Genomic DNA, 70,921 nt, shown 5'->3' on the forward strand with positions numbered 1-70,921 from the left:
TGATGGACGTGAGGAATTGATCTATTAATCATCTGCAAAAATAATTAACTAAATAGCACTCTCCGTTAAAAAATGGCAGCAAATCTCGTGAGCGCTAAAGTTTCTGTTTTTTACAGCAAGATCGCAAAGAGTTTCCCCAAGTCTTCCCAAAGGTTCTACTTGGCACAAACACTAATTAAAACATAAAACCACATCTAACCAGAGGCTAGATAGATTATTTATTGCTAAACAGGATCAAAAAGCAAGGAACAAAAATAAAATTGGGTTGCCTCCCAACAAGCGCTATCGTTTAACGCCCCTAACTAGGCATGATGATTTCAATGGTGCTCACATAAAAGGTAAGAATTGAAACATAAAGAGAGCATCATAAAGAGTATGACTAGCACATTTAAGTCTAACCCACTTCCTATGCATAGGGATTTTGTGAGCAAATAACTTGTGGGAACAAGAATCAACTTGCATAGAAAAGCAAAACAAGCATAACTTCAAGATTTTAAGCACATAGAGAGGAAACTTGATATTATTGCAATTCCTACGAGCATATGTTCCTCCCTCATAGTAATTTTCAGTAGCATCATGAATGAATTCAACAATATAACCATCACATAAAGCATTCTTTTCATGATCTACAAGTATGCAAAGTTGACACTCTTCCAAAATAGTGGGATTAACATTAACTAAAGTCATGACCTCTCCAAACCCACTTTCATAATTATCACAATAAGATTCAACACCCTCCAAAATAGTGGGATCATTACTTCCTAAAGTTGAAACTCTTCCAAACCCACTTTCATCAATATAATCATCATAAATAGGAGGCATGCTATCATCAAAATAAATTTGCTCATCAAAACTTTGGGGACAAAAATATCATCTTCATCAAATATAGCATCCCCAAGCTTGTGGCTTTGCATATCATTAGAATCATAGATATTCAAGGAATTCATACTCACAACATTGCAATCATGCTCATCATACAAAGATTTAGTGCCAAACATTCTAATGCATTCTTCTTCTAACAATTTGGCACAATTATCGGAATCCTTATTTTCATGAAAGATATTAAAAAGATGAAACATATGAGGTACCCTCAGTTCCATTTTTGTAATTTTCTTTTATAAACTAAACTAGTGATAAAATAAGAAACTAAAAGATTCGATTGCAAGATCTAAAGATATACCTTCAAGCGCTAACCCGGGAACCTTCAAGCGCTAACCTCCCTAGCAACGGCGCGAGAAAAGAGCTTGATGTCTACTACGCAACCTTCTTCTTATAGACGTTGTTGGGCCTCCAAGTACAGAGGTTTGTAGCACAGTAGCAAATTTCCCTCAAGTGGATGACCTAAGGTTTATCAATCCGTGGGAGGCGTAGGTTAAAGATGGTCCCTCTCAAACAACCCTGCAACCAAATAATAAAGAGTCTCTTGTGTCCCCAACACACCCAATACAATGGTAAATTATATAGGTGCACTAGTTCGGCGAAGAGATGGTGATACACATGCAATATGGATGATAGATATGAGTATTTGTAATCTGAAATATAAAAACAGCAATGTAACTGATGATAAAAGTGAGCGTAAACGGTATTGCAATGCTAGGAAACAAGGCCTAGGGTTCATACTTTCACTAGTGCAGGTTGTGACGCCCCCATTTCGACCGTACACTAATCATACACGCAAATGTGTATGATCAAGATCAGGGACTCACGGGAAGATATCACAACACAACTCTAGACACAAATCAAAATAATACAAGCTTTATATTACAAGTCAGGGGCCTTGAGGGCTCGAATACAAATGAGTCAGCGGAAGCAACATTATCTGAGTACAGACATGAGTTAAACAAGTTTGCCTTAAGAAGGCTAGCACAAAAGCAACATCGATCGAAAAGGCAAGGCCTCATGCCTGGGAGCCTCCTAACTACTCATGGTCGTCGACGGCCTCCACGTAGTAGTAGGCACCCTCGGTGTAGTAGTAATCGTCGGTGGTGTGGCCTGGATCCTGAGCTCCACCATCTGGTCGCGACATCCGAAAATAAAGGAAAAGGAAAAAAAGAGGGAGCAAAGCAACCGTGAGTACTCATCCAAAGTACTCGCAAGCAAGGATCTACACTACATATGCATCGGTGTCAATGAAATGGGTAGTATATGTGGACTGAACTGCAGAATGCCAGAAGAGAAGGGGAAAGCCTAGCCTATCGAAGACTAGCATCTTCAAGCAGCTCCAAGCATCTTGCAGCATCAGAAGAGATAAGAGTAGCATAAAGTAAAGTAGTAGTTGTATTATCAACCTCGGCCAAAGATCCTTTCTCGACTCCCTGTGAGAAAGCAATCCCAGAGCCATACTATTCATTTCTCCTATCCATGTCTCATCTCAAGTATCCAGTTCTAGTTGTATCGATCAGGGTACAACTCCGAGTGTCCGTTACCATAGGACAGGCTATCGATAGATGTTTTCTTCCCTGCAGGGGTGCACCAACTTACCCACCACGCTCGATTAACTCCGGCCAGACACACTTTCCTGGGTCATGCCCGACCTCGGCCAAACAATATGCCGCAACCCGACCTAGGCTTAATAGAGAGGTCAAGCACGCCAAACTAAACCTATGCCCCCAGGGGTCTTGGGCCATCGCCCCGGGAACTCCTGCACGTTGCGTGGGCGGCCAGTGAGCAGACCTAGCTACCTCCTTCAAAAACGCAGGTGCTTACCAGTCCAACCCGGCGCGCGCCGCTCAGTCGTTGACGTCTAATAAGCTTCGGCTGATGCATACGACGCAGAACGCCCATACTATGCCCACGTGATGGTTAGCGCTATCAGGCCAGAGGCCCCTCGGATCAAATATCCAAAACGTAGTGGATTAGGAGCACGCGGTAACGAGCAGAGACTCATGATCGATGTGACCCCATCACCCCGTCTCGAGGACTTGCGACAAGGGCTAAGAATGCCCGGCCACGCCTCGTAAGTATCTCGCAGGCACCTTCCAGGTCAACCCGACTCCACATCACTCGCAACTAAGCTCGCGCAGGTACCCCTCTGGGCCGACCCGTCTTTAGTAACATGGTTTAGTGTAAAGTCATAATAACCATAGTAAATGTGCGTCTAACACCAAGGGGAACCCTGAGGAACCACCCTCGGTGGATTCCACTCAATGTAATCATCAAGGTGAACGTAAGAGGAACCACCCTCGAGGTTCACACTTGAGGGGTTGCACGATAGAGTCGTATCAGAGTGGTTAAGGAGGAAATCACCCTTGATGACCACGACTGAATAGCTACACTACAGATATCTCATAAGGAGTGATGTATGAGGTGTCACCCTCGGCACTCGATGGTAACTCTGCAGAGTCATACAACTAGGGGGGTGATGTGCGGTGTCGGGGCCTGGACGTCGATCACGTTGATCGAGTCATCGAACATAAAGCGGGGCAACTGGGACAAGGTGGGGGTCACTGATGGATCACTAACCAATCTATACTAAGCAGTTTAGGATAAGCAGGTAAGATACAATGAGCAGGTTACAAAAGCAGGCTATGCATCAGAATAGGAGCAAACAATAACAGTAGCAAAATCTAGTGCAAGCATCAGAGAATGGAATGGGTGATATCGGGATGATCAAAGGGGGCTTGCCTGGTTGCTCAGACGAGAAGGAGGGGTCGTCGGTGACGTAGTCAATCACAGCGGCATCGGCAGCCATCACGGGGTCTAGGAAAAAGCGGTAGGCGTAAGCGAGGCATTTGGTCTTCGCCTAGTGCCTAGGCGGTGCCTAAGCGCGCTAGGCGCGGCCTAGGCGGTAATATAGTTTTTACTTGTAGTGTATTTGTGATTATTATATGGGTGCTTATATTAGTTTAGGGCATATAAATAAGTTAATTACCGTTTATTGCCTTTGCATATAACCCATTTGGCACATCAATGTAATATGTGGCATGATTTCTTGCATGGGTAGGCAATTCCTTACTTGCCCTGCCTAGACCTCCATTTATGCCCTAGGCGAGGCGTTTGGCCATTGTCTAGCGCCTAGGCATGCCTAAGCGCCTCCTAGGCACTGCCTTTTCCAACAGAGGGTCTACCGAAGAGAAGAGGGGGGAGAAACAGTAAATACATAGCACGCAAGAGCATAACAGGACAACAGGCAGAGCTAGACGTGTTCTAACGTGGTGCTACACGCTACCGGCGAAGGGGGATAACATCCGGGAATGCTTTCCCGAAGTTTGGCATTTTCAGACAGACGAACCGGAGGGGAAAGGTTGCATGTCCGCTATGATAGGGACGTGCGGCGGACGAACTGAACGCGTTTTCGAATTTGTCTCGTCGTTCTGAGCAACTTTCATGTATAGCACTTTTTCATCCGAGTTACAGATTAATTTATATTATTTTTCAATGATTTACTAATATTCTAGAATTTCTGGAATTATTATGTTTAATTAATTCGAATTGACCAAGTCAACTTGACTAGTCAAAAGGGCAGGTGTGGCCCACATGTCATGTATTATTTACCTAAACAAATAAATAAACCTAACTTATTAAAGGGGGCCTACATGTCATCTACTAGTAGATTAACTTAGAACTAAACTAGTACTACTACTAAGCCTAGCCTAATTAAACCAGGGGCTGGCCGGCGGCATAGCTAGCCGTGTCTGTACTCACGCACGTACACACGACACACGCACAAGGCCATAGCCATGGCCATGGCCACCACCAGCGCAGCCGCATGAGCAAGTAGCAGCAGCACTAGCTAGTGGGATAGGAGGAGCGGCAGCAACACTTAACAGCAGCGGCGCCGGCGCAACAGCAAGCAGTGACGGGAACAGGGCATAGCAGCGGCCGGCAGCAGCAAACAGAGCGGCAGCAAGCCGAGGCCACGCGTGGGCGTGCACGCACAGCAGCAAGCCGTGACGAGGCCACGCATGGGCGTGCACGCACATCAGCAATAGCGGCAGGGCAGGAGCAGCAACTATGCGCACGCATGTGCACATACACGGGGGTTCGGGCGATGGCGAACAACGGCGTAAAGAGACACGGATTGAAGCGGGAAAGGGGTGGAATCGGCCGAGGAGCTCACCACTAAGCTCGTAGACGTGGATTGGAGGCGCGGGGGCGACCGGATGCGACGAGATCGACGACGAGAGACGACGGCCGTGGCGGAAAATCAGCTCGATCCCGAGCGTATAGTGCGGCTCCGGTCGAACGGATGCACGGGGATGACGGAGTCAGCGACTAGGAAGTTCCTGGACAAGCTCTCGGTCGCCGGGGAGGCCAGTGGCCACCGGGACGGCGACGGCGCATCGACGGTAGCTCGGGCACGAGGTTCTCAGGATAAACGTGAGTGGGAGAGGGGAATTTTGCGGGCTAGGGTTTGTCTACAGCGACGAGGAGGCTCTTATCCTTCTCGATGTGTCGTGGATGCTCGACACGAGCTAATCGGGCATGTGGACGGGAGTGCGTGAGCCACGGCCTCCTCCTGTAGCGTGAGGAAGGAGAAGGCCCTGCCGGGCTGGGCCAAAGTGCACTGTGGCACTTAGGCCCAGTTGGGTACAGTGTTAGGCCTTTTATGTTCATCCTATTTTGTTTTTTTATTCCTCGTCTGTTTCACATCTAGTTTAGCTAGTAAATGATTTTTGCTACATATGAAACTTGGCACAAAAATACAGGGCAATATTCTGGTTTGGTATAAAAAGTTTCAAAGCATTTGGGACTGTTCAACTATTTATAAAAATTGAACAGGTCAATTTATTGGTTATTGGTCCAATGTTATAATACCCAGGGGCATTTTAAATATCTCCAAAAATGTTTGTTAATGCATGAAAATTATGTAGTGAAAATTTTCAACCTAAGGAACATTTTAATTTACTTTTTTATAAAATTATTATTTGACTTGGTATTTGACTTTGATATTTATTAAGTGGCAATTTGCATAGTAATGATGATGACATGGCCACCATTAGGGGGTGATTACTGTAGCATGACACTGGGGTGTTACACAAGTCCTCTCAACAATAATACATAATTGGATCATATAACTATCCCTCAACATGCAACAAAGAGTCACTCCAAAGTCACTAATAGCGGATAACAAACGAAGAGATTATTGTGGGGTACGAAACCACCTCAAAGTTATTATTTCGAATCAATCTATTCAAGAGTTCGTACTAGAATAACACCTTCAGACACATATCAACCAAAACTCTAATGTCACCTCAAGTATCCGTGGGTATGATTATACGATATGCATCACACAATCTCATATTCATATATTCAACCAACACAAAGAACTTCAAAGAGTGCCCCAAAGTTTCTACCTAAGAGTCAAGACGAAAATGTGTGCCAACCCCTATGCATAAGTTCACGGAACTCGCAAGTTGATCACCAAAACATACATCAGGTGGATCACGTGATATCCCATTGTCACCACAGATAAGCACATGCAAGACATACATCAAGTGTTCTCAAATCCTTAAAGACTCAATCGGATAAGATAACTTCAAAGGAAAAACTCAATCCATTACAAGAGAGTAGAGGGGGATAAACATCATAAGATCCAACTATAATAGCAAAGCTTGCGATACATCAAGATCATACCACCTCAAGAACACGAGAGAGAGAGAGAGAGAGATCAAACACATAGCTACTGGTACATACCCTCAGCCCCGAGGGTGAACTACTCCCTCCTCGTCATGCAGAGCACGCGGGATGATGAAGATGGCCACCGGTGAGGGATTCCCCCTCCGACAGGGTGCCGAAATAGGGTCCCGATTGATTTTTGGTGGCTACAAAGGCTTGCGGCGGCGAAACTCCCGATCTATTCTGCTCCGTGATGTTTTTAGGGTATATGGACATATATAGGCGAAAGAAGTCGGTCAGGGGAGCCACGAGGGGCCCACGAGGGTGGGGGCGCGCCCAGGGGGGTAGGGCGCGCCTCCCTGCCTCGTGGCTTCCTCAAAGCTTCCCTAACATCTACTCCAAGTCTCCTGGATTGCTTTCGTTCCAAAAATAACTCTCCCGAAGATTTCATTCCGTTTGGACTCCGTTTGATATTCCTTTTCTTCGAAACATTGAAAATAGGCAGGAAAACAACAATTTGGGTTGGGCCTCCAGTTAATAGGTTAGTCCCAAAAATAATATAAAAGTGTTTAGTAAAGCCCATAAACATCCAAAATAAATAATATAATAGCATGAATACTTCATAAAATTATATATACGTTGGAGACGTATCAGTTAGCAATAAAGTAAAGTAATTACATGGCGTTTTTCATTGACACGCATGTCATACAATAAATTAAGACAACTCCTATGGCTCCTGTCGGTTGTCATACTCATCAACATGCAAGTCGTGAATCCTATTACAAGAACATGATCAATCTCATACATCACATATATATAATTCATCACATCCTTTTGGCCATATCACATCACATAGCATATCCTGCAAAAACAAGTTAGACGTCCTCTAATTGTTGTTGCATGTTTTACGTGGCTGCTATGGGTTTCTAGCAAAAACGTTTCTTACCTACGCAAAAGCCATAACAGTGATATGCCAATTTCTATTTACCTTCATAAGGACCTTCTTCGTCGAATCCGATCTGACTAAAGTGGGAGAGGCAGACACCCGCCAGCCACCTTATGCATCAAGTGCATGTCTGCTAGTGGAGCCAGTCTCACGTAAGCGTACGTGTAAGGTCGGTCCGGGCCGCTTCATCCTACAATGCCGCCAAATCAAGATAAGACTAGTAAAGGTAAGCAAATCGACCAAATCATCGCCCATAACTAGTTTGTGTTCTACTCGTGCATAGAATCTACGCATAGACCTAGCTCTGATGTCACTGTTGGGGATCGTAGTAATAATTCAAAAAATTTCTACGTGTCATCAAGATCAAACTAGGAGATGCTAGAAACAAGAGAGATAGAGAGAGAGAGAGAGAGGGAGAGGGAGTGCATCTTCATACCCATGAAAATCGCTAAGTGGAAGCATTATAAGAACACGGTTGACAGAGTCGTACTCGTGGCGATTAAAATCGCGAAAGATCCGATCTAGCGCCGAACGGACGGTGCCTCCGCGTTCAACACACGTACAACCCGGGGATGTCTGCTCCTTCTTGATCCAGTAAGGGGAGAGGAGAAGTTGAGGGAGAACTCCAGTAGCACGACGGCGTGGTGATGGAGGAGCTCGTGGTTCTCCGGCAGGGCTTCGCCAAGCACAACAGAAGAGGAGTTGGAGAGGGGGAGGGCTGCGCCAGAGGAAGGGTATGGCTACCCTCCCACCCTCTCACTATATATAGGGGGAAGGGGAGAGGGGGAGGCACTGCTACCTCTTGAGCACTTGCGTTGGTTTTTCCTTGAAGAGGAAAGGGTGGTGCAGCAAAGTAGCGTAAGTATTTCCCTCAGTTTTTGAGAACCAAGGTATCAATCCAGTAGGAGGCTACATGCGAGTCCCTCGCACCTATAGAAAACAAATAAATCGTCGCAACCAACGCGATAAGGGGTTGCCAATCCCTACATGGTCACTTACGAGAGTGAGATCTGATAGATATGATAAGATAATTTTTTTTTGGTATTTTTATGATAAATATGCAAAGTAAAATAAAAGGCAATGAAAATAACTAAGTATTGGAAGATTGATATGATGAAGATAGACCTGGGGGGCATAGGTTTCACTAGTGGCTTCTCTCAAGAGCATAGGTATTCTACGGTGGGTGAACAAATTACTGTTGAGCAATTGACAGAATCGAGCATAGTTATGAGAATATCTAGGTATGATCATGTATATAGGCATCACGTCCGAGACAAGTAGACCGACTCCTGCCTGCATCTACTACTATTACTCCACACATCGACCGCTATCCAACATGCATCTAGAGTATTAAGTTCAAGAGAACAGAGTAACGCTTTAAGCAAGATGACATGATGTAGAGGGATAAACTCATGCAATATGATGAAAACCCCATCTTGTTATCCTCGATGGCAACAATCCAATACGTGCCTTGCTGCCCCTATTGTCACTAGGAAAGGACACCGCAAGATTGAACCCAAAGCTAAGCACTTCTCCCATTGCAAGAAAGATCAATCTAGTAGGCCAAACCAAACTGATAATTCGAAGAGACTTGCAAAGATAACCAATCATACATAAAAGAATTCAGAGAAGATTCAAATATTGTTCATAGATAAACTTGATCATAAACCCACAATTCATCAGTCTCAACAAACACACCGCAAAAGAAGATTACATCGAATAGATCTCCACAAGAGAGGGGGAGAACTTTGTATTGAGATCCAAAAAGAGAGAAGAAGCCATCTAGCAAATAACTATGGACCCGAAGGTCTGAGGTATCATGGATACAGAAAGTTACGGCGGTGGAATTAGGGTTTTGGCTCCGTATCTGATCGTTTGGGGGAACATAGGTATATATAGGAGGAAGAAGTACGTCGATGGAGCAACAGGGGGCCCACGAGGGTGGAGGCGCGCCTAGGGGGTAGGCGCGCCCCCCCTACCTCGTGGCCTCCCTGTTGATTGCTTGACGTAGGGTCCAAGTCTCCTGGATCTTGTTCATTCCAAAAAATCACGTTTCCGAAGGTTCCATTCCGTTTGGACTCTGTTTGATATTCCTTTTCTTCGAAACCCTAAAATAGGCAAAAAAAAATAGCAATTCTGGGTTGGGCCTCCGGTTAATAGGTTAGTCCCAAAAATAATATAAAAGTTGATAATAAAGCCCAATAATGTCCAAAACAGAAGATAATATAGCATGGAGCAATCAAAAATTATAGATACGTTGGAGACGTATCAAGCATCCCCAAGCTTAATTCCCGCTCGTCCTCGAGTAGGTAAATGATAAAAACAGAATTTTTGATGTGGAATGCTACTTGGCAAAATTTCAATGTAATTCTTCTTAATTGTGGTATGAATATTCAGATCCGAAAGATTCAAGACAAAAGTTTAATATTGACATAGAAATAATAATACTTCAAGCATACTAACTAAGCAATTATGTCTCTTCAAAATAACATGGCCAAAGAAAGTTATCCCTACAAGATCATATAGTCTGGCTATGCTCTATCTTCACCACACAAAGTATTTAAATCATGCACAACCCTGATGACAAGCCAAGCAATTGTTTCATACTTTGGACATTCTCAAACTTTTTCAATCTTCACGCAATACATGAGCGTGAGCCATGGACATAGCACTATATGTGGAATGGAATGGTGGTTGTGGAGGAAACGAAAAGGGAGAAGATAGTCTCACATCAACTAGGCGTATCAACGGGCTATGGAGATGCCCATCAATAGATATCAATGTGAGTGAGTAGGGATTGCCATGCAACGGATGCACTAGAGCTATAAGTATATGAAAGCTCAACAAAAGAAACTAAGTGGGTGTGCATCCAACTTGCTTGCTCATGAAGACCTAGGGCATTTTGAGGAAGCCCATCATTGGAATATGCAAGCCAAGTTCTATAATGAAAAATTCCCGCTAGTATATGAAAGTGATAACATAGGAGACTCTCTATCATGAAGATCATGGTGCTACTTTGAAGCACAAGTGTGGTAAAAGTATATTAGCATTGTCCCTTCTCTCTTTTTCTCTCATTTTTTTATTTGGGCCTTTTCTCTTTCTTTTTTATGGCCTATTTTTTCGTCCGGAGTCTCATCCTGACTTGTGGGGGAATCATAGTCTCCATCATCCTTTCCTCACTTGGGACAATGCTCTAATAATGATGATCATCACACTTTTATTTTCTTACAACTCAAGAATTACAACTTGATACTTAGAACAAAATGTGACTCTATGTGAATGCCTCCGGCGGTGTACCGGGATATGCAATGACTCATGAGTGACATGTATGAAACAATTGTGAACGGTGGCTTTGCCACAAATATAGTGTCAACTACATGATCACGCAAAGCAATATGACAAGGATGGAGTGTGTCATAGTAAACGGAACGGTGGAAAGTTGCATGACAATATGTCTCGGAATGGCTATGGAAATGCCATGATAGGTAGGTATGGTGGCTGTTTTGAGGAAGGTATATGGTGGGTGTATGATACTGGCGAAAGGTGTGCGGTATTAGAGAGGCTAGCAATGGTGGAAGGGTGAGAGTGTGTATGATCCATGGACTCAACATTAGTCATAAAGAACTCATATACTTATTGCAAAAATCTATAAGTTATCAAAGCAAAGTATTATGCGCATGCTCCTAGGGGGATAGATTGATAGGAAAAGACCATCGCTCGTCCCCGACCGCCACTCATAAGGAAGACAATCAATAAATAAATCATGCTCCGACTTCATCACATAACGGTTCACCATACGTGCATGCTACGGGAATCACAAACTTTAACACAAGTATTTCTCAAATTCACAACTACTCAACTAGCATGACTCTAATATCACCATCTCAGTATCTCAAAACAATTATCAAGTATCAAACTTCTCATAGTATTCAACACACTCATAAGAGAATTTTATTATTAATATTGTATACCTAGCATATTAGGATTATTTAAGCAAATTACCATGCTATTTAAGACTCTCAAAATAATCTAAGTGAAGCATGAGAGATCAATAGTTTCTATAAAACAAATCCACCACCGTGCTCTAAAAGATATAAGTGAAGTACTAGAGCAAAACTATATAACTCAAAAGATATAAGTGAAGCACATAGAGTATTCTAATAACTTCTGAATCATGTGTCTCTCTCTCAAAAGGTGTGTACAGCAAAGATTATTGTGGTAAACTAAAAAGCAAAGACTCAAATCACACAAGACGCTCCAAGCAAAACACATATCATATGGTGAATAAAAATATAGCTCCAAGTAAAGTTATCGATAAAAGTAGACGAAAGAGGGGATGCCTTCCGGGGCATCCCCAAGCTTTGGCTTTTAGGTGTCCTTAGATTATCTTGGGGGTGCCATGGGCATCCCCAAGCTTAGGCTCTTGCTACTCCTTGTTCCATGACCCATCAAATCTTTACCCAAAACTTGAAAATTTCACAACACAAAACTTAAAGTAGAAAATCTCGTGAGCTCCGTGAGCGAAACAAAACAAAAGACCACTTCAAGGTACTGTACTGAACTCATTATTTATTTATATTGGTGTTAAACCTACTGTATTACAACTTTTCTATGGTTTATAAACTATTTTACTAGCCATAGATTCATCAAAATAAGCAAACAACACATGAAAAACAGAATCTGTCAAAAACAGAACGGTCTGAAGTAATATGTAGCTAGCGCAAGATCTAGAACCCCAAAATTTCTAAAATAAATTTCTGGATGTGAGGAATTTATCTATTAATCATATTAAAAAATAATTAACTAAATAGCACTTTCCAAATAAAAATGGCAGCAGTTCTTGTGAGCGCTAAAGTTTCTGTTTTTTACAGCAGGATTAAAAAGACTTTCCCCAAGTCCTCCCAACGGTTCTACTTGGCACAAACACTAATTAAACACAAAAAACACAACCAAAACAGAGGCTAGATAAATTATTTATTACTAAATAGGAGCAAAAAGCAAGGAATAAAAATAAAATTGGGTTGCCTCCCAACAAGCGCCATCGTTTAACGCCCCTAGCTAGGCATAAAAAGCAAGGATAGATCTAGGTATTGCCATCTTTAGTAGGTAATTCTTCAATGAGGCATCTACCATCCTTAGGAATTTCTTTCTTTTTATTTATTATCAAACTTTTAGACACAAGATCGAAAAATTCATTTGTAACAAATGGTTCCTTAATGATAGCAAACAGATTGGGATGAATACTTATAGATTTGAGACCCGCAGTTTCTTTGCTAGAGGGTTCACCTTTATTTTTAGGAACATACATAAGCTTGGCAATTTTAGTTGGAGGACTTGGAGTATTCTTTACGGAAGAAAAAGAGGTTCCCAAGTTGGTAATGATACCCTCAAGTTTATCGATTATAGTGGAATCATGATTTATTCTTTCATTAACTATAGGTTCCTTCTCTTTAATATTTTTCAAAGTTACTCCTACTTTAGATCCATATTGGGTAATTTGGTTGTGGATCTTTTTATCGAAATTTTCAATTAACTCAACAGTAGCAACTTTATTTTCAATAATTTCAAGTTTTTGCATTACATGCTCCAAAGTTAACATAGTTCCGTTAACCAAAAGAGGTGGTGAGCCAAACAAATCTATCATAGCATTATAAGAATCAAAAGTATGGCTACCCAACAAGTTCCCTCCGGTAATGGTATCAAGGATATATCTGTGCCAAGGAGTAGCGCCTACATAAAAATTGCGAAGAAGAACGGAAGTAGATTGCTTCCTGGTAGATCTACTTTGAGCATTGCAAATTCTATACCAAGCGTCTTTTAGATTTTCTCCCTCCCTTTTCTTAAAATTTAGAATTTCATTCTTGGGAGACAACGGAGAAGATAGAGGACTTGCCATAACGACAAGCAAACGGAAAAGAGGCGAACGGAAAAGAGAGGGAGGATAGAGAGAGAGGGCGAATAAAACGGCAAGGGTGAAGTGGGGGAGAGGAAAACGAGAGGCAAATGGCAAATAATGTAATGCGAGAGATAAGGGTTTGTGATGGGTACTTGGTATGTTGACTTTTGTGTAGACCTCCCCGGCAACGGCGCCAGAAATCCTTCTTGCTACCTCTTGAGCACTTGCATTGGTTTTCCCTTGAACAGGAAAGGGTGGTGCAGCAAAAAAGCGTAAGTATTTCCCTCAGTTTTTGAGAACCAATGTGTCAATCCAGTAGGAGGCTACGCGCGAGTCCCTGCACAAAACAATTAAATCCTCGCAACCAACGCGATAAGGGGTTGTCAATCCCTACACGGTCACTTACGAGAGTGAGATCTGATAGATATGATAAGATAATATTTTTGGTATTTTTATGATAAAGATGCAAAGTAAAATAAAAGGCAATGAAAATAACTAAGTATTGGAAGATTAATATGATGAAGATAGACCCGGGGGCCATAGGTTTCACTAGTGGCTTCTCTCAAGAGCATAGGTATTCTACGGTGGGTGAACAAATTACTGTTTAGCAATTGACAGAATTGAGCATAGTTATGAGAATATCTAGGTATGATCATGTGTATAGGCATCACGTCCGAGACAAGTAGACCGACTCCTGCCTGCATCTACTACTATTACTCCACACATCGACCGCTATCCAGCATGCATCTAGAGTATTAAGTTCAAGAGAACAGAGTAACGCTTTAAGCAAGATGACATGATGTAGAGGGATAAACTCATGCAATATGATGAAAACCCCATCTTGTTATCCTCGATGGCAACAATACAATACGTGCCTTGCTGCCCCTACTGTCACTGGGAAAGGACACCGCAAGATTGAACCCAAAGCTAAGCACTTCTCCCATTGCAAGAAAGATCAATCTAGTAGGCCAAACCAAACTGATAATTCGAAGAGACTTGCAAAGATAACCAATCATACATAAAAGAATTCAGAGAAGATTCAAATATTGTTCATAGATAAACTTGATCATAAACCCACAATTCATCGGTCTCAACAAACACACCGCAAAAGAAGATTACATCGAATAGATCTCCACAAGAGAGGGGGAACTTTGTATTGAGATCCAAAAAGAGAGAAGAAGCCATCTAGCTAATAACTATGGACCCGAAGGTCTGAGGTAAACTACTCACACTTCATCGAAGAGGCTATGGTGTTGATGTAGAAGTCCTCCGTGATCGATGCCCCCTCCGGCGGAGCTCCGGAACAGGCCCCAAGATGGGATCTCATGGATACAGAAAGTTACGGCGGTGGAATTAGGGTTTTGGCTCCGTATCTGATCGTTTGGGGGTATGTAGGTATATATAGGAGGAAGAAGTACATCGGTGGAGCAACAGGGGCCCCACGAGGGTGGAGGGCGCGCCTGGGGGGTAGGCGCGCCCCCCTACCTCGTGACCTCCCTGTTGGTTGCTTGACGTAGGGTCCAAGTCTCCTGGAACTTGTTCGTTCCAAAAATCACGTTCCCAAAGGTTTCATTCCGTTTGGACTCCATTTGATATTCCTTTTCTTCGAAACCCTAAAATAGGCAAAAAAAACAGCAATTCTGGGTTGGGCCTCCGGTTAATAGGTTAGTCCCAAAAATAATATAAAAGTGGATAATAAAGCCCAATAATGTCCAAAACAGAAGATAATATAGCATGGAGCAATCAAAAATTATAAATACGTTGGAGACGTATCAGGCGCCCTAGGGTTTCCCCTAGGGGCCGGCGGCTAGGGCAGATTGGATCTCCCTAGGGAAACCCTAGGGAGACTTGCCCCCAAGCCAAGCAGGTGGAGGCTTGCCTCCCAAGCCAGGTGGAGGCGCCCCACCTCCCCAAGTAACGTGTGAAAAGGGTGTGGGGTGCACAACCCCTTAGTGGGCTGGTTTGCCCTCTCCCCTTGGCCCATGAGGCCCTACAACACTTGTCGGGGCTCCCGAAACACCTTTCGGTCATGCTGGCCATAACCTGGTACCCCCGAAACACTTCCAGACTCCAATACCCTTCGTCCAATATATCGATCTTCACCTCCGGACCATTCCTGAACTCCTCGTGATGTCCGGGATCTCATCCGGGACTCCAAACTACCTTCGGTAACCACATACTATTCCCGTTACAACTCTAGTGTCACTGAACCTTAAGTGTGTAGACCCTACGGGTTCGAGAACCATGCAGACATGACCGAGACACCTCTCCGGACAATAACCAATAGCAGGATCTGGATACCCATATTGGCTCCCACATGTTCCATGATGATCCCATCGGATGAACCACGATGTCGGGGATTCAATCAATCCCGTGTACAATTCCCTTTGTCCATCGGTATGTTTCTTGCCTGAGATTCGATCGTTGGTATCCCCATACCTTGTTCAATCTCGTTACCGAGAAGTCTCTTTACTCGTTCCGCAATGCATGATCCCGTGACTAACTCTTTAGTCAAAATGAGCTCATTATGATGATGCATTACCAAGTGGGCCCAGAGATACCTCTCCGTCATACGGAGTGACAAATCCCAGTCTCGATTCGTGCCAACCCAACAGACACTTTCAGAGATACCTGTAGTGCACCTTTATAGTCACCCAGTTACGTTGTGACTTTTGATACACCCAAAGCATTCCTACGGTATCCGGGAGTTGCACAATCTCATGGTCTAAGGAACGATACTTGACATTAGAAAAGCTCTAGCGAATGAACTACACGATCTTGTGCTATGCTTAGGATTGGGTCTTGTCCATCACATCATTCCCCTAATGATGTGATCCCGTTATCAACAACATCCAATGTCCATGGTCAGGAAACCATAACCATCTATTGATCAACGAGCTAGTCAACTAGAGGCTCACTAGGGACATGTTGTCATCTATGTATTCACACATGTATTACGGTTTCCGGTTAATACAATTAAAGCATGAACAACAGACAATTATCATGAACAAGGAAATATAATAATAACCATTTTATTATTGCCTCTAGGGCATATTTCCAACAGGTATTGCCTCTGTTTTCCTCTCCTATGGTTCTAGTTTTTGAATCTAGGTTCTAGGGCAATATTTGTTGCACTCTTCGATTTTGGTCAAATTGAGGCTTAAGTAGGACGTAGAAGGCTGATAGACTAGGTGAATTGAAGTTTGGTTTGAGGGAATTCGAATTTGGCACCCCTGGTAGTACCGAATCTCGCCGTAGTTGTAGTCAGCCCGCTGACCTCTGCCCTAGGCGGTAGTACCGCAGCGGTACTACCACTGTGGCTGCGCGGTACTACCGCTCGGGGCCGTCAACTTCCACTTCCCTCTTACCAAACTTCAACTCATTTTGATTCATGCTTTTGGCTTATGCAATTATTTACACCTGCTTTTCCCTCGTTCCTTGTTGTGGCTTCTAGGTGGTAGCAGTGCAGGGCATCCGACCCATCGCAAGAATCCAGAACGTCCAGGTGTTCAAAGTGCTACCGCGCTTCTGAGGATGCCAGTGCACTTCAAGTGCTCAGCCAATGCAGAGATCCAAGTAGGTTGCAAGCAAGCCAACGGAGATGGCCAAGTCCGTGAGAGATGTGTGCCAATGAGTTTTGTGTGTTTCGCCACCGCAACCCATATCGGAATGAGCAAGATCTATCTCTTGTCAGCCGTCCCTTCTGGACCAAGCAGCAAAGGTCTATATAATTTGATCTCCTTAAGGCAAATAAGAATTTGTTTGTGAGTGTGAGGTCCATTGATATGGATCATTTGCAGAAGGATCCAAACTACTTTGGTGAAGCTATTGAGCTATGTAGTCAGCTGAATATTCTCAGGCTCATGATATTCAACAAGGACTTTGATGCTGACATTATGGCTCAGTTATATGCCACGATTCATCTTTGATGCTGACATTATGGCTCAGTTATATGCCACGATTCATCTTGAAACTGATGTGGAGAGGACATTGACGTGGATGACTATGGAAGGTTGTTGATTGCCAAGTGGAAGGATTTCATGGATCTCTTAGGTTACGAGGATAAGGGGCTTGAGAACCCTATTGGTTTTCGTGCTCACAAGGAAACGACCACCACACACAAGTCTGCTCTCTGGCCCTATAGCACTTTGAAGATCTCTCCCACCACCAGGAAGGAAATTTATGAGTTGTGCCCCTTTCTGGACATCATGCATCTCATCTTTAGGCACACGCTCTTCCCTCGTGTTGGGAACTTGGACCAGGTTCACTCTTATCTTGTGGATATGTTGCTTTACTATCAGAAGGGGAAGGGAAAGGCACGAGTTATGGATGTGTCTCATGTCATGTGGTCAGAGCTTCACTCGGCCATCATGGAGGGCAAGTGTCCTATCTATGGTCCCTACCTTATGCTGCTCATTGAGAAGACTTGGGCATCCACCTTTCCCGGCGAGATGTTTGTGACTGGTGATCTGACTACTCATGATGTGGTCAAACCGAGGCAGAAGGAGAACTGGGGTGCTCCAACTCCTGAGGCGGAGGCCCCTATGGTTTTGGATGAGGATAAGGCTTAGTAAGTGATTATTTGATATGTGTTATCTAATTATGTGTGTTGCCTTCTGTTGCTTATTTACCTCAGGTAATTTGGTGACGGGAGATGTCCTATTCATTCGCGTAGTTGGAGAGATCCAACTCCTCAGGCCACACATGAAGTGTATAGATGGTTGTGCAAACCGATTGACCTGTGACGTGACAGGTGCAAATATCTTGAGGGGAACACGATTATTCTAGGAGCCGGTTGTCCATAGAACTTAATGCCTTCGTCCGATCCGCAAACCGCGAGGACCTTAATATCTTTGCATTAGCCGCCTCAGGTATGGGACAAGAGTAGGATGAATGAGTTATCAATATAGCGCGTCTTGAGAGATAATGTTATGTGAGGGACCGCCCACCAAAAGTAGACCGTCGTATCCTACAATGCAGGTACTCACTTAGTCACAAAGTGGCATAGTCGTAAAACCCAAACTCCATTCCACGCCCATACCGAACGAGGCCGTACCTAGATGCCGACAATCTCATCTAAAACATCACATACTTCTCTTAGTTTATTTCCTTTCTTTAGTTTAGTATTAATTTTTTGTTCTCTCTAGTTTAGTTTAATTCCTTGTTTTTACCTTTCCTTTGCAACTTACTTAAGTGACCTATTTCCAAACTCTGCTTTGGGTGTGAGCGTGGTTGTGTTAGACTGTCAGGATTGTGGTGCCATCATATTTTGCTCCCTATGGGATCGGCAAACCTTACTTATCATGAAATTGCAACATAGCCATGTGCACTTGCAAGACATCAACTGCCCGGATAGATTGAACAACGCGGAGAGTCCCAGAGAGGCCCCCGCGGCAAGCCACCACGAAATGGACGTCGCAGAGGGCACTCTCACCCTCGAAGGCCCCCAGGAGGCGGGTACTTTAGCATCCTTTATAGGAGTAGCTAGGGCCCTTCTAGTTGTGAGTCTATGCTTCATCAACTAGTGCCATTTTATAGTAATCACATGTTTGCAACATCTGGGCAAACATAGATGCTCTATTTTAGTGGAACTGCAAAAAAAATGGATGGTTCATCATTCTAAGTATCTTTTTATGCAAATAGAGATATCTAATTCTCCGCAATTTGATTTGTTCATGACCAAGGTACGTGGTTTGCTACTATTTTTCTAGTGTTTTTATACATTCATTAGATAGTAATATTTGTGATTTGCATGTCAATTTATTGCGAGGGTGGACCTCCAATGGTGCAGGAAAGATTCAAAGATGGGATGCTCACTTTCGATTGTATCGATTTCTCCTCTTGCAATTTGTGCAAACATGTACATCCATTTCAATGAAACTACATAAAAATGTTAGCTGCTTTTTAGGATTCTAGTAGTTGGGTCTATGCACGAAGTGCTTGGAACATAATAAACTGGGGATTTCAACCCTATGAGATATTGTAACAGCACCACCCAAAAACCCAGCCTCTATGGACCTATTTGTAACAGTAATTTAAGTTATTGGATGAAATGTATGGATTTGGTCTTGAGTTATTTTCATCTTGCATTTATTTGTTTCCAAACAATTTGAAAACTTGGTTTGAATTCAGAAAGTAACTTGTAAGCTTTCAACTTTACAAATTGGAGCCTTTTCTTTTAAAGCCTTTTAAAAAAACTATGATTGCTTGTATCTACGTTGTTATTTCTCCGAAGAGGAGAGGATGATGCATCACAATAAAGGAAAGTATTTCCCTCAGTTATGAAACCAAGGTTATCAATCCAGTAGGAGAACCAAGCAACACTATGTAAACAACACCTGCACACAAACAACAAATACTTGCAACCCAACGCGTGAAGGGGTTGTTAATCCCTCAACGGTATTGAGATGGATTAAATTGTATAGGTTTTGGTAAATATATCTAACAAAAATACAAAATAAAATAAATAATAGAAAATTTCAGCAATGTATTTTTGGTTTTAACATGATAGGAAATAGACCCGGGGGGCATAGTTTTCACTAGAGGCTTCTCTCAAGAAAATAGCATACGATGGGTAAACAAATTACTATCGAGCAATTGATAGAAAAGCGAATAATCATGACGATATCCAAGGAAATTACCATGTATATAGGCATCGTGTCCAAGATTAGTAAACCGACTCATGCCTGCATCTACTACTATTACTCCACACATCGACCACTATCCAGCATGCATCTCGTGTATTAAGTTCATGGAAAACGGAGTCATGCAATAAGAATGATGATATGATGTAGACAAGATAAACCCACGTATGAATAAATCCCATCTTGTTACCCTTAATAGCAACGATAGATGTGTGCCATGTCTCTTTCTATAACTGAGATTGAGCACCGCAAGATCTAACCCATCACAAAGCACCTCTTCCCATGGCAAGATAAATCAATCTAGTTGGCCAAACCAAACCAATAAATCGGAGAAGAAATACGAGGCTATAAAAATCATTCATAAAAGATTTCAGCAAAGACTCAAATAATATTCATGGATGGAACTCATCATAAACCCACAATTCATCAGATCCCAACAAATACACTGCAAAAGAGTTACATCAAATAGATCTCCAAGAACATCGAGGAGAACATTGTATTGATGATCAAAAAGAAAGAAGAAGCCATCTAGATACTAACTACGGGCCCGTAGGTCTGTGGTAAACTACTCACGCATCATCGGAGGGGCAACAAGGATGATGAAGAACCCCTCCGTGATCGTTGCCTCCTCCGGCAGAGTGCCGAAAAAGGCCTCTAGATTGGATCTCGTGGTTTTGGAATTTGCGGCGGCAAAAACTATATTTTGTTAACTCCCCTAGGGTTTTGGGGATTTTAGAGTATTTATAGAGGCGGGGGTAGGTCAAGGGGGGTGCCCGTGGGCCCCACTACCCACAAGGGCATGCTGGAGGCCCCTGGCGTGCCCTGGTTCCTAGTGGGCCCCACGAGCGTCCCATCGTGTGTTCCAGAAGCTTCCAGGGTCCTTCATCGCCAGAAAAAAATCTTCAAAAAGTTTCGTGGCAATTGGACTTCATTTGATATTGATTTTCTGCGAAGTAAAAAATAAGCAAAAAACAACAACTGGCACTGGGCACTATGTCAATAGGTTAGTCCCAAAATTTGATATAAAGTTGCTAGTAAATGTATATAAAACAACCAAGATTGATAATATAACAATATGGAACAATAAACAATTATAGATACGTTGGAGACGTATCAAACTGCATTGCAAAATTTACTTTTAAATTAAATATTCAAACTTCACCCATAAATCACATTTAATGTGTAGGGTCACCTCCTCAAATTTGAGCCATTTTGGAGTTCATTTAATTTGGGTTATAAATTCAAACAGTTTGAAATTAACCCAAACTTGTTTAAATTTAAACCTTCCCAATTTTCCCAAACCACTTTCTAAATTAAGAATTTAAATAATCTTCCAACAATATGTTTTCCTTTTATTTTCGCATCTTCACAAAATGCCCTTGCATTTTATTTTCTTCCCTTGTTTTTTGTGGAAAAGGCAAAGGGCATTTTGGCCTTTTCAGAAAGCCAGCCTAGTGCCACCAGCCCACCTAACCCTCTTCTATCCTTTTCTCGCCACAAGCCCGCATATCCTCTCAGTCACTCATGCCATGTGTCCCGCCTGGCTCCACTCGTCTGTGAGTGTGGGTGCCGCTCGCACCCACTTTCTTCTTCCTCCCATCGTAAAGCCCATTCTTATCTTGAGCTAGCCCTTGTGTCGTGTTCGCCCATGCTACCTCCCACACATTCTTATCTCGAGCTAGCCCTTGTTAGCAACTCATTCCCTATTCCCATCTTTCCCCTTTGCCAAGAAAGAACACCTAGAAGCCCCAGATCCACCTACCCCAGCGGAGCCCGAGAGCGCGTCCATGGAGACGTCGTGAAAAACATCGTCACCGACCTCCACTAAGTGTCCAGAAGCGCCCTCGTGCCCGACTACGTCCAAGGCATGCACTACATCGAGCCGAGACGCCAAGACAATGCCGCCTTCCTCCTCTTCTTCCTCTCTGACCCCCTGATGTTTCCTTTGATTTCGTCTGACTCCGTCCACGTATCGGCAAGCGGAGCACACCGTTGTGCTCCCCATCGACCAAAATGGAAAGAGTTTTGATAGAGTCATTTTGTGCTAACTTCCCAAAAAGAGTTAAAATATGTCATTTTGGCCTTAATAATGTGCTGATTATATGATGATTGTTTGGCCATATATGTGCTTATCATTTCTGTACATTTTCCATTTCTATTGTTCATGGCTATCTAGTGTCAAAAATCTATACTCCTAAAGGGGGAGTTGGTAATTTCTCCTCACCGGTTTATTTTCGTCTATTTTTTCGTCTCAACTCCCATCACCATCTCCCACTGGCTTATTTTCTCCCTCTCATTAAAAAAAACAAATCCCATCAAATCGGGAGATCTTGTTTTGTGCTTGTTTTGGCAGGTATTGATTCAATTCAATCACGTAAATAATAGGTAATCAAGAATTTAGAAATCGCACCACATATGTGAGATCACCTTCCTAAAATGAAAACATAAGATTTTTCTCGATAACCTCCAAAACAAAATAACATATTCCTTGGTGTGCTCCCATTTATTGTTCTCATTATATCTACTATTAAATGACAATCACAACTTTTCTAATACAAAACTAACATATCTTTTTTCTTATCTTACCAAATCGCACATGGGAGAAAAATATTGGTTTGTGATAATAGATGTGATATATGATAAATGGGAGAAAAATATTGGCACATGTTGCAACATAACAAGAAAACCTAGAAAAGATGATACTTTACTGCGTGCATTTGCAAAGTTGAATGGACCATTGAGAATGATCTCTATAGTTATTTTTTGTTTTGTGATAATAGTATGTGTTAGTTTAATCCACTCTATTATATTGTAAATATGAAAAAGAAAATGTCTATGTGAGGTACGCGCCATCCAATTTTAAAGAAGAGGACTCCAGCGAGAAATGTCCAGTTATGGCGGGAAACCGAGCAGGGAGGGGGGGCCGATAGGAAAAAAGAAGGATACGTCATAGGGTGGATTTTATGTTGGGCCTGCGTTTTAAAGATAACATGGCAGATGGTCCGAACAATGACATTTCTCCTCCACATATGGTCCGGATTTTGGGGTGACCGGGCTCCCGAGACAATTGAATTTTGAGGAGGCTACTGGGCACCCATTTAATGTATGAACGTATGAGGGAGAAATAAACTTTGACTTTAAAAATAAACTTAATCATTTGTTTGATTCATATTTTTATATGGTCATATAGGCCATAGAAACGCAGCGTTCTACTAGTAATCTTGGATGGAGGAGGTAGATCGGTCAAAAGTGAACGCACGCAGTATTTCCATGTGACAGGTCACAAGCAGGGGGCAAAGTGCAAAAGCTTTCTATTTCCGGGCAGACACCCCTTCTTCATCGCCCACCGAGCAACGCACCCGCCTCGTCTCCTGAGAACCAAAATCAAGAAGAGGAAGCGAGGAGCCAAGAACCACACACCCTCCTAGACGCCTCCGCCTCCTCCCCACGGGCGCACCCGAGCTCCACCAGCCCTAGCATTTCCGCTCCCCCCTCTCTCCCTTGTTTCTCCTTCTGCAGGTATGTAGTATGCCCTGCCCCAACCTGAAATTCTTCCTCCCTTCCCCTTTTCCTTCTATTTTTCTTTCCAGATTGTTCGTGCGTCTGTGCGCGGCTTCTTGGCCCGGTCAATCTTTCCTCCCGGCCATTCAACGACGATTTAGTGAGAACCACGAATCAACAACTTTTTGTTGAGCGCCGAGACCACTTGAATCGGGGATTTCTGTCCCACGCCACCAGTTTTCTTGAGCTTCTTCGTGTCAATCGCACAAAGGGGGCGAAAGCTTATCCTTTTCTTTTCTTTGTAAAAGAGAAGTTGCAAGATGCTATATTGACCCCATTTTTGCAGGAAATGGAGGTGGTGGATTTGGTGTCATCCGACTCCGAGGACGAGGCGTGCGCGCACTCGCCTGATCGGAAGCGTCCTGCCTGGGAGCCCGCGGATCCATCCCGCCGCCCCGGGAGTCTTCCCGAGCAGACAAGCAGAATGGCCTGGCCGCCGCAGCAGCCAAGTCAGGCGGTGAAGAAGGATAAGGAGAAGGCAGGCGAGGGGGGGAGCGCGTGGGCAGCAGGACCCCCTTCGCTCAGGGGAGGATCGCATGGTTCCAGTGCTGGTATCTTGGGAGCTAGGCCTGCGGGGTGGGATTCATGGAGTGCAGCGGCACACAAATCTAGAGATGAAAGAAGTGAAACGGCCGAGTGTTGTTGGGGAACTTGGGGTGATGAGATTTGCAGATCAGTCTCTGTGCCCAACGAAGATGGTGCTGCGATGCCTGGACAGAGCTCTATGGCCATTCCTGAGCTACTCATGGAAGACAGTAGCGCATGGCTGTCGAGGATCAAGGGGCTCCATTTCCCACTCCCTGACGAGAGCCAGTTGAAAGCCAGGCAAATTCAGTCAGATGAGATGCTTGCTCTTAAGCTTCAAGAGCAGTTCAACCAGGAACAGCCAGGCTCGCAATCTTCCCAGCAGGTTGTTTCTGTTGCTTACTTCTCAATCTTGCTGTCCCTTTCTCAGTCAAGGTTCCGTTTCTTAGTTGTTGTTTTCTTCTACTCCCTCTCTTCACTTTTATAAGACCTTGAAGACATTTCAGATAATGTGCAAAACAGCCTATTTTGAGTTGTCTGAAACGACTTACAAAAGTGAACGGAGGGAGTAGCAGTCTTTTCTTGGCTTCTTCTGATGATTCACTACTGATGCAAGTTTACTAAACGGCCAACCGATTGCTGACATCTTGCAGGTTGATACGACTCTAGCTTGGACACTGCAAGAGCAAGATGCTGCGCGTGCCAGAATTGCTGCGAGAGAGGGCCAATCTAGTTCTGTAAGTTGCCGCTCTGTCTTGATGCGTATGTTGTGGGGGCTCGCTCACTGAAAAATCTTGCAAGAATGGCATGGTTTCAGTTAGTTATGAGTTATGGCTGAACTGATATGTTGATGCCCATAACTCTCAGTTAAGTTTGCCGGAAGCCATAGCTACCCTCTCTGTTTTATTGATGAAACCTTTGCACTTTGCAAATCAGGTAGCTGAAAGGCGAATTGCATTGCACCAACTAATATTTGAGGCAAAGTTAGCATGGCATCATATATGCCTGCAATCACTTAATACCTGTTGTTGGGTTACTTAACTTGGGAGAATACTCAGTACCAAAAAAGAACTGCATATTAGCAAAACGCTTAAAACTTGATTATTTCATACTGCTCTTACTCTTGAGTTTTGTGTTCTTGACTTGTATTTCAAGTTCCAACTTCATAACTGCATTTCCCTGCTTTCACCTATTGGCTATGGCATTCTGTTGATTCTTTTCCTCATTTATCTGCATCCCATCCTTCATTTAGTTTCTTAACTGTACTTTCTGCTCAGAGCCAGAGGGACCGCTCAATGGCACACTTGTATTCATACGGCTGGCGCTCGCAAGTTCAAGGTTCTACTTCATGGCCACCTACTCACACATCAGCTCCAATAACAAGCAGACGGTGGTTGCCAAGAAACAGCGGCCCGGGATCAGAGCAACAAAATGTAGGACTCCTTAATAAGCTTATTTTTTCGACCTTCACTTGACTGAGGACTGACATTTGCTTATTTCTCAGATGATTATCTCGCAATTGACCAAAGGGTGTTTTGGACAAGAAAACATGGATTTAGAAATGGTTAGTCTTTACCCTGTATTGCAAAAGAACATCTCTACTTTGGAATATTGAGAGGCCTTTGTATGGTTGACTACGTGTCCCTCTCGTTTACTTATCATGTATGAGCAGCTGGTGAAAACCTAAATATTCATACTGCATTTTATTGGTAGTAATAACAGAAGTATACATGTTTCCATTCCTTTTATCCCAACAATACATTTGATTAATCAATGTCTCCCCCTAAATAATAATAGACAACATACTTTAAAATCCATAAATTTTCCTTGGGGTGGCGTACTAAAGCAAAACCCTTCTTTCCACCCCTTACCTGATCAGGCCACATCAGCATAAGAGGATACTTTTTTTTTCTCTAGTCCATGTAATAATATACTAAAGTGTGATGTGGCAACAATCATGTTATGGGATTTCAGTGGTAGGAAAAAGGGGATTGAAGGAGCGAATGCGTCTCAGGATATTGGAAGTTTATTCTTTGGTTGGTTTGCAGATTACATGCAGATATTCTTTTAAAGAATGGACTAATCAGCTAACTATTCTTATCGAGGACTCAACTACTAGTTGCCAACTAAACAATTAGCCAATTGTATCTGGAAAGCATAAAGTAATTGCCAGCTAGGCCATTGCAACTACCAACGCTTGTATCCTTAAGGGGTGATACCTTGTAACATATTGAACATGAATACCTAAACTAGTCAACTGTTGTGCCTCTATTACTGTCTGTAACACCATCTTTGCTGGCATGGCATGCCCAAAACTTCTACTCATGTTTTTGTGTTTCTAATGTAGAGAATGGCTGTGCTGGACTCGCTCCAAGAAGCACTTGAAAGCTGTGCCGACACCTATCCTACAGATTCAGATGAGTAAGTGCTTACTGTTTTAATGCAAAAAGAATTCATCGGTGCAATGTTGTTTTGATGGAAATGTCTGCAGCCAGGCTATATAATTATTGTCATAGTTGCATACTTGTCCTGATTTTGCTATACTTATTTGCATGTGTTGTTTGTTTCTGCTTATGTTCTGGATTGTTTCATATTGCTGAAGTGCTAATTCCTAAAACAGCTTTATCGGTGTTTGCATTTTTAGACAGCGAAAGGATCACCCTTCCAGCCTCTACTTCTATGTGTGCAATAGTACCCAATAGGTTAACTTAGATGGCTATCCTTATACTCCCAATAGGTTAACTTAGATGGCTATCCTCATACTCCCACAGATTCATACTACTTGTTGGTTCATGCATGATATTGATTCATACTACTTGTTGGTTCATGCATATTCGATTTATTATGAGTTTCTGACTAATAGTTTCTCGTTGCTCACATATTAGTGATGACTATGAGAACCTGATAGCGCTTGATGACAACAACCATCGCAGAGGAGCTTCTGACAGTGAAATTGACAGCTTGCCACTATCTGTTGCTGAGGTTCTCAATTAAGTTTCTTACAAAATACCAGATGGATGTGCATTTTCTGTGGGGTTTGACTTACTTGCCTCTCCCCTCTTTACATTGTCAGGGAGAAAGCCGCCGAGACGAGCCCTGCCCTATATGCCTGGACTGCCCTGCTGATGGTGCTCCCCTCCGGCATCTGCCGTGCGCACACAAATTCCATAAAGAGGTACGCATGGAATTCGTACATTGGAGCTGCTCCGGGTTCTGAATTCCCATTCTAACATAATTTTTGTGGGTGCGATTTTCTTGCGCAGTGCATCGACAGGTGGCTTCGGATGAGGACCTCGTGCCCGGTGTGCAAATCTGCTGTGTTTTGACAGGGCGCCGCCGTACCAACTGCAGCACATGTTGGAATATATAGCATGAAAAATAGATTAGGCGCCATTTCAAACGCTCCTGGTGCCGCAGTGCGTAGACAACTTTGTAATGTTGCGTTACACAATGCTGGCCGGCTCTCTCTGAGCAGTGAGCAGAGGGTGTTTGAGTGATGCGGAGCCTCTATCTATCTCTTCTGTTGCCTGCGAGAAACAGGGCATCGCAAAATATTGTGTTCCTTTTTGCTGCAATTTTTGTGCAGGGGAGATGTGTGATATAACCAGATTTCCATGTCATGTGGGCCCTGTCCTGTAGTAGTGAAGGGGATGAAAGGTTTATTCTGCTTCAGACTTGTAGTTCATCGGTTCTGGGATCCTGAACTAGGAGTGCTATTATCGTTGTTATATCTGGTCCTCGAGCTGAAAGCATCCAACCTGGATCTTCAGTAATTTGTTCCATTCCATAGACTGTCATGCCTGGCAACCATAAGCTCGAAACAGTAAATTCTTCAGAATTTCGTGTTACTTTGCACCTGCCAAGAGTAAATTGCGAAAAACCATCACAATTGGGTCGAAGCTATCAATGCTTCAGAAAAAACCCACCAGAAAACATGCATTTTGATGGGTGTTTGATGACTTTTGCTCAATTGTGATGGCCTTTTGCAATTTACCCACCTGTGCCAAGCACATCCCCGTTCTTGACACCATCAGCTGTATATAATCATGGTGCGATAAGGCAATGGAGGTGAAAATTACTACTCCTATGCAACTCGGAAATGTATACATTTTCCCAAGCTGGCAAGTGGCTACTAGAGTAGATATTTTCCAGCAGTTTTGCAGGCTCGATACACTGATAACTCGCGGACGCGACTCGTCGCGCCACCACACGACGCCTCTCTCCCGTTCACCCGTCCCGATTCCGGATCACTCCCTCTCCTCTCCTCTCTTCTCCCCTCCCCCGCCGAGATATTTCACGCGGCCCGCCCGCCATGTCGCTGCTCGCCGTCGTCACCAGCCGCGCCGCGGCCGTGCGCCCGCTCCGCGCCTCGGCGGCCTCGGGAGAGGCGGCGGCGGCCGCCGCGGACCAGCCGGGGGAGCGGAGGCCGGTCAAGATAATACTGCCCAAGAAGAAGCCGCAGAAGTGGTCCACGGGGATGGAGCCGGGGTCGTACGGCGGCGGCCCGACCACCATCAAGCCGCGCAAGTACTGGATGGGGAAGGAGGACCGCGACCCCATTGGCAACACCGACGACTTCATCTGGAACAAGAACTTCCTCCCCCACATGGAGCGCGTCATCGCCAACGGCGGTACGGACACGCCCGCCACCATCCCCCGCGTCACGCCGGTAAGCCCATTCCCGCCCCCGGCCGGGCAGCAAGCAAGCGCTCGTCTTAGTCCCGCTCTCTAGCATAAATGTTCTGCAGTGGGGTAAGCTCCTGACCAAGCAATTCGTTTGAGCAGGCGGACGAGGACTCAGGGTTTCTAAGCTTCAACCGCGCAATGGACCTTGACAGGTTACTCTAACCTCACCTCACCTCACCTCATCTGCTCCTCACTTGGTGTCCCGACATCGTTTCGCCAGGTTTTGTAACTTAGGGTGTGCATTGTAGTGTGGATGTTGATCTGAGCAAGGAGCTTATGGCACCGGCCAAGTCAATCTTGCAGACGCAGCTCAAGGCTGCCCGCCGTGGTCGATCCACTAGCGTTGAGGTTATTCGATCAAATGCCTTGCCCTCAGAATGTAGCCTTATTCTCTTGCCTCTTGGGGCTCTCAATGAGTTGGGTTCTTGGAATTCGAATGTAGGCTGTCAATAGACCCACCTACATTAGATGGAAGCTAGCTCCGACTCGACGGGAGCAGGAGCAATGGGACCGAGCGACCAGGGCAACCACCGGTGGCATTGTAAGCTGTTGCAATTCTATAACTGACTTGCTGTTAATAATCTCTAGATATCCGTTGATGTGTGCATGTGAGACACTTCTAACAAAAATTTCACCATGTTCACATTTATAACATACATATGATGGTGTAATACCCCTTCTCTAATTTTTTATTTTGGATTTTGGTCCTCTTTTAGGATGTCATACTAAGGGAGTCGCAGCAGAAAGTGCAGCTGAAAGGGGACCCTAAGGTGGTGGCAGCTGAGGCCAGAGAGCAATACCTGAAGGTAATATCTCTTTTAAGTCAATATCAGGATCGAGTACTGCTAGTTTCCTCCCTGTTCACCATCAACACGAACTATACCTTTTGGAGTTGTACTTTGCCAAGTGCTCAAGGTCCAAGTGTTCTTCAAGAATGAAATATGCACAAATTTGTGTTACTTTATTACTGATACTGAGGGTGTTTTGCAGTTGAAAGAAAGGTTGCAGCTGCTTACTTTAGGTATTGGTGGCGTCGGGGTGGTTTCTGCTTATGTTTCATACACTCCTGAAATTGCTGCGAGGTATGCTTTTTCTTGGACGAGTTAGATTGAATTCACTTTTGATTAGCGCTTCTCATATATGATGTTTGTTCATTTTGTATCTGAAACTAAGCTTGGCTATTTATTTCTAGACAAACTTGGGATGTGGCCTTCTTTGTTACCGATTGTCAGGATTAGTTTGCGTCTTGTTGATTCTATCTCCAAAGTGCTGCCTTGCATGCTACACTAATATCAGTTACTCTTCAGCTTTAGTGCAGGGCTGATTGGATCTCTGGTGTATCTCCGCATGCTTGGAACCAGTGTGGATTCTTTAGCGGGTGGAACTAAAGCAGCTGCCAAGTATATACTTCTAGCTGTTTCTCTTACAAATTGGATTTGGATTTACCTCGATAAGCTTTAATAATACTTATACTTAAAACAGTGCTCACACTTCGTTTAGTTTGGGAGAGCTACACTGCTAAATCTTAATTATGATCTCATTTATAACATTGCACTCTGTGGTCAAAATTGAAGGCTTTCATAGCCCATCTGTTAGATAGATAGACAAACCTGCAAGCAAAGGTATCTTTCTTATTTGAAGATATTTCAGACAAACCATTCTAGTCTTGACTTGCACCAAAGTTTGCCTAGCCTGTCCAGACCTGGTTCTGTTTTCACCTATGTAACACTGGCAGCTCATGATTCACGAAGACAAATATGAGCAGTTCAGGTCCTTCCATTCAAGTTCTTTATATTGCTAATCTGCCTTCAGCCGTAGGTTTAGTCAAAACAAAGATTAGAGAAAAACTAATGGTCATCATCTGAATCATGATCCCTAAGTATGAATTATTCAATGGACACTCCATTCATTATATGACGTATGTCGATCACCTTTGGTTATTTCTAAAAAACATACTTACAGCATATTTTGACTGCGTTTAGAAAATGCTAGGTAACTGCTGGTACTTGTCTACTTGCTTGTAATACATGTAACATCTAAATTTTCTGGAATGCTTGCAGGGGCGCTGCGGCACAGCCAAGATTGCTTATTCCAATGGTTCTTGTGATGATGTACAATCGATGGAATGCGTAAGTAGATCAAGTCTTTTAAAATACTTCCTCTGCCTCTTGAACTGCAAAAACGTCTTATATTTAGAGGCAGAGGGAGTATTTTCTGCTGAAATATTTTCGTAATATGTCAAACAAACAAAAAAAAAACTTACATGCATGTTTGCCTTTGCTTTTTCTGATGCAGGATACTGGTTCCAGAGTACGGCTTCATGCACCTGGAGTTGATACCCATGCTCGTTGGGTTCTTTACCTACAAGATTGCTATGTTTACTCAAGCGATTCAGGAATCAGTACCTGATGTTGGAAACCGCGAAGTTTGAACACTGTTTTGGCTAATAGAAAAACAAAGAGAAGGTTGTTGTTGCCCTATCCTTTCTTCACCATGATTTCAAAGTTGCCACCAGTGCAACTCTTCTGACAAATTGAAGGATCTTAAAGATTTATTCATGCTCATCCTTCCCTTTAAGCAGCATAACTGTAGGCATGCATGAGTTTACACGTCTGAAATGAAGTAACTTGATTCTGTTTAATGCCGATCCCATTCATGTTATTTTTTACAGGTCTTATTAAAGGTTTTAGAAGAGTCTAATCTGGGGCCTGGAGATGCCGCCAGGTACGTAGATGAGATGCACGCTGAGGCTGAGGATACTGTCTGAACATATTACCAACATTCCGCGGAGAAAGTTTACTTTGTTGACTGTACAAAAGGGAGTTGGCCAACACAAATTCAAGTTCCGTGTAGTGTACACCTTTGAACTTTTGGTGCACTAACCCCGACTCCTATGGTTGAGCTGGCATCTAACATTATTTACGCAAGGAGGTCGGCAGGATTCGGATCAGTACAGAATGTAAATAGCGCGGTCTGTCAATATACTAGCTCGGGAAGCTCTATATTTTACAAAGTGCTAAAAGAAATCGATATATTTCCATTGACCCTGTTCAAATGCCGCACTGGAACGCGGTCTGCGTGTGTTGTGTGGTGAGTTTAATACACCACACCATGTGATGATAATGCACCGGTGGTGGGGGACTTTTGTTTAGCGATGACATGAATACGATGCCTATCGTTGACAACGAGAAGAAGAACAAGTAAAGAAACCGACACTATGCCATCACTAACGGGAATGGCTAAAAGTGGAAGTGATGGAGCTTGCCTGTTTGTTGGGATAATGCGGACCTTCTCAGGAGTAGTAGATGCCTCCTTCCTTCCTGCTAGATGGTGTAGATTCCTCTGGCCCCCTGCGTTGATGCCATTGGCATTCTTCAAGTGGTACTTTATTTACAAGATCGCCCCACCAACCACGTATGCATTCCACTTAAGCTGCGCATCTACAGCAACTCAACTCAATAGCGAGTGTGTGTGTGTGTGTCACCGGTTCCACGTGATCCATTGAAATTGAATGGTCCCTCCCTGCGCTGCGCTGCACTGCATCTAATAACTGAATGCTGCAGAGGAGAAACGTGGGGCGGCAAAAGGGAGGAAGAGAGAAGATCATCATCATCATCATCATCATCATTGCCACGGCTCACAAGGAAGGAAGTACATTCATTTCAACTAAGTACGAGTATTTTTTGTTTCCTTTTCCTCTCTTCCATTCGTATTGCTGGCCGTGGCCGTATCCTTGCGGCCACCGAAAAGAATCCTAAAATGGTATCGAAATGGAACCTACATCGATCAATAATAATAGTAATAATAATAAATCCCCCCAAAAAACAAAAGAGCCAAAAGGTGGACGGGTGATGGTCGCGGTGCCTCCGACGCGTCGGCCCGGAAGCTGCGGAGGAGGGACGGAGCATTTGCTCTTGCTCCACCACGCCGCGGGCACGCGCCTACGACCGCGAGTCAACGCTCTCCGCTGCCGCCCCTTCCTCGGAGGCGGAGGCGGTGGCCGAGGCCGCGGCGGCGGCCGATCGGGCGCTGGGCCGGGGCCTGCGGCGGCCCGGGGACGCGGTGGCGACGCGGCGGAGCGCGCCGCCGGCCGTCCAGTAGCGGCGGCAGGCGCGGCAGAGGTGGCGCGGCTGCCGCACGTTGTAGTTGTTGAAGTAGCAGAACTTGGTCTCCCTGCTCCCGCACCGCGGGCATGGCAACGGCTCGCCCCCGACCGCGGCCTGCTGCGTCGTCGACGGGGGAGGAGGAGGAGGAGGAGGCGGCGGCGGGGCCGCGGCGCTCTGTCCCGCGGAGATGGGGGGGGAGGCGGGGGCGGGGGCGGAGGCGGAGGCGGCGCGGTGGGCGTCGGGCTGGATGACCTGGCCGAAGAGCTTGAAGGCGGAGGCGTCGGCGTTGGTGGCGTGGGTGGGGAGGTTCGCCATGGAGGGAGGAGGCAGGGGAGATGGAGGTGGGTGGGAAAGTGCTCCCCTATATAGAGGAGGAGGCGGCGGTGGTCATCCCCCCATCCCATCCCCCTTGCTTTTACTCCTCCTTTGCTTAATAAACCTGACTTCTTTGTGTGACATGGGTGATGGCCGGCCCCATGCATGGCCCTCTCCCCCTCTCTCTCTCTGTGGATATTTTCTACCCTTATAATTTTATTTATCTATTTATGTAGTAGTAGTATAAATATTACTTTTTTATATCAGAGTAATAAATACTATACTCCAGTAGTAGAAAACAGTTTGATAAATCTTGGACGGGAGGATATGAATGGAGTCATGGGCGATGCATGGTCACTAGAAAAATCCATGTGGAAGTGCGGCATCATGTGAGTGACGCCCAGGATTTGGCCGGGAGCCTGAGACTGTTCAAAGTACCAATGAGTGCAACTTTCCACGCTTTATCGCATTCCGATCGTGTTGACTTCTAGCGATCTCTTTTTCTCTAGCATATATATTCTTCTTGTCGTTTGACTTTTCAAACTTCTTGTGGTGATCCGCTCATGAGTGGAACGGACTCAACTGATGAAGCAAAAAAATGTGTCTTGGTTGATCCCCTACGCAACAGGGGAGGGAGACGTTGACCCAGATTCTCTTTTTGTTTTGCGCCTGACGTTTCGTCCTCTGCAAAGCAAAAGCAAAAGCAAAGGTGGGGGATTTGTTTGGGTAATAGCATCTACAACCGGACATGACAAATACGCCTCCTGTATGTCTGCAGCATGTCTACGGACGGTGCCCGATCATATCTCAAATAATAATTTTCATAGTTGAACATGTCAACTATGAAACCTCAAATTCATACAATTACATGCCACGTAAAACCTAATTTCAGCGGAGCTCGTCTGTCTTCGTCGTGCCCATGTGCGGCGGCCAGCTGCGCCTCTCGAAAGTGTTGGTCCGGTTGCTGGCGAGGTAGAGTAGGACATGTGACACGCACCGGCTAATGAGGCTCGAGGTGATGTTGTCTCCCTACTCTTCCTCATCGGAGCCCGTCGCTTGCACGTCACCGATGGATGTGAGGTCGATGACAATCCATTGTGGTCGTAGGTCACGTCCACCATGATGCGGCTATGGCGCCCGGGGTTGCAGGCCACGGCCACTGGCTAGCCGTCTCGGCGCCGGAGTGTGCGACTCCGCCTCGTCGATGTCATCCGCGAGGGTTGCCGCGGCTTCCCGCGCCCTCTGCCTCGCACGGAGAGCACACCGCATCATACACTCAGCGGACGAGTTACGGATGACCACGTCGTCAGCGCGTCAATGAAGGGGTTGCACGTCCACCATGACATTCGGACACAAGACAAAGCGCACCGCCTCAGCAAGGTATCAACGACCTGCCTCGCGCTGGATCCACGCGCGCGGATGCAATGGATTCGCGGTGGATTGAGTCCGAGCGTTGTCGGGCATTCACCTCATGGGCGCGACAGAGCACAATGTGGACGGCTATCCCAGTTCACACATCGGTTGGCAGAGGATTAAGATCCGTTGCCCAGCATGCCGAAGAAGGGCGAAGGAGAGTGGAGTAGAGTGGAGTGGCCAGGATCTGATCCGGCAACTGGATAGAGTTTAATATATGTGGGGTCGGAATGGATCAGTATGGGCCAGATCCGATTTAACAATATTAGAAGTGTCGGTCAGCCCGAAAGGTTGAGGTTGATTTCAAGCGTCCCAGGATTTTTTGATCGGTCACTGATCGAGTCATCCGCCGCAGGAAGGCACCCGACGTGTGCTGCTCCCGGAGATGGGGCATCTGCCCCCGAGCCTCACGAGGACAGAATTATATGGCCATGCCTAGTCTTGGCCATGGACAGCCCGGCCCGGTCGGCCTGACCTTGTCCACGGGCCGGGCTTGGGCCTAGGTTTTGAGCCCGAAGGATGGGCTGGGTTGGGCCCGGGCCCGTCATTTTTGCTGTTTAAGAAATAGGCCCGACCCATGGCCTGAGGGGCTTTTAGCGTGATGGGCCGAGCTCGAGCCCGATTTTTAGGCCCGTCAGCCAGGCCGGGCCAGACTCGGGCCTGGGTTTTTGCGTCGGCCTTTGGTTGGCCCGGCCCGAGGGATGGCCAGGTATAGCCACGCCCTTTTGTCATCCCTGTAAACCGCACTCCGAGTTAATAAAAGGTTTGGTTTACCGCTAAGAAAACCCTCCCCCGCAACTGCTATCGCTAATCAGAATGGCAAAAAGTCCGTGACAAGACGCACGTCGGGATCTTCTACTAGTACGGTGCAAGGTTAGGCATGAGCAAAGTTCAGCGAACGAAGAAACAGCCAGCGATGTCGCTGTCTGCCGATATACATGGGCGGGTCCATCGTATTGTACAAAGATCGAACGAAATCCAACGGATAAAAAGGTTGAGGTGACGCGTCCGGTCCGTCTGACTGATTAGGCTCGGTCGAGCTTGATTTTTCCGCCGGGCTCGTTTGCCCGATCATCTTTTTGAGCATCGGTACAGACACACGCGGAAAGCCGTCACCGGTAGTATCTTCTACGCAAACGTGTACTACTACTGCTGTGTGTACGTAATTTGGACGCCTTGCTCGTTGCTACTATTGCGGCACAGTGGTCTGATAATCCTCAGTCATAGAAAAAACTGATAACGATGGAAGAGCTTTTTGTTGGTACGCCACTTTTGTGTTGTACACAAGGGCTTTTTGCCAAATGTGCCTGCATAAGATATTGCATTGTTTTAAGTTGTTATGGCATCTCCAACGCTGGCCTTTAAATCTCCCGCAACCGTCTTTGGATCACGGAAGGCATTCAATACGGCCTTGTATCAGGCCGCGCCTCGGATCTGACGCGTTTTCTTTCGTAAACTGGAGACAAACATAGGGAATGTTTGAGGGAGTCCAGACCGATGTGCCTGATTCTGACCGCCTAGCCCATTCAAACCCCTCCTCCCTCGCCGGCGCGCATTTCGGTCCAGCACCCACATTCATGTCGCTGTAGAGTGCGCTGCTCAACATTGAAGACGGCTCAGGGCGGACGCGACTCTCTAACTGCCTCCGCCATTAAAGCGCCGACCGGCCGAGGGCGTCGCCTGCTTTACGTCCGACTGAACACATCCCTTCGCAAACATTCAAACGCCTCCATTAACCCTGCATGGAAGCCGAGAAACCTACTTCGGCCATACGTCCGTTCATGATTGGGCCGACAGTAAACGCAACGCCGGGCAGGCTCCTCACATCTGCCCTATATATAAACCAGGTCTGACACCAGGCAAGAATCGCACCATTCCGTCGCTCCCCATCTCCTCCTTCCATAATTTTCTCCAATCTTTCGATAGGACCCGACGAGCCGGAAGAGTAGTTCTCCAGCATAAAAGCCAGATGAGTGACCCGCCGAGCCGACCGGATACGAGCGAGGAAGCTTGCTACTGCACCTTCCTCGCCTAGCCCGATGAACCAGTTGCCGCCCCAAGCCGGCGCGTGGTTCAACAACTCGTCACTCCAGGCCAGCTCGACGAGGAGTGGCGAGTTGCTCCACGCGGGCACGACGAGGAGCACGACGGCACGGGCATCAACGCTGCCGTCGACGACGTCACGTCGTCCCGCGCCCGCGACCGCACCATGCAGGCGGAGACAGAAGCCGGGTGCGCGGAGGTTGACGAGTTGGTGGCCAACGCGTCTTTGTTCGTCACCATCATCGAGGAGAAGTAGAACACGATGACGGCCGCCGCTTGGGTTGTTGGGTTTCGTAGTAATTTCAAAAAAATTCCTACGCACACGCAAGATCATGTGATGCATAGCAACGAGGGGGGAGTGTGATCTACATACCTAGTAGATCGACACGGGAGCGTTTGGTTGATGTAGTCGTACGTCTTCACGATCCGACCGATCAAGCACCGAAACTACGGCACCTCCGAGTTCGAGCACACGTTCAGCTCGATGACGATCCCCGGACTCCGATCCAGCAAAGTGTCGGAGAAGAGTTCCGTCAGCACGACGGCGTGGTGACGATCTTGATGTACTACTACAGCAGGGCTTCGCCTAAACTCCGCTACAATATTATCGAAGACTATGGTGGCTGGGGGCGCCGCACACGGCTAAGGAATAGATCACGTGGATCAACTTGTGTGTCTCTGGGGTGCCCCTTGCCTCAGTATATAAAGGAGCCAGGGAGAGGGGGCGGCCGGCCAAGGTGGGCGCGCCAAGGGGGAGTCCTACTCCCATCGGGAGTAGGACTCCTAGTTGGACAAGGAGAGAGGGGAAAGAGGTGGAAGAGAGGAAGGAAGGGGGGGGGCGCCCCCCTTCCCTTGTCCTATTCGGACTAGGAAGGGGAGGGACGTGCGGCCACCTCTTGCCTCCTTCTCTCTTCTTCCTCAAGGCCCATGTAGGCCCAATAAACCCCCCGGGGGGGGGGGGTCCGGTAACCCACCGGTACTCTGAAAAATGCCGATTTCACCCGGAACGATTCCGATGTCCAAATATAGGCTTCCAATATATCAATATTTACGTCTCGACCATTTCGAGACTCCTCGTTATGTCCGTGATCACATCCGGGACTCCGAACAACCTTCGGTACATCAAAATGCATAAACTCATAATATAACTGTCATCGTAACCTTAAGCGTGCGGACCCTACGGGTTCGAGAACAATGTAGACATGACCGAGACACGTCTCCGGTCAATAACCAATAGCGGGACCTGGATGCCCATATTGGCTCCTACATATTCTACGAAGATCTTTATCGGTCAAACTACATAACAACATACGTTGTTCCCTTTGTCATCGGTATGTTACTTGCCCGAGATTCGATCGTCGGTATTCCAATACCTAGTTCAATCTCGTTGCCGGTAAGTCTGTTTACTCGTTCTGTAATACATCATCCCGCAACTAACTCATTTAGTTGCAATGCTTGCAAGGCTTAAGTGATGTGCATTACCGAGAGGGCCCAGAGATACCTCTCCGACAATCGGAGTGACAAATCCTAATCTCGAAATACGCCAACCCAACATGTACCTTTGGAGACACCTGTAGTACTCCTTTATAATCACCCAGTTACGTTGTGACGTTTGGTAGCACACAAAGTGTTCCTCCGGCAAACGGGAGTTGCATAATCTCATAGTCATAGGAACATGTATAAGTCATGAAGAAAGCAATAGCAACATACTAAACGATCGGGTGCTAAGCTAATGGAATGGGTCATGTCAATCACATCATTCTCCTAATGATGTGATCCCGTTATCAAATAACAACTCATTGTTTATGGTTAGGAAACATAACCATCTTTGATTAACGAGCTAGTCAAGTAGAGGCATACTAGTGACACTTTGTTTGTCTATGTATTCACACATGTATTATGTTTCCGGTTAATACAATTCTAGCATGAATAATAAACATTTATCATGATTATAAGGAAATAAATAATAACTTTATTATTGCCTCTAGGGCATATTTCCTTCATGGGTCCCATGAAGGCCACCGCCGAGGCACCGCCAGTGTCTTGCCCTCCCGTCAGCCACCGTCATCCCCTTACCCAAGAACCAACTTTGGTCCGTGCAGCGTAGGGACCCTTCCCCTCCGGCTGAAGCATGAGGCGGCGATTCCACTTCGATGAGCGGTGGGGAAGCAAACTATCCTTTGCACTAAAGCATATACCTCCGGAGCTCACCGCTGCTTGTCATGGGGACGACGTTGGAGACCCGCCTCGCCGGCCGTAGACTAGTCTGGTTTCATTTTTAGTTGAAAATATGTTTAAAATGTAACGGTTTTCATTTAGATTATATAAAATCCGTCATGTTTATATGAAATTCAGCCTTGCATGAATTTCATCTGGTCTATTGAAAAAGAGTGAAATATATGCGGTTATGGTTGGATGCCATCCTCCCGCATCCATGTCCTTGACTGGCCCCCCTATCTATGGACGGATACGGAAGAAAATTTACGAGCTTTCGTTGGAGATGCTCTTATAAGTCAACTCGCGAAGGCTATGTTGCTTGCTAGTAGTACTTAATAATAGTACTAGTACTCTCCAAGGAGTAGAAAAGTTTACCCTGGCCGACATCATCAAACCATTTAAATGAAAAGTGAGAGCTTGTCTTTCAGTATTACACTCACTTATAAATATGCTGCCGGCCCGCGATAAATAAACCCCCAGTACGTGTACACAGTGTAACGTAGCAGTAGAACATGTGCGTTGATTAGATTTAGTTTATTCACTATGAGAAGAACGTGTCATTCAGTATTACACTCACCATGTACTGACTGGATCTTCTAAATTTCATTGGATAGCTCAGCGACGCTACTATCTCATTTTCTGGTTTTGCCGTTTTGGCCTGACTCCTCGCTGAAGGAGAAGAAACGGTCCCGCCCGTTCGACTCGATCAACTGACTCATGCTGGACGTCAGGTAAATCCACGAGCGGGAGTGAGGGGGGTACGTATGATTAAGGCCATGTCTTCGTTTTCCCTGAAAAAAAGACAAAGGCCAAGTCTTCGTTCAAGTTGGCAAAGAATCATCAACCGTTCGACATCTTTTGTTTCCATCATACTCTTTTCTGACGATTACGGGTTTTGGCCGTAAGGGTACCTCTAATGCTGATCATAAATTTGCTCCCGCATCCGTTCAGAGAGAGAGAGAGATCAGTCCATGGATACGGATATGGAAACTGGCCGTCCAACGATACTCGCATATATTTGACCTAAATTTTTTTAGGTCCGCACGTTTAAATAGCCACATATATAGTTTAAAATAGTTTGAATGTTTAAATGCAACAGTAGTCCGCATATATAATTTAAAATACCGACGTTTAGCACTGGTCAAGCCTGGAGCCGCCTGACCGACGCCGAGCACCGGGCAACGAGCCTATGCTTCGGGTCAGGAAGGGAGCACGCGTTCTTGACCCATGTCGTGCCTGGCCCGACGTGCGGCTAAGCAGGCGGTTCCTTGACCCGCGAGGTGAGACCCACGTGCCGGCATGACAATTTTCTTTTTCCTTTTCTTTTTCTTTTTAAACATCCCAAAAGGTCAAAAAATGGCAAAATATATAAATGGCAAAATACCGAGGCAGCCCGTTTAGTTCATGTGTGGTGCCTGGGCCATAAGACAAGGCACATTCGTGCCAGGCCCTTTTACGGGTGGGTCGGCCGGGCCGGCCCGTTGGCCAGGTCTGACTCACCGGGATAAAACTTGAGCACCGTGGAATGGAATAAAGCAACGAAAAAAAAAAGCAAACGGACGTGTAAGCTCCACATTAGCAAAGCCGCGTCCGTGCGTATAATAGCGAGCATCCACCCGCACCGCCTCCCCCGTGTTCCCCCATCCCCACTGACGCCTCCTCCGCACGACACACCGGCGCCGCACTCATCGGAGAGGAGCAAGCTCCCGCCCCGGCTCGATCCGATGGCCAACAGCAACCTTCCGCGACGAATCATCAAGGTGAGCTTCCGATCTGATCATCCAAGCACAGATCTCTCCACTCCTCCGATCCGACTCGTCTTTTCTTTTCCCGTGTCTAACTTTTTGGGGTTTCCGCGTGGTTGGATCTACCGCAGGAGACGCAGAGACTCCTCAGCGAGCCAGGTGCGGGTGCTTGTCAATCTGCAGTTTCGGGTGGATAATGGCGAGGTGTTTCATTTCTGGGTGCGATTTCCGCTCTTTGAATGGTTTTGTTTGTGCAGCACCGGGGATCAGCGCTTCGCCCTCGGAGGAGAACATGCGCTACTTCAACGTCATGATCCTTGGTCCGGCGCAGTCGCCCTACGAAGGTTTTGTTCTTCCTTTTAATACACGATAGTGATGTTGTTTGTGATATGATGTGATAACTGTGGGGCTTGGAAGGTACTACGCCCGTTCACAAATATAAGATGTTCTAACTTTTTCTCTGAATCGGATGTGTATAGACACCTTTTAGTGTGTTTGTTCACTCACTTCAGTCCGTGTGTACTCTACATTGAAATATCCAAAACATCTTATATTTGTGAATCGGAGGGAGTAGCAATTAGCGAATCGAGATGACTCTGTTCAAAACCGTTTGTTAGAAATGGTTCTAAAATGGCTGTGTTGGAATTATGGATGGTGTAGGTTGTGCTGTTTGATCAGTCTGGTGATGTGGCCGTGTAAGTTTTAGTTTATTCCTCTTCATGGCAGTTATCATGTTTGATGGGTTTTACGTTCTCTCTTTAGTATGTACATCAGTAATGGATAGATTTTTGCTACTTGCTCCAAGCTTATTTGTAATGGCACACTTATTTCCATGGTTAACATTGTATTGATATGGATGCCACATATTATGCATAGTGTTAAACTGTTAACATATTTGCTTGCTTAAGCCCTTTGGTGTTATTCGAGCCACCGGCATGCCATAGGAAAAGACGTCTCTCATCTTTTAATTATGGAGAATCACTAATTTAGCCTAATGAACTTGTTTCCAATTATGGAAGTGAACTATAGTTGAATATTCTAATTACCAATCTTGGTTGTGTTTGTTTATATGGATTACCTTAATAGCTTATCTTCTGCATGATATATCTGTTATGAAAGGAATGTTTTATGTTGAAGTGTTAGCATTATATTTTATGGCTGACCGGCTTTCTTACATTGTTCCCCTTTACTTATCTATTGGGCAGGGGGAGTTTTTAAGCTGGAACTCTTTTTACCCGAGGAATATCCGATGGCTGCCCCAAAGGTAATAATCTGTAGATGAGATTTGGTTAATGTTATCTACACAACACTTCTTTACATAATTATGTTGTATTCAGAATTGTAGAGTGTGACTTCCTCTTTGGCTAATATGGCTGATTTCTTCTTTGGCTAATATGCTTTCGACTTTCTTTTGCGAAGTTAAGTACTTATGTTCAAGGGCTGGTCAACCGCATTTAGATTACTTCGGTGGGGTTTCCAGCTTTGGATAATCAAAAAAGTGTTTGATAGCTTGATTTGCGTGCAAGTTGTTTGAAGCCTCATGCCTAATTGTTTGTGCACATTTGTTGTGTTACTGTTGACATTCACTATGCTTTCATATGTCCTGTTGTGGTAGTATATTATTGTATCGCTCTCATTTCCCTGTCTAGACAACTTTAGCTGCTTGATTGGACATAGAAATGATGGAGTGTGGAACATGTACAGCCTAAATGCCTAATGATTAACCCGTCAGGACAGCTAATTGGGTTAGCAGAAAGCTCAGAGAAATTTTCACTTGCACTCAGATTCTTTTTGAAGGTTTATGTCAAAGATTATTTCTATATATTAGTCTAGTATAGTTGTCGTGGTTCTATAGGTTGCCTATTCTGATTTTGTATTTCCTTGACTTTACTATGTGATTTTTTATAGAAGGATGAATAAGTAGCACTTAAGTCAAGCAATTGCTACTGGAGTACAGTCTCGCCCTTCCTTTGGTCTCTATAAAACTGCGCGCTGCTACATAGCATTTCTAATGCTTATAATCTTGGCGAACATTTATACTTTGCTTGTTGGTAGCGCAGGTTAGGTTTCTGACCAAAATATACCATCCCAACATTGACAAGGTAAGCAGGCATGTTTTCAGTGTTATGTTACTTTCTCCAGAAATGGTTATTCCTTAACGGATTTACCTTTGTAGCTTGGTAGGATATGCCTTGACATTCTCAAGGATAAATGGAGTCCGGCTCTTCAGATTCGAACAGTTCTTTTGAGGTCCTCTCTCTCTCTCTCATTCTGGGTCTCTGTAAGCTAGCATTTCATAACCTCTTTTTCTGAGCTGTTTCCTTTGCTATGTTTCTCCAAAAAAAAGTACTTATCTTGAGCTTAATTTACCGAATAACCTGTTTGTAGCATTAAATAAATCACCCTGTCTCAGTTTCCGGCACAGTATCTGATTCTCGAGAATTGCTGTTATTTCTATATTTAATGCTGCACATTGCTGCCCTGTGACATTTTTCTGGTTTCAGTATCCAGGCACTCCTAAGTGCACCAAATCCAGATGACCCTCTCTCCGAAAACATTGCTAAGCACTGGAAGTCCAATGAGGCAGAAGCTGTTGAAACAGGTAACAAGTGTGAAAATGTTGTCCCATTTGCCCTTGGGCCATAATATCTTAACTAAGTTCTGTTCTGGCGTTTGCAGCGAAGGAGTGGACTCGTCTGTATGCCAGTGGTGCATGACAACCCCATGCCGCTCTTGATGTAATAACCCATCATACTTTAGCCAGCAATCAAGTGCCATTTTGTTGGTAAGAACAAACTGGAGATGTTTGCGCTGGAAGGGAGTATCTGAATGACTAGTGCTCGAGCTATTTGGTTGGTTGTACACCCGCGTTGGTTGGTTCCCTTCGCCCTGGGGCACCTTCTGACTGATCTGTATCTGATAGAACTTTCTATGCTCCTCCACCACATTACCCTTGTGTAGGAGAAGCTAACAAGTGTCCACATTGTTGAAATTGAAGCTGGCTTGTTAATTTGTTCTTGCTCTTGTAGTTTGGGAGTTTGAATACTCAAGGTTGCATCTGATACGCCCAAATATTTTCTCAGTCCCTGCCCTGTTTTTTTTAGCTAGCAGTGACGCGTTGAATTGCTTGCCTCGACGGCTCAAACACAGCCAAATATCGGATGGTTTAGCCGGACCAATCTTGTTTACTGCCAGTACAGGAGCCAATACAACAACCGAGCCCTGCTGCTCGAGTGTGGCAGCGCGTTGCCCGGCAGCGCACACCAGAAACAGAAAGCCACAGCTCGTGCTACGGCGACAGCCGACAGGTTGCAACAAAACCTGCTTGTCCGTCGACGGAAGAAATGTTTCCACCCACGAGAAGGCTGATGTGCGCGCGACGTACTGCCCTGTCACAGACGGCTTCATTTGCTGTCAGTTTCCACGGAATACGGCCTATATTTACGGCTAGACAGCAGCACTACGCCGTCTCACGCAGGGCGACACACATCAGCACACAGGACTAGCATGCAGTGTACCGTGCAGGTTAAATAAAGGACCCTCTTATCTTGCGAAAGGGGTGACAATAGTGAACGTTTTGGCTGGTAATTTACGTTATGGGAGGGTGACAATTCCTTCAGAAACGCATGGCAACTTCTGAATGAAAAAGAAGAAAATGATTTCTGCGATAAAGGAAGGATTTCCCATCTTTCACCACGTAAACTTGCCATAAAAAAACGTTGGCTTTGCCACCCTCTTCCAAGCCAACGTTCGCCAAATAAATTACGGCAGATAGAAAGTCACAGTATATGCTACAGTCTAGTACAGATGTGTGTACTATACGACGGAGACCTGACCGGCATGGCACTCACGGGGGAAGCAAAACCCTGGGGGCACCCACCGTCAGTCAAGCCGCGGGACGCCGGTAAAACCCGTCATAAGTCTCCTCTCCTCCCTGGAGCGTCTGCCCGACGGTTGGGGTGAAAAACCAGGAGCGCAGGTTCGCTCGCCTGCCCGCTCCAGTGTTTCCGTGCTCCTGTTTGTTTATTCAACACAACGCCAACGCCAACGCTAACGCATCGCCTCAGCTACTTCGGGAGCTGCCGCGTCGTCCGTGCGTGGGGGACCGGCCGCGCACCGCCGCCTCGGCGACCCGGCCCGCCGGACGCCATGGATGCCGGCGACGAGCCCTCCGTCACCCGCTGGTCCTTCCAGGTGACTCGCTGGCCTATGCTATTTCTCCTCCCTCCCCTTTCATGCTCTCCCGTGCTGAGATCTCGTCGTTCCCAATTCGCTATGGCGTGGCCTCCGCGCAGGACTTCGAGCGCTACTACGACGCGGGCCTCGGCATCTGCCGCCAGCCCAAGGGCGACGGCGACGACGACGACGACGCGCCGCCCGGATCGGGCTCCGCCGACACCGCTCACGGCCACGCCAACGGCGGCGTCGACCTGTCCGTCTTCGAGCAGTTCCAGCGGATGGTAATTCAGTTCGGTCTTCTCGCAGAATGCTTCCATGTTACTACTACTTTGGTGACTTATACAGTTTCTCTCTGATTCTCTGTTGCAGGATAGAAATGTCGAGTTGCGCTATGGGGCAATGGATGCCGGGCCACCGTAAGACTCGTTGCATGTACTTCAGCTAGTTTACTTGCCAACGTTTGTTTAATCTAAATTTAGCTAATCTGTAAAGTGCAGAGATAAGCTAATTCTGGGATGTTCTAACATTAGTAATCTCTCCGTATGGTACAATTTAATCGAGGCTGTACCAAGCTTTGCCATCCGCTTCACTTCTGATTCGATCTTAGCTCATATAGGTGGCAAATCACGCACTTCAATTGAGTTGACCAAATATAGGAATGGCTTCTTCATCCAACTGCCCAGCTGTGTCTGTCTTGCTCAAATCCAGGCATGCCAACTGGTGTTAGATTATTATTTGTGTAGCTTGTGCCGTAAGTAATTATATGCTTGCTACTAAACAACAACTCATGAAATGGTGGATACATTTTTTTTTGTTTATAGTTATGCTTTTAATGGATAAAAATTATATTGAAATGGCTGAAGGTCAGTGGAAGTTAGCGACCTGTGAATAGAAGTTTCTACCTGTTAATTTCTGGACTCAACTGTTAATTTTAAAGTATTTTGCTATACTGTTCGGTCCATGAATAAAACCGCCAGAGCGCATGCCTCTCTTTCACTTGTCATGCAAACATTTATCTTGTGAACTGTGATAACCAGATGTGCGACTTTTTGCAGGCAGAAATCCCTGCTTCCTTCTTTTGAATCTGCAGAAACACGCAACTTAGCCGAGACATTGTTGAGGTGACAGTCTAACCAAACATTTAGCTATCTTATGTTTGTACCATCTTGGCATTATCGTGTATTTCAGACCTTGACACCATAACTTCTTGGTGAAATGTGCTAATTCCTACAGGGATATCATTCGTGGGAGTCCAGATGTCAAATGGGAAAGCATTAAAGGTTTGGAAACTGCGAAGCGACTTCTTAAGGAGGCAGTTGTCATGCCTATAAAGTATCCCAAGTGGGTTTGTTTGCTCCCTGAAATGATATACACAAGTTGGACACTTCTTTTTCCTACTTTGTCGCTTAAAATGTGCTACACAGTTGTATAGAGTATATACCTATGACATGCATGTCTCAAACAGTTTGTTGAATCAAATTAAGTTTGTTGAATCAAATTTATGATTCAAACTTGACATGCTGGCATGTCAATTAAGTTCAACTTAATGTTAACATGTTCACGATGCCATTTCAAATACTGTTTACTTTAAGCCTTCCAAATACCTACTAGAAACTTCCAACGTGCTTTAAGGCCAATGTCTTTATAGCCAATCTGAGATAACTGAAAAATAATAACGCATGTGCTAATTTAGAACCTTTGTTCATCTTTGTTGAACTGATTGTCATCTGAGTACCTGGTTGCTTGGGAAAATAATTAATTTGTCAGTGAAGGACACTGCCTTTTTTTTGTACCTAAATGGTTAAGAAACTTAGTGGTTTTGAATTATGATAGATGCTGAATTTGTATCAATTAGGCAATGTTTTGCTAGTGGTTCTGTGGAATATTTTCTCCTTTGTTTCCTAATCAGAGTCAGATTTTAGGTACTTCACAGGTCTGTTATCACCCTGGAAAGGTATATTGCTATTTGGTCCACCAGGAACAGGAAAGGTTTGCACTTATGAAAACCTTAGCTTATTTTCTTTTACATTTTTTCCTGTTTTTCTGGTGAAGCTATGCCCCCATGTTAACAATATTGTTAGCACTTCCTCACGGGGTTAAGTTGTGGAATAGTTTCTCTAAATATCTTAAACAATATGATTAAAAACAATTGTTTTGCATAAACATACCTTCAATTATCATTTTATATGCCATATTGGGATTTATTCAATTATTTGCTCAGCAAAGATATTACAGAGTTGAACTATTTTGCACCTAAACTAAATACCCATAGTAGCTGTGGTTGATCTGCTCAGCTACCGTCTCAACATTGCTGTTGTGTCAATGAATGATTGAGATAAATAAAGATGCCTGTAATTATTCACAATTGTTTCTACACCAGCTTCTGTCTGTAATGTTCAGGATATCGGTAACTGGTACCATATCGTTTGGATGCTGAGTAGGGATTAATTGGCAAATCGGCCATTTAACTTAATTTATCAGTGACCCATTTCTTGGGAGGTTAACTAGGGCCATATCTATATATCCTAGGCTATATATAGCCAACATGCAATTTACCAAGTGTCTAAATATGCAATCCTAGGCTACATAGCAATAAGGAAAATTGTTGCCTTGATGTTCTGATGATGTTGCAGCTGACCTGGAAGGCCATAAACCTGCACATAGATAAGTAGGGAGGGAACATGCCAGTTTTGGGCTAAAAAATAACTAGCAGTTAATTGGTCCAGCCGATAATTCGGCCTGACAGCTGATAAATCGGCTTGTCAGACAAATTAACTGGACCTACCAGTTAATGGCTCTAATAGCACGTTCTCGTATCGGGAGGGGTTCGAATAGAAGTTAGCTGACCATATCGGCATTCGTCAGTTAACTGACCGATATTTGGAACAGTCTCTGTTGTATCTTTTCATTTCAGCTGTATTATTACCGAAATTCCATATATTAACTGCCATGCTATGCATAAACTAAAATTGCTGACCGTCATCTAGTACAACAGTTGTGTTATAACTGCCCTCGTATGTTTAATTTCAGACAATGCTGGCAAAAGCTGTGGCTACCGAGTGCAAAACAACTTTTTTCAACATTTCAGCCTCATCAATTGTCAGCAAATGGCGTGGTATGTTTCCCCCCTCTTGTAATGTACAGTTGCATTGCTTTTCTGTTATTGCTGTTATCATTTTTTTACTGGGGTCATGCTTTACTGCCATACCATTTAAGTGTGACCATTTAATATATGTGGTATGCGTTTTGATGAGTTCCTATGAGCTTTTTTTAATGCTGTATATTGTTGCTACAAATTAGTATTAGATGCATGCTGTTGTATTTGGGAACTCCAAACCTGTTCTATCAAAACTAACTATTTGCAGATTGGCACAACTCGTTGCATTTATCCTTGCAAGACCCATGAAAGTTTAACACATGTTCTTTACAGCACCATGATATTAAGGTGCTTTGGTTTGTTGCCCATCTGAATCATACCAAATTGCGGTTACCAAGTACGAACAAAAAATAGCTATCATTTGCTTGGTTCCAAAATTTTCTCTGCTTGCAAAAACTGGTGCTGCCAACCCCGAAAGGCGCAAACTCCCTGGACTTCTTGTGGGCCTGCCCAGTTTTTGGCAGCGCTCTTTCTTATTAGCTTTGTGACGCGTCGGTGCAATGTAGGATGTGGGAATAATTTTGATTATTACAGTGCTCCTAATTACCATATTTTCTGAACCACACATGATTTGTGATACATTTGAACAGTATTTTGTTTGTGATTTAATAAATGAAAAAGAAGACCCATACTGTCTATGTTTTGAAATAACATTCTTACAACTAAAATTTGCATTATGTAACTAAAAAACCATTAAGTAAAGATTGAGCCATTGCACCCTTGGACACCTTTTGCTACACATCGATGCCCTTCTGTTGCATCATGCAGTACTTGTAGCTCTTCCATGTACATTTTTTAACACTGGTACCCTGTTTGCACCACAGGTGCTCGTCTGCACCCTTGCAATCCATCTTCTGTTACCCAACTTTGCCCTCTTTGCGCCATGCATTATTTGCAGGTCTTGCTTAGTAATATTTTTCTGCTGGCTCCCTGCTTGCACCAAACCGATCTTTGTGGAATTTCACTTTCGGACATCAACATGGAATGCCGTTTTGAACTTCACCTTAATCTGTCAACATGGAAGAAAAGATATTTGCAATTGAATACTTCTGTCTACTAGCCTGTTGGAAGTCTTATCTGCCTCTAGATTGAACCTATAACCTCCAATGTAACATCATTGTTGTGCAACGATAGTTTTGCTTATTCTAATAGTTAGTATGCTACAGGTGACTCGGAGAAACTAGTAAAAGTCTTATTTGAGCTTGCAAGGCATCATGCACCATCTACCATTTTCCTTGATGAGATTGATGCTATCATTAGCCAACGTGGTGAAGCTCGTAGTGAACATGAAGCCAGTCGGCGATTGAAGACTGAACTATTAATACAGGTATTCTTCCTGGAGACTTGAAAAGCATGAATTATTATAAAATGCGTCAATGCTCACTTAATATTAGTTTCTCAATCGCAAAAAGAGTGAACATTGCTTTATGGAAGAAAATTAAGTGGAGAACAAGCCTTTAGACTCTCGTAGCTTGCATACATGAGACTGATGAAAGGCAGTCAGAACATGGAAATTTCGTAATGTTGACATGTTGAATAATCTTTCATTTCCTTAATTTTGTGATGAATTTCAATAATGGGCTGTTTTGACTCATCATTTTTGGTTGTTTCATAACATTTCACTGCAGATGGATGGATTGACTAAGACAGATGAGCTTGTTTTTGTTCTGGCGGCCACAAATTTACCTTGGGAACTAGACGCAGCAATGTTACGCCGATTGGAAAAACGTGTATCCTTTCCTGAAAATAGTAATTCTGAGTGCAATTGTGCATATAAGCTCTGAGAGCCCAGTTTCTGCTGTTATGGATGCCACCAGTTTCAGTTGGCAACAATGAATTTATCTTTTAAATGAACTTTTTAAGGCAGTTTATGTTTTACATATGCCATAAAATCCCCATGCTTCTCACTGAGAGGTAGTAGTACCTTTTTAAAATAAAACACTAGGCAATTCAACCTGTATATCTGGAAATGAGTGTTTGATCTTATTGGAATGCCAGTATTTGTCTGCAGGACCACTTGATTTCTGTACCTGAAGAAAACTATTTTTCGCTTAACTTGTCCAATCAGATTCTTGTGCCCTTACCAGAGGCAGAAGCTAGGCATGCTATGTTTGAAGAGTTCCTTCCATCGACTCCAGATACAATGGAGATTCCATATGATGTTCTTGTGGAGAACACCGAAGGATATTCCGGCTCTGATATACGCCTTGTCTGTAAGGAGGCAGCAATGCAACCACTTAGACGGTTAATGGCAGTTCTAGAAGGCAGACAAGAAGAAATGCCAGAGGATGGTATGTGCTCTATCCTTCACAAGTGATTGTCTACCTTTTCTGTAACTCTACTGTGTGTGCACGAGAACAAATGGCCACCCTTAACATAATAAAAAATAATGGTCAGCAAGTTGATGAAATGAAATTGATCTTACCACTCCATTGAAAAAGCCAAGTGATATTTACCGCCTTTTGGGGTTTAAAATGTTACAGAGTTGCCTGAAGTTGGCCCAATAGCGGCAGAAGATATCGAACTTGCCTTGAGAAATACACGGCCGTCTGCTCATCTCCATGCACATAGATATGAGAAATTCAATCAAGATTATGGCAGCCATGTCATTGGCTAAAGGTGAGCAGCAAAAAGAAGCGACGCTTTTGACCGACCACCTTGGATTTCTCTAAGCACGCCTAGAACATCTTTTTGCAGGAGCATGTTGATATGACCTTGTTTGCACCCTGTATGGAGCTTTAGTATTCGTCGGCAGAAAGGATAATTACCATCCATGTATTTCCAGCTCGTAAGCATTGCTTGTGCATAATATTTGTTCCATCATCATGTATATTACCATTTACATCACAAACAGTAAGTCCTTTGGGTATTCAAGCTCTACTGACTTTTGGCTTGCCATCCCCAAACCTGTGGCGTCATTCGTTGGCGTGTATTTTATGGTGGGCAGCTTGAAGCTTTGGTCCTCCGTTTGTTTTCAAGCAATGTGCTCACTCCGATTCCTACAGCTTCTCGTTTGGACATGGGTAGATCAAGTTTAAAATTCTTTCCTACGATCGTTTAGGTTTAGCCACCCTCCTACAATGATGCTAGCTTAGCTTGGCACCGGAATATGAGCACATTGACCATGCTCTCAGTGCGGAGCAGTGGTAGCAGTGTTCAGTAGCAACTGGCATGTATCCTTGGCTTGGCCGGTTCTTGGGCAGGGCTCCAGCCTGCGGTCAGAGAGCTTTTTTTTAGAGAAAGCTATCATGACGAGCTTTAATGATTTGATAACATAATTTCATTGTTCACAAGACTCGAAAATAGAGCTAGGGGGATTACAACAATAACAACAAAGCCTTTTGTCCCAAACAATTTGGGGTAGGCTAGAGATGGAACTCATAGATCTGGCCGCATCCACCGTATGCAGGAACACCACCTCTTTGCAACACCCCTGGAAGGGAACCACCCAGGAGATGTGCGACAAAGGAGCGCCCAAACCCAAGGATGTCCGGAAGGAGTCATGGAAGGGGATCGCCACCAGCGTCATCTTCCTCGTGTTTTTTTTTTCGAGACATCATCTTCCTCGTGTTATTGATGCGGCTATGCCACGAAGCTTTTGCACTAAGGAATCTTTCATGTTAGCACAACATAGGGATAAATTCCTTCACAATACAAACTGACTGTCCGCAAACCATGAATGATGGAGGCTTCTTGGCTACGTCAGCGGATACAGTTTATGCCGATTGTAATGTTCTTCTTTCTGGGTTCGATAATGTTCTTGAACATTGTAAAACGGAGGCCTATAAAGTGGCACATGAGCTTGCTAGGGGAATGCTCCATCTTTGACTCACACTTGTATTTGGGACGATAATCTTTATTTTTGATATTTATTTCAGAAGCTCCAGTGCATAGCCGTCGCTAAAGCGTGCTGATAATGTCAAGAGGGGTCGGGGTAGACCGAACTTAACAGAAGTCCGTAAAGAAATATCATCAAAGAACTAGTCATGGACAAGAGTGCGTGAAAGCTTGCTATTCATATGCCAGAATCATGAGTTGGTCGCGAATGTCCTGACTGAGACCAGCGACAGCGGTTTGGAGCGGGTCAACCAAAGCTTGAATGTCGTTGATCTTGACATCCCGAGTGTTGAAGAGGGATCGCAAAGTGGGATGAGGGAGCGAGGGTCCTGTGCCGCCCGTGTAGCAGGGGCGGAGCTCTCCATCATGAGGCGTCCTTTGGCTCCTGTGCCCGGGGCAATCTTGGTGTTGGTGGTGAAGTTGGTGTGGCCGAGAGTGACCTACAAGACTTTTGGAGTGCCAAACTTCTTCATCCGGGGCGGTGGCGTTGTGGGCCTCTTTGAGGCCAAACTCCTTAACCACTGTGTTGAGGGGTTGAGCGGTGTGGCCGCCGGTCGCCCCCTCCTAGGTGTGGGCGAGAGCTTCGGGCTCCACCTCTATCGTGGTGTCCTTTTTCTTCGACTCTGTCATTGAAGCTTTCTCTTTATATGTCTCAACTTCTTTCGGGGCTCGCTTTGGGGGCATCTAGTTGCGATGGTCAAGGCGACTTCTCCGGCGTGGATTCCCCACGGTCGGCCCCAATGTTGACGTTCAAGAATCAACTTTCAACCTGGGGGGGGGGTATCCTGAGTAGCGTGTAGCGTGGGTCGAGATTAGGGAGGCCGTGTACGCGGGCCTTACGCCGAAGGTCATCGTACACTCGACAAAGCGGCAAAATGATATTTTTGACTTAGACGCCTCGTGGGAGCGCGACCTACATCCTATGGGAGGGTCGTCGAGAGTGCTACCTGGGGCACTTGGAGTGCAGCCTTTTCGGAGACCCACGACTCTTCATGACTCTTCACTAGACTTAGCCTTACTAGGTTCCTCGGGCTCAGAGCTCATTGCCTTCCTTTGCCCCCCTAAAGGGGCTTGGAAGGGGAATGTGACCCTCCACTTAAGTTTACTCAAGTGAGAGTAAGTTACATGCCTATGGTTTTTTATAGCTTTGGGATCCTTAACAAATGACCAAGACTACTCTTGAAATAAGGAGATGGGAGGGTATGACTAGGTATTTTTTCGTTCTTTGACCCAGGTGCTCTTTGTTAGGCTAGGAGGTGGGTTGTAGCCCATTAGAGCATCTACAGCCGTACTTGGCAAATTCGGTCCACTATACGCCCGCAGGTGCCTCCGCGGACAGCCCCCGCCGGTCCCTCATATGGGCTGTCGCACATCCACATATCTCAAATGCGGAACCTCAAATCCATGCAATCCATGCACTTTGATCATACGATACAAATTTGTCCGAATTCAATAGTTCGAAACAAAGAAAAGCAAACCATAGTTCAACAATTCAGACATACCAAAATGAAATCCATGTACGAGCGTCACAGATGCCTCGCTTGCTGGCCGAATCACTCATCGGACGCCATCCATGCCTCCTGCTCTGAGGCCATGCTTGCGTCCAGCTCTGCCTACATTCGGGATGCATGCTCTACCCGCATCCTTGTCGCATGCTCCGCTGCTACTGCAGCCGCTCTCGCCGCCTCGTATTCCCTACACTCGTTGATCTCCTTATTCTTCTCCGCAAGCCACTTCTTTGCATGCTCATTCAAGAGGGTTTTGTCCGCCAACATGATCTTCGCATCCTCCGTGTCCCGTGCGAGTTGCAACCTCTCCTCAAGCTCAATCTCTCCAAATGTCTTGGCCTTCTCGAGCTCCCATTTGATCGCTGCCTCTTGCTTCTCCAACTTGATTTTCTCCCTCTCAAATTCCAGATTCTTCTACGCCCTCTTCCGGTCCCAATCCATCCTCTCCTTTTGCGCATACAACATGAGCTTGTAGCTCTCCTCCTTCTTGTTCTCCCTCGCCGAAAAAATGCCTGTCCATGTGGAGGACATTTTTATAGCCGCGGCATCACGAGAGGCCCTTGCCTTCGCTCACTTGTTTCCTATGACTTGCGGTTATCCTTTGGCACGGTGGCTCTTCCATTCTCGACGATAACTGTTGGGAAACATAGTAGAAAAAAATTGCCCTACGAACACGCAGGAACAATATGAGATGCATATAGGGTTTGTATCAACGATTGTTACCGACTCCGGAGTGCAACAGAAGAAGACAATTTGATGTAGATCGTACTTGGAGTCCCACGAATGTTGATGACGATCCCGTGAACCACCCTCGAACAGAATACTGAAGGTGCGACCTCTCTACTTGGTTGCAAGCGTACGGTCTTCACAATCCGGCAGTGCTTCGCCGTCCAGAGATAATCATTGCCAGAGAATTAGAGGGAGGAGATTAGAACCACACTCGGCTTCTAATTATGAGGATTAGAGGATTTAGGTCAAGCCCTAGTTGATCAACTAGGATCAACTAGAACTAGAGGAACTAGAGGAGGCTCCAAAACTTGCGTGTCAAAATGGCCTAATATCTCAAGTATATATAGGCTGGGAGGGGAGTAGGGGGCATGACACAAGGGAGGGGGATCCTCCCTCCTTGCATCGGCCCTAGGGGGGAGGAGGATTCCTCCCCCAAGTCCAATTTGGCCTACCTCAAGGGGGAAAGGGGGCGTCTCCCCTACATGGGCCTTGGTGGCCCAATTCTCCCTCCACTACTTGGCCTTTTAATACCCGTTGATATTAAATTAAATATAAAAGCCCTCTAACAATTACTAGGGCATGTTATATATAATTTAACATCATCTAAACATTTTCTACCTATATATTATTTATCGGCAATACCCGATATTGCCCGATAATCTCTGAAACCCTTCCGGTGACCCCAAAACTCTTCGATTTACTCTCAAAACTATTCTGAATATTAATGAAACAATTTCACAAATAAATCCTTGATACTCTTGTCCTACTAACACTCAAAAGATTATGATTACCTTAAGCTTGTGACCCCGTAGGTTCGGTAAATCATAGACATGAACAAAGCCCCTTCGTTCAATGACCGATCGTGGAACCGTGGTCGTCCATATCAATCCTTGTGATTATGCGAATGGCATTCGAGTGAACCTTTTGTTATCATGTGATGTTCCCTTTGCTTTGCGATACTTTACAAAACCCGGGATGCATCGGTATCCTCCCGAGTCATACACATGCTCATTATACCGTCATCCTTGTACTGGTTTTGTTCTTCTTTCTCGTTGATATTTTCCAGCATCCTCGTAACATAGTCACATGTGTCTAGACAGACGATGACGGATGTCGTCATACCGAGAGGGCCCTAAGAATATCTCTCCATCGTCAGAGGAGAAAATCCCACTCTCGAGCTATCTAGTCCCTTGTCAAACTTTTCGATGAACCCGTAAGTTGTCCTTATGATGACCTAGTTACAGATGACGTTTGAGCAATCCCAAAGTCCATTGTACGATAAGAATTAACTATGATACTCTCATGGTCTGAGGAACTAAAAACACATGTTAACACCCCACGTTATAACAATTGATTTATGACAATATTAAATCAAAGTATAACAAACAAGTTTGGGTCAATTCAATATGATTGTTCTTCTAACGTCATACTCTCAATGTTGTTTTAGGACTATCGTTACGCTTAACGATATCCTAAGATCCGGAAAACATGATCACCAACAACACTTGAGCCAGTCTTATAGGCAAGACCAGGAGCCTATTCTTTACCGTTTATCATTCCACACGTGCATATGAGTTTTCCACCGAATCACATATCCCAGGATCATAGAAGTTATAGCATGAAATATAAACTCCTAATTATGAACATGGAAATATCATAATATAATATTATTGCCTCTAGGGCATATTTTCAACAACAATATCGTCCTCTTCATCGTCCAACCCAATTTATTGGTGGGAGCTTGAGCTGTCATTCCTCTTCTTGCCAGCCTTGAGATCGGCCACTAGCTGTGTCCACTTTGGCACTCCATTCAATATGATCCAACAACTTCAAATGTGGTGCCACCCAATTCGTACTCCATTTGGGTCGGACCATGATTGTCATTGATCATGTCCGACAGGAACACCTCCTAAATGATCATGGTTTGCAAGCATTCATCATATACGAAATGAAGTAGCGGTCTATGCAAAAACATTGAACATGCAATATGCAAACTTGATCGGACAAGACCAAAAAACATACCGGCTGTTGTTGTGTCATTCCGTCGAACAGGTCGCAGGCAGCCCGGGAAAACGAGTTGCGGCGAGTGAGGGAGTCCTAGATTATGGGGTCCTCGGGTGTCTGAGCTATTTGACATGGGCCGGACTGATGGGCCGTGAAGATACAAGGCAGAAAGCCTTCCCCCGTGTACGTATGGGACTCTCCTTTGCATGGATGGCAAGATTGGCGTACGGATGTGTACTTTCCTTTCTTTGTAAACCGACCCTGTATAACCCTAGGCCCCTCCGGTGTCTATATAAACCGGGGGGTTAGTCCGTAGAGGCTATCAGAATTTACATAGGCTAGACATCTAGGGTTTAGCCATTACGATCTCGAGGTAGATCAACTCTTGTAACCCCTATATTCATCAAGGGCAATCAAGCAGGAAGTAGGGTATCACCTCCATTAAGAGGGCCCGAACCTGGGTAAACATCGTGTCCCCTTTGTCTCCTGTTACCTTCGATCCTCAGACACACAGTTCAGGACCCCCTACCCAAGATCGGCCGGTTTTGACACCGACATTGGTGGTTTCATTAAGAGTTCCACTGTGTCGTCAGCAGAAGGTTCGATGGCTCGTTCAATCATCAACAACGATGCTGTTTCTGGGGAAACCTTTCTCCCTGTTAACTTTTTGTGTTCAGCGACTTCGCTCCACGTGCCAATTCAATTGGTCACCTCAAATGGATCGACAGCTACACCCCTGGTCACCAGATCAGATTTGGGAGCCTGAATTATGTCGTCGATGTACGAGGAGACTTAATCTTCGAAGGTTTCACGGCCTCGACCGTTGTTCCTCTACTCCAAGAGGTAAACTCACCAAACCCGTCATCAGGCACCGCTCAAGGACCAACTATCATCCTTGCCCTGGCCTTAGATCCAAGGCAGATTATTTGATCCAAAGATGGGTATCTAAAACCCGCGGGACCCTCTCCTACTATGGAACTTTTCTCCAGAGACCCGGAGGCAGCTATGTCTTCGACGAGCCTGGAGTCAAGCAGGACTCTCCCCATCATCGGACAGCCGAACCCGCCTTAGGATGCAAACTTTGAACTCTCGAGGTCTGCATCGGGTGAGCACAACCTGGAATCTGTCGTGCCTAGCCCTGCAGGTCCTCAGTCCCCCATCCGGCCTTCGCTCTTAAATGAGGCCTTGGACTTAATGCGATCCCGCACCATTACGGAAGTGTTACCTCCGAACTATGCCCAGCCCACTTAATAGCCACTGTCGAGGATTTGACCGACATGCTAGATTATGCCTCCGAAGACATCGACGGTATGGACGACGATGTCGGAGACGAACAAAGCCAAGACCCGCCATTCACCGGGCTGGACGGCTACCTCCACATATGATGTGTATATGGTGGAGACACCTAAAGAAGACGACGATGAAGGCAGGAAAGACCCGATCGAGGACAAGCTCGTTGAGGCACCACCAAATCGTCGACGTCAAAGACGTCGCTCAAAATCACGTTGCGAAAAGGACAGTAATACCGGCACCGAAGATAATAACACTCCAGACAATGCCGAGGATCCCGAAGACCCGGTCGAGCCCGCGTCCGAACAGGATGATTGGGAGGAGGGACAAGTCAACCCCGATGAGCCGATCGGGAACGAGGATTCAGAAGATAGTAACTATCTACCGATCTTCGAGGATGATGTCAGCCTCGATAACGAAGATTTCATCGTGCCAGAGGAACCCCTCGAGCAAGAGCACTTTAAGCGCCAGCTAATCACAACTGTGCGAAGCCTATAGAATAAGCATCAACATCTCCAAGCCGAACAGGATACCCTCAATGACAGATGGACCCAAGTCCTAGCCGAAGAATACGGCCTCGAACGCCCAACAAAGAGTTATCCAAAGCGTCGTCTACTACCACAATTCGACGACGAGGCCCTTGAGCCAATACCGTCGAGATATGACCGCTGATGAACCAGACCGACCACCACGTGGGCGAGATAAAGCAGCTACTTATGTCGAACACCAGCCCTTACCACCTGGCCGTCCAGGCAAAGAGGTAGTAGCTCCGAGCTATACCTACGACTTATGCCAGGACCTGGACAATAGAGCCGGTCAGGCCAGATCAATCTATGGATCAAGGGGCGTGCCCCAACGCGAGACAACAGCCATCAAGCCTAGCGCGATAGGCATAACCTCACCAGGCCGAAAACTGAATGCGGATGTCATCCGAACTCTGTCGTGACGTTGCCCGATATAGAGGCACCGCACACCCCTTATGATTTACCGATAAGGTAATGCAGCACTAGTTCCCAGAAGGCTTTAAACCCGTAAACATTGAAGCATATGATGGAACAACTGATCCCGCGGTATGGATTGAGGATTTTCTTCTCCATATTCACATGGCTCGTGGTGACGATCTACACGCCATCAAATACCTCCCATTAAAGCTGAAAGGACCAGCACGACACTGGTTAAACAGCCTCCTAGAGAACTCCATTGGTAGCTGGGAAGATCTGGAGGATTCCTTTAGAGACAACTTTCAAGGTACCTATGCCTGGCCTCCGGACGCCGATGACCTTAGTCATATAGTCCAGCAACCCGGAGAGTCCGCCCACAAACTTTGGACTAGGTTCTTAATTAAAAAGAACAAAATCGTCGATTGTCCAGATGCTGAAGCCCTCGCGACCTTTAAACATAGCATCCATGACAAATGGCTCGCCCGACACCTTGGCCAAGAAAAGCCGAAGTCCATGGCAGCCCTTACCGCACTCATGACCTGCTTTTGTGCGGGAGAAGACAACTGGTTAGCTCATCGAAGCAACAGTACCAATGACCCCGGCACCTCCGAAGCTAGAGATGGCAACGACAGGCCACGACGCAACAAACATAGGCGTCGAAGCAACAATGAAGATACCGAAGACAGGACAGTCAACGCCAGATTCAGTGGCTCTAAATCCGGTGAGCGGAAGAAGTCATTCAAAGGAAATAAAGATGGTCCATCCAATCTGGACAAAATACTCGATCGGCCTTGATAGATTCATGGCACCCCTGATAAGCCTGCCAACCACTCCAACAGAAATTGTTGGGTCTTTAAACAGGCCGGTAAGTTAAACATCGAACATAAGGGGAAAGGACCGCCAAGCGAGGATGATGAGGAGCCCCGCCTACCAAACACAGAGGGGCAAAAGAAATTTCCCCCTGAGGTGAAAACAGTGAACATGATCTATGTCACGCACATCCCCAAGAGGAGCGCAAGCGCGCGCTAAGGGACGTCTATGCCGTAGAGCCTGTCGCCCCTAAATTCAACCCGTGGTCGGTTTGTTCGATCACCTTCGATCGCAGGGACCACGCGACCAGTATCCATCAAGGAGGTTCAGCAGCTTTGGTCCTGGATCCAATCATAGACGGATTCCATCTCACCCGAGTCCTGATGGACGGCGGCAACAGTCTTAACTTGATTTATCAAGACACAGTCCACAAAATGGGTATTGACCCATCAAGAATCAAGCCTACTAACACCACCTTTAAAGGAGTGATACCTGACATAGAAGCCCGTTGCACGGGCTCAATAACATTGGAAGTAGTCTTCGGTTCGCCGGACAACTTCCGAAGCGAAGACCTGATCTTTGACATCGTCCCCTTCCGCAGTGGTTATCACACACTGCTCGGACGAACCACCTTCCCTCGCTTCAATGCAGTCCCGCATTATGCTTACTTAAAGCTCGAAATGCCTGGACCCCGCGGTGTTATCACAGTGTAACACCCCGGATGTAACTTTCCCTATTTGTACTCCAACTCTTGCCGTTTCCGGCGTTAAGTTATATTCGGGTTCGGTTCTTTGTCTCCGTGTGTTGTTATCGTTGTCATGCATCTCATATCATGTCATCATGTGCGTTGCATTTGCATACGTGTTTGTCTCATGCATTCGAACATTTTCCCCGTTGTCCGTTTTGCATTCTGGCGCTTCGTTCTCCTCCGGTGGTCATTTCTAGCTTTCTTTCATGTGTGGGGATTAAACATTTCCGGATTGGACCAAGACTTGCCAAGCGGCCTTGGTTTACTACCGGTAGACCGCCTGTCAAGTTTCGTACCTTTTGGACTTCGTTTGATACTCCAACGGTTAACCGAGGGACCGATAAGGCCTCATGTGTGTTGCAGCCCAACACCCCTCCAATTTGGCCCAAAACCCACCTAACTCTGCTCCATCACCTAGAGCATTCGATCACGATCGCGTGGCCGAAAACCGCACCTCATTTGGACTCTCCTAGCTCCCTCTATGCCTATTTAAACACCCCCCCGATTTTCGGATCTCCTCCTACCTCCGAAACCCTAGAAATCGCCCTTCCGCCGTCGGACGTGTCCGTACCCGTTGGACACGCCCGCGCCGCCGCACCCAACCACCCAGGAGCCACCACGTGGGCCTCCCGCCGCCGCCCACCGCGCGGGCCCGCTCGGCCCGTGGCCGGCCCCCGCGGCCCGAGCCGCCGTCAGCCGCCGCCGCCGCAACGCGCCCGGCCCCGCCGCCTCGTTCGCCCGCGCCGCCCCTCTCCTCGCCCGCCGGCCGCCGCCCGCCGGATTCTCGCCGGCGCCGACCTCCGCTGCCGCCCGGCCCACTCTGCCGCCCGGCCGGCCTCGCCCCCATGCCGCCGTCCGAGCTCCGGTGGCCGCCGCCCCTCCTCACCGCCTCGCCCTCGCCGTTTCCTCGCCGGCCCCGGCCGCCGCCGGCTCGCCGGAGCAGTGCGCGCCGCCGTCCTCGGTTCGCGTGCCTCGGGTCAAACCCTAGATCTGGGAGGTTGAATTTTCTCTAAGTCCCAGAAATTTTAGTCCGTATGCACATGTTCGTAGCTCCGTAACTTTGCATCCATAGCTCCGATTCATGCATATAGCATATCAAAATGTTCATATCAGAGAGTACATCATTTCATTCCATTGCATCATTTTCATTTGAGTTCATCTTGATGCCCGAAATGCTATTAGAAGAGGGCTACTTGAGTTAATTGTCAGATCTGCTACTCTGTTTAGCACTTTTGTCATTTTTGCCATGATTGTTGTGTGCATGATATGTCCTGATGCTCTACATGTGTTTTGTTAAGAGTTTTGTCATCTTTCCAGAGGTGCAACCCATGTATTTTTAGGATGTGTGTGGTGACTAGTGCAAGCTTGCAAAGTGGTGCACTTGCTAATTCTGTTTTCAGGGACTTAGTAATTTCACTAAGTCCTGGAGCTGTTTATCTAATGATGCCATATGTTCATGTTGTTTCCTAGTGATCCGTGACTCTTTTGAGGATGATCAGTAAGGATGTTTTGTTAATATTGTAGTGCTCTATCCATCCATGTCTTTGTTTGCAATTATGGAGCACCCTAGCTTGAGTCAATCGAGCTCTACTTTTGCTACTTTGTGAATCTGGGCAGATTGTAAACTTGTTTGCAATTTTGCCGGTGATGTTGTAGTTGATCCGTACATGCTATGCTATTGTTCTTGCCATGTCCAGCTTGTATTTTGTGCCTTATTGACGGGTGTATGATTGTCTTGCCATGACTTGCACCGTAGTGAGTGCATCGAGCTCGTAAACATGCCCACTTGAGTTATATTTCAGCATGTGTCTGTTTTACACTAAGTATGAAAACTGATTATGTTTTTGGTATGTTCACGTGCTTGCAATTGTATTTTCTGACCCCTTTTGGCTCAAGGTCACTAAGGGACTTTTGTTAATCTCTTTGAGTAGCTCCATGCCATGCTTTACTTTGCCATGTTCAGATCCTGTAGCATGTAGTTTTGTTGCTCCGAAGAGGGCTACCTGATCTGAAATTCCAGACAAGTGTTAATTTCACTAAGTCTGAGATCTGTTTGTCATATGCATTTTTTCCATGCTTGTTTGAACCTGTTAATGGATGAATTGGCCGTAGCTCAGTGCTAGACTTTTGTTAAGCATCTTGTGTGCATCCCTGCCATGTATTTTGTTGTCATGTTTGGGTGCTATAGCATGTTCATTTCGTTGCATTTAGATGCCTACTTGCTGTAAATCGCAGACCGGTGTCATATTTGAATCGCTTGCCATTTCCAAACCGTAACTCCGATTCCGGCGTTCTTTATATCGTTTTCAAGCGATTTCGTCTCATTTTTCCAGTGGCACACTTGGATTTCCAAGTTGATGCCAGGTTCATGCATTTCCTGTCATATCTTTCATTTTGCATCCCGCATCGCATCCCGCATAGCATATCATCCTTGCATTGTGTTGTTTGAGTTTGCACGTGGTTGATTGTATCCTTGTTGCTTGTTTGTCTTGTTTGGGTAGAGCCGGGAGATGAGTTCGCTAACGAGGAGCCCGTTGAGTTTGCTTTTGAGGATCCAGTCAACTTTGATAACTGTGCAGGCAAGATGATCATACCCTCGAAATCACTACTATCTTTGCTATGCTAGTTTGCTCGCTCTTTTGCTATGCCATTGCTTCGATGCCTACCAATTGCTTGCAAGCCTCCCAAATTGCCATGTCAAACCTCTAACCCACCTTGTCCTAGCAAACCGTTGATTGGCTATGTTACCGCTTTGCTCAGCCCCTCTTATAGCGTTGCTAGTTGCAGGTGAAGATTGGAGGCCGTTCCTTGTTGGAACATCTTTTATTTACTTGTTGGGATATCATTATATTATCTTGCTATCTTAATGCATTTATATACTTGGTAAAGGGTGGAAGGCTCGACCTCTCGCCTAGTGTTTTGTTCCACTCTTGCCGCCCTAGTTTCCGTCATATCGGTGTTATGTTCCCGGATTTTGCGTTCTTTACGCGGTTGGGTTATAATGGAAACCCCTTGATAGTTTGCCTTGATTAAAGCTTTTCCAGCAATGCCCAACCTTGGTTTTACCATTTGCCACCTAGCCTTTTCTTTCCCTTGGGTTCTGCAGACTCAAGGGTCATCTTATTTTAACCCCCCCGGGCCAGTGCTCCTCTGAGTGTTGGTCCAAACTGTCAGCCGCCGGTGGCTACCAGGGGCAACTCTGGGCTGGCCTACCGGAAGTTTGGACAATCTAAGTGTGCCCTGAGAAAGAGATATGTGCAGCTCCTATCGGGATTTGTCGGCACATTCGGGCGATGTTGCTGGTCTTGTTTTAACCTGTCGAAGTGTCTTGAGTAACCGAGATATCGAGTCTGATCGAAACGTCTTGGGAGGAGGTCTATTCCTTCGTTGACCATGAGAGCTTGTCATGGGCTAAGTTGGGACTCCCCTGCAGGGATTGAACTTTCGAAAGCCGTGCCCGCGGTTATGGGCAGATGTGAATTTGTTAATGTCCGGTTGTAGATAACTTGAACCTTAATTTAATTAAAATGAATCAACCGAGTGTGTTACCGTGATGGCCTCTTCTCGACGGAGTCCGGGAAGTGGACACGGTGTTGGGGTAATGTTTGCGCAGGTTGTTCTCTAGTTTCTCGCTCGCGCTTTGCCTCCTCTTCTCGCCCTCTTTTGCGAATAAGTTAGCCACCATACTTGCTAGTCGCTTGCTGCAGCTCCACTCATATTTACCCTGCCTTACCTATAAGCTTAAATAGTCTTGATCGCGAGGGTGCAAGATTGCTGAGTCCCTGTGGCTCACAGATTACTATTACACCAGATGCAGGGCCTGATGATTCCGCTCCAGGAGACGCGTATGAGCTCAAGTGGGAGTTCGACGAAGACTCTCAATGTTACTATGTTTCCTTTCCCGATGATCAGTAGTGGTGCCCAGTTGGGGGTGATTGGGACCGTGTCGCATGTTGGGTTCTCTTCTATTTTGGTGCCATAGTCGGGCCATGAGTGTTTGGTTGATGTAATGTTATTTATGCACTTGATTGACGTGGCGAGTGTAAGCCAACTATGTTATCTCCCCTTTATTATTTATATTACATGAGATGTTGTGAAGATTGCCTAACTTGCGACATATGCCTTCAATGCGATTATGTCTCTAAGTCGTGCCTCGACACGTGGGAGCTATAGTCGCATCGAGGGTGTTACACACGGTCAATGGAAACACGGAGCGCTCCCTCCACACTGAGGAGCATACAGCGTCCCTTGCAGCCGAAGTGCAGAGCAGCCTCATCAACCAAACACTTCATCGGCCATCAAGCCCCCGGGCACTGTTAAACACGTCCGGACTACCCTGCACGATGACAGCTCGACGACTACAGAGCTAGACTAGCAATTTCGCCTCCATCGATCGCCACACACATCCGCGGCATATGTATCGCGTGTGCATAATTACGCACTCAAAATACCCTGGGCAACGACGAAGGCACACTACGGATAGGTCCATAGTGCGGCTTGACCCTATGTGACCTTGATCTTTTTCCTTTGATCTTCTTTTCTTTTCCCATACCACAGGTGCATTAAAACGTAGCTACTCCACGGCCATGCAAGGACTCTTTCCGGGTCCGTTTTCGCATAAATGACCATGGACCTCTCCTCTCAATGAATCTTTTTCACAAAGGCGAAAGCGGCGCACACGTGCGGCAGGGCATCAATGAGATCTTCAAGACAATTTTTCCTTTTTTTTCTCTCAGGCCCTGTATACCACTTTGCCTTGTGTACAAACTTCGGCATGTAAAATAGCCCCGGCATTATCTGTAATAGCACATCTTGACGTATCAAGCAGATTATGATGAAAACGGTTTTTACCAACCCTCGTTCGGTCTTGGTTCGTTTCGCAATCAGCATTCCTCTTCTGTGCTAAGACTGCCACATATACATCCTGGTACAGCTTCAATACCAGGGGCTCTATTCGGCCACACATATTTAAAAAAAAGAAGTCTGAACACTTTCAGAGTACACTTCAGCGTCCCGAATACTGCATTATATGCATCGGCTCCGAATCATGTCTTTGGTCAATAGTTGGGTTGCCCGGCTCCTGTGGTTACTACCTTACATTCCGCTTGTTCGCCTAAGGTAGTAAAGGGATAACTACTTCGATTGTGTTTGTGATTCATCCTGTCAAACACCTCAGTAGAGAAAGCCGAAAACTGACTGTCATGATATGGTGAGAACTGGCCAGCGATTCGACGACTTACTATAAATCTCGTGCGATTTTTTTCTATCTGATATGAAGGACTGGCCTTTGTACAGTCACGCGTCCAAGGCTTCCTAGTTGGGATAGTCGCATACGCACTAGGGGCTAATCTCTAGCCCCACCGTCGAACTCCTATGGCTAAGCGAAAGTGATAAAGCCGCATAGTTCGATTGCCTCGTTCGCTGCGCCGACACTTCCTTTACGGACCAAGACGTTGGGTCAAGTGTGGTCGTGCGCTATTTCGAACACTCCCATGGTATCTACGTGGGGGCTGAAGCCGACGACTGGTGAACTCTCAAGATTAATAAACAACCACAAAGGAGGAAAGTAATTTCAGATTAACGGCATAAATATATTACAAAGCCTTGTTCACAAAACAATCCTTGGATAATCCGGATACATTTACTTGAATACAATATCCTTAGAGCATTGGGCCTCTCCTAATTTGGCACCCTCCAGGACATCATCGAAATACCGCTCTGGTTTGCAGTGGTCCTTGCCTTCGGGTGGGCCCTCGGTCGCCACGACGGTGGCCTTCATCTTTGCCCAGTGCATCTTGACACAAGCAAAGGCCATCCACGCATCCTCTATACACGCCGAACGCTTTATAACTTCCATTCGGGGCAGCGCATCGGAGAGCCGCTTCACCAAGCCGAAGTAACTGCTAGGAATGGGTTCGGTTGGCCAGAGCTGGACTATTATGTCCTTCATGGCCAAGCCGGACATCCTATGCAGCTCCGCCAGCTGCATCATCTGGTTGTTCAACAGCGCTGGATGCTTCGGCGCCAGGTACTGTGACCAGAAGAGCTTCTCCATGATGTTCCCCTCCTGGGCCCGGAAAAATTGCGCGGCGTCGGCCGCACTCCTTGGAAGATCCGCAAAGGCGTCTGGAGAACTCCATAGCCGATTAAGAAAGGCATACCTCCGACTGCCAAATATACTCTGCAAAAGAAAGGGCTTACTAGCCGCTATCTGTTCGGCCTGCTTGATCTCCTCGCGGGCCGCCCGGGATTCGGTCCGCGCCTCCTTGGCCTCCTGGAGAGCCTTGGTGAGATCGACCGCTTGGGCCTTACTCTTCTCCTCCAAGGCCTCGCACTTGCTGGCGGCATCCTTGAGCTATTGCTCCACTTCGGTCACCCGCTCCTCATACTGGCGGCGGGTGACCTGCTCGGCCTTTAAATCCGCAGCCGCTTTGCTCACCCGCGCCCGCTCCTTGGCTTGGGTAAGGGCGCTCTTCAGGGTCTCGACCTCGGCCGCACTACCCGTAATAATGATCAGGGCAACACACGAGCTTAGCCTCTGCATTGGCATGCCACTTCAGGTGTGTAAATAATTTTTCAAACATACCTTGCGCCTCATCGAACTGTTTGTTAATGCGGATGATGTCATCATCGGCCAGCTACAATTTCCACTTGAGTTCGGAAACTTCAGCGGCTTGGATGGTCCCCGCTAACAGAGACGCCTGTTTATCAATAGATCAATACGTTATCTCCCGCGATTATTATTTGATCCTCTATTTGGCTGTTTTTCCAAACCAAACAGAGTCTCAGGGGCTACTATCTATACACAGGCATATTTCTCATATGAAAGACGGCTAAAAATATTACATCGCATATGTCGAAGCCTGTTAGTAGGCCGGTGAAGGGTTCGTTCAGCCCGCTCTTGGCGGACTGAACCTTCTCAACCACCGTACCCATCAGGGTAGGGTGCTCCTCCACGACGGAAGCACATTGCAGTGCGTCCATCAGAGTGTTCGGCGCCTCCTGATCAATGGAGGTCGCCGTTGGAGTGGGCGCTCCCCCTCCTTTGAAGGGGTTGCTCGCTTGATTCCAGGGCCACATGGGTCTCCGGAATGGTGTTCGGCTGGGGGCCGGACTGGTCAAGGCCCCCGTCGCCAGTCTTCATGGGGGTTGCGCCCCTCATATTCTCGGCAGCCGAGGCATTACCCTCTGGCGCCGTCTTGGCGGCCTCCCGCACCTCTCCGTGGACCGAAGAGGCCCTTTGGGACAACACTTCGGTGTCGTCCGCGGCGGTTGGCGGAGAGGCTCGCGGAGGCATCTTGCTCTCCACTATCCCCGGCTCTAGAGAATTCCCCTCCGATGATGATGGTTGGGGGAGATCACGGGCCGGACTGAAGCACACAATACAATGTATTAAAACTACAATCATAAAGACCAGATATATGTAAAGCATCCTTGGATACTTAGATGCGGCCAGGGGCTTCGCCCTGGGGCACCACTCGGGAATGGCTTCGACATTCGAATCTGAGCCGTCCGAGAGGGATATCTTCTCCCTCTTGAACGCCTCCGCCTCTGGGTCTACGGAGGCCGCCCTTTTCTTCTTCCTCCCCTTAAGGGGAGAATCGCTTTGTGCCTCCTCCTCTTCGTCTTCATCTCCCTCGTGGGAGGAGGGAGCTTCGGTCTCTCCGGACACTACATCCGAAGTACCTTTACGGCGGAGGCCACCCTTGGCCTCCTTGCTCTTCTTCTTGGCCTTCTTCTCTGGCGCGTGATAGGGCGCCGGGACCAACATCCTCGTTAGCAGAGGAGTGGATGGGTCTTCGGGTAGCGGCGCCGGACACCTGATCTGCTCCGCCTTCGCTGTCCAACCCTGAATGAGGAATGGAAATCTCAGTATACCCTTTAACTTACGGACTGGAATGGTGTTCGGAAGTAAAAATACTTACCGTAGTAGCCGGATTCGCGCTGTCGAGGCCAATGTCTTCGGTCTTCCCCGGCCACGTCTTCTGGGACTTGAAGAGCAGCTTCTAGATCGCAAGCGCTGCAGGGTCTGGGGGCCCTTCGGTTTAAACTCCCACATGCGGAGAGGCTGGCGTTGGCATGGGAGGATCCGGCGGAAGAGCATCGCCTGAATCACATCAATGAGACTGGTGTTCTTGTTTATCATATTCTTGATGCGCTTTTGCAGCATCATTACTTCGTAGGTCGACCCCCAGTCCAGACCCTTGTTGATCCATGACGCGAGCCGCATAGGGGGCCCATATCTGAACTCAGGTGGCCGCCCATTTGGTGCCTTGGGGTTCGGTGATATAGAACCACTCCTGCCGCCACACCTTTACGGTCTCCACGAAGGCCCCTTTGGGCCAGGTGGTGTTGGGGAGCTTGCTCACCATGGCGCCGCCGCAGTCCGCATGTTGCCCGTCGACCACCTTCGGCTTCACATTGAAGACTTTTAGCTAGAGGCCAAAGTGTGGGGGAATGCGGAGTAGCGCCTCGCGTGCGATGATGAACACTGAGATGTGGAGGAATGAATTCGGGGCTAGATCGTGGAAATCTAGCCTGTAGTAGAACATCAGGTGGCGGACGAAGGGGTGGAGGGGAAACCCTAACCCGCGGAGAAAGTGAGGGATGAACACAACCCTCTCACGGGGCTCTGGAGTGGGGATGACTTGCTTTTTGGCAGGAAGCCTGTGTGTAACTTCCGCGGTCAGTACCTCGCCTCCCGGAGCTCCTTGACGTCCTTCTCCGTAGCGGAGGAGGTCATCCACTTGCCCTGGGAGCCAGAGCCGGACATGGCCGAAGAGGTTGAAGGCGGTGGGAAAGATTGAAGCTTGGGTGCTGGAGTTCAAAGGATGGGCAGGCAGAGGAAGGAGGAAGGCGTGGGGTCAAAAGAAGGGATCTTTATCCGCTTATATAGGCAGTAAATACCAAGCGTCTCCCCACAAGCCTTAAAACTCGCCTATTCCTAAGGGGTCATGCGAATGGCACGGTTGGATTACCCAAACCCGTATTGATGAGAATCCCGCAATAAGGGGACACGATCTCTGTTTTGATAAGACATGTCAATAGCGGCTGCGCCTCAAAACGCGAAGCGAGAGGTCAAAAAATGGTTCGAAATATAAAGAGGCCAGACGTAACGTTTCGCCAGAGAAGTTGTCAGTAGATAGACCTTATTTTGATTAAAGTATTGTGCCTTTGTGGTTGAGGGTTGTGATTGTTATACAGAGTCAGAGACGGATACAGATCTCTCATTCGGAAGATTGCTTTGGAGTATTCGGAGGAGGAACCCGCCTTGCAATGCCGAAGACAATCTGTGTACTGAACACATCATCATTGAAAGACTGGTTCAGAGGCTACTGAGGGAGTCCTGGATTATGGGGTCCTCGGGTGTCCGAGCTATGTGACATGGGCCGGACTGATGGGCCGTGAAGATACAAGGTAGAAAGCCTTCCCCCGTGTCCGTATGGGACTCTCCTTTGCGTGGATGGCAAGATTGGCGTATGGATGTGTACTTTCCTTTTTCTGTAAACCGACCTTATACAACCCTAGGCCCCTTCGGTGTCTATATAAACCGAGGGCTTTAGTCTATAGAGGCTATCAAAATTTACATAGGCTAGACATCTAGGGTTTAGCCATTACAATCTCGAGGTAGATCAACTATTGTAACCCCTATATTCATCAAGGTCAATCAAGCAGGAAGTAGGGTATTACCTCCATTAAGAGGGCCTGAACCTGGGTAAACATCGTGTCCTCTTTGTCTCCTGTTACCTTCGATCCTCAGATGCACAGTTCGGGACCCCCGACCCGAGATCGGCCGGTTTTGACACCGACAACGAGTGACATACATCCAACGCCGACATCTGCGTGGGCGGAAAGATCTCCAAAATAACCCAATCGGCCATCGGATCCTCCTCTGTCCCAACGTGGTCCGACGACGCAATCCGCGTTGGCGGATGGATGGATGGGGTGCAGGGTTTGGGGTGCGGCAGGAGGGGGGTGGGACAGCTACTCCTCCATGTCCACATCTCCTTGTGCCGATGCCACCGCCACCGCTTCCCTCTCTCGCTGCCGGCGTCGCCGGATCCTCTGGGTGACGTTCTCCGCCTTGCATGACGGAGCCGAGGACGGGACGTTGATGGACGAGGAGAACGCAATCTCTGTCATGGCGGCCGGGGACGGGCTGGATGACATCTAGGGTGGCGGATTGGGACCGGTGGTGCGGATGGGGATCAAGGGTGGCGGACGGCGAGGGCTCGGGCGCCGGAAAGGTAGGAGGGAGGCAGAAGGAGGATGAAGGGTTTCGTGGATTTGGTACAATTTGAGGTGGGGTAGGGCTGACGAGGTTGTTAGCATCGTGATTTTGTTGTATGATTCTACGACTTCATGATCCAATCAAAGCCTCAGATTCTACGATTTTGGGTGATAGAATCTATGTTTCTACGATCCTAATAGTTAAGATACTATGATTTGCGATCCTACTATCGGAGATCCGATCCGATTCAAAATCGTGATTTTACAACCTTTGTCGGTTCCGACATGGAGGACGCGCTCAGGCGCCCCCATATCCTTCCCATATTTTGGTTGGATATGAGGCGTGTCGGTCAGCCCGGGCGTTGGAGGCCCGTTTAAGAAGCTCGTCTGGGTCGAATTTTCGTGATCGGTCAGTGAGCGGGCCATCCGCCCAGGCGTTCGAGGCGGGTTTGGAGGCGCCCAATTTATATGCTCTTATGGAAGAATCCCTACATTATGAGGAGGCTTCCTTACATGGGATTGTTTACTCTCTTGCCTTCTCCTTGCACTTATTCTTTTGCACGGTCTTTCTCTTTTGACTTGTTGACCATAAAGCCTTGCGTGAACTTCTGTTGACTGGAATAGTCTACTTGGACCAAGGGAGGTGGCTTGGACTATTGTTGACTGCATTGACTTATGTTGACCGCCTAGGTGATACTCCGTGTTGGATATGCAGTGGGACCTCAAGTAAGGTTAGATTACACTACTACTACTACACTTCCTGCTTCACAGACAAGGTCATCGTGTATCAGTTCTAGGAGAAATTTGTGCTAAATGCCTTGAAAAGTACACCG

General features: G+C 46.2%; 4 protein-coding genes across 7 annotated transcripts; 3 read left to right on the forward strand and 1 right to left on the reverse strand.

Moving 5' to 3' along the window:
- Positions 1-23,374: 23,374 nt before the first annotated feature.
- On the forward strand, positions 23,375-27,802 carry LOC125544587. Its single transcript, XM_048708321.1, has 9 exons — positions 23,375-23,563; positions 23,892-24,515; positions 24,784-24,867; positions 25,408-25,563; positions 25,635-25,694; positions 26,478-26,551; positions 27,016-27,112; positions 27,204-27,305; positions 27,394-27,802. Exons 2-9 carry the CDS (start codon positions 23,895-23,897, stop codon positions 27,454-27,456), a joined length of 1,257 nt encoding a protein of 418 aa, XP_048564278.1. The 5' UTR covers positions 23,375-23,563; positions 23,892-23,894; the 3' UTR covers positions 27,457-27,802.
- A 582-nt stretch (positions 27,803-28,384) lies between these two features.
- LOC125544588 (protein CONSERVED ONLY IN THE GREEN LINEAGE 160, chloroplastic-like) lies at positions 28,385-31,856 on the forward strand. Its single transcript, XM_048708322.1, has 10 exons — positions 28,385-28,799; positions 28,916-28,968; positions 29,065-29,164; positions 29,259-29,357; positions 29,533-29,622; positions 29,807-29,898; positions 30,124-30,216; positions 30,877-30,945; positions 31,112-31,281; positions 31,488-31,856. Exons 1-9 carry the CDS (start codon positions 28,443-28,445, stop codon positions 31,245-31,247), a joined length of 1,089 nt encoding a protein of 362 aa, XP_048564279.1. The 5' UTR covers positions 28,385-28,442; the 3' UTR covers positions 31,248-31,281; positions 31,488-31,856.
- A 547-nt stretch (positions 31,857-32,403) lies between these two features.
- Positions 32,404-33,433, reverse strand: LOC125544589 (dof zinc finger protein MNB1A-like). Its single transcript, XM_048708323.1, has one exon. It carries the CDS (start codon positions 33,235-33,237, stop codon positions 32,758-32,760), a length of 480 nt encoding a protein of 159 aa, XP_048564280.1. The 5' UTR covers positions 33,238-33,433; the 3' UTR covers positions 32,404-32,757.
- A 7,007-nt stretch (positions 33,434-40,440) lies between these two features.
- On the forward strand, positions 40,441-51,868 carry LOC125544591 (ubiquitin-conjugating enzyme E2 36). Of its 4 annotated transcripts, XM_048708326.1 has the most exons (19): positions 40,441-40,670; positions 40,787-40,814; positions 40,913-40,999; positions 41,861-41,919; positions 42,716-42,757; positions 42,798-42,835; positions 43,160-43,257; positions 43,335-43,364; positions 44,850-45,115; positions 45,204-45,250; positions 45,890-45,955; positions 46,068-46,175; positions 46,757-46,823; positions 47,865-47,949; positions 49,158-49,318; positions 49,620-49,721; positions 50,060-50,282; positions 50,475-50,610; positions 50,689-50,871. In XM_048708326.1, exons 1-18 carry the CDS (start codon positions 40,635-40,637, stop codon positions 50,606-50,608), a joined length of 1,677 nt encoding a protein of 558 aa, XP_048564283.1. In that variant the 5' UTR covers positions 40,441-40,634; the 3' UTR covers positions 50,609-50,610; positions 50,689-50,871. The 4 variants fall into 4 exon arrangements, 3 of the variants coding, with proteins under 3 accessions (XP_048564283.1, XP_048564282.1, XP_048564281.1); XR_007299567.1 differs by lacking the exons at positions 40,441-40,670; positions 40,787-40,814; positions 40,913-40,999; ... (3 more) ...; positions 43,160-43,257; positions 43,335-43,364 and adding exons at positions 44,598-44,849; positions 51,401-51,868 and having other exon boundaries at positions 44,951-45,115; positions 50,689-50,779; XM_048708324.1 differs by lacking the exons at positions 40,441-40,670; positions 40,787-40,814; positions 40,913-40,999; ... (3 more) ...; positions 43,160-43,257; positions 43,335-43,364 and adding an exon at positions 44,598-44,849 and having other exon boundaries at positions 44,951-45,115.
- Positions 51,869-70,921: the final 19,053 nt, after the last annotated feature.

Source organism: Triticum urartu, chromosome 3 (assembly GCF_003073215.2).
Source record: "Triticum urartu cultivar G1812 chromosome 3, Tu2.1, whole genome shotgun sequence".
In the NCBI taxonomy this organism is placed as follows: domain Eukaryota; kingdom Viridiplantae; phylum Streptophyta; class Magnoliopsida; order Poales; family Poaceae; genus Triticum; species Triticum urartu.

Excerpts from the sequence above, each read along its gene's own strand:
- LOC125544588 (XM_048708322.1), top strand. The coding sequence starts at position 28,443 with ATGTCGCTGCTCGCCGTCGTCACCAGCCGCGCCGCGGCCGTGCGCCCG. Across the intron at positions 29,358-29,532 it reads GGGCAACCACCGGTGGCATT|GATGTCATACTAAGGGAGTC; the intron begins GTAAGCTGTTGC and ends GTCCTCTTTTAG. Across the intron at positions 29,623-29,806 it reads CCAGAGAGCAATACCTGAAG|TTGAAAGAAAGGTTGCAGCT; the intron begins GTAATATCTCTT and ends GGTGTTTTGCAG.
- LOC125544587 (XM_048708321.1), top strand. The coding sequence starts at position 23,895 with ATGGAGGTGGTGGATTTGGTGTCATCCGACTCCGAGGACGAGGCGTGC. Across the intron at positions 24,868-25,407 it reads GAGAGGGCCAATCTAGTTCT|AGCCAGAGGGACCGCTCAAT; the intron begins GTAAGTTGCCGC and ends CTTTCTGCTCAG. Across the intron at positions 27,113-27,203 it reads TGCCACTATCTGTTGCTGAG|GGAGAAAGCCGCCGAGACGA; the intron begins GTTCTCAATTAA and ends TTACATTGTCAG.
- LOC125544591 (XM_048708326.1), top strand. The coding sequence starts at position 40,635 with ATGGCCAACAGCAACCTTCCGCGACGAATCATCAAG. Across the intron at positions 49,722-50,059 it reads TACGCCGATTGGAAAAACGT|ATTCTTGTGCCCTTACCAGA; the intron begins GTATCCTTTCCT and ends TTGTCCAATCAG. Across the intron at positions 50,283-50,474 it reads AGAAGAAATGCCAGAGGATG|AGTTGCCTGAAGTTGGCCCA; the intron begins GTATGTGCTCTA and ends AAAATGTTACAG.
- LOC125544589 (XM_048708323.1), bottom strand. The coding sequence starts at position 33,237 with ATGGCGAACCTCCCCACCCACGCCACCAACGCCGACGCCTCCGCCTTC.